The 72,089-nt window shown below is 42.4% G+C and overlaps 2 protein-coding genes and 1 non-coding gene across 4 annotated transcripts; 1 reads left to right on the top strand and 2 right to left on the bottom strand.

The window, feature by feature from the left end:
* Positions 1 to 26,784: 26,784 nt before the first annotated feature.
* trnaa-agc (transfer RNA alanine (anticodon AGC)) lies at positions 26,785 to 26,857 on the top strand. Its single transcript has one exon. It is a non-coding gene; the product is annotated as a tRNA-Ala (tRNA).
* Positions 26,858 to 44,376: 17,519 nt separating this feature from the next.
* On the bottom strand, positions 44,377 to 54,651 carry LOC129818985 (vasculin-like). Its single transcript, XM_055875407.1, has 11 exons — positions 54,293 to 54,651; positions 53,131 to 53,835; positions 51,319 to 51,438; positions 51,015 to 51,138; positions 50,304 to 50,488; positions 49,895 to 49,958; positions 49,139 to 49,329; positions 48,729 to 48,887; positions 48,327 to 48,514; positions 46,867 to 46,969; positions 44,377 to 44,885 (listed from the first exon to the last, which is right to left on the bottom strand). The coding sequence occupies exons 3-11, from the start codon at positions 51,379 to 51,381 to the stop codon at positions 44,730 to 44,732; spliced, it is 1,233 nt and encodes a 410-aa protein (XP_055731382.1). The 5' UTR covers positions 51,382 to 51,438; positions 53,131 to 53,835; positions 54,293 to 54,651; the 3' UTR covers positions 44,377 to 44,729.
* A 9,010-nt stretch (positions 54,652 to 63,661) lies between these two features.
* Positions 63,662 to 70,786, bottom strand: LOC129819162 (SUN domain-containing protein 1-like). 2 transcript variants are annotated; one of them, XM_055875722.1, is made up of 10 exons: positions 70,030 to 70,786; positions 69,839 to 69,924; positions 69,319 to 69,564; positions 68,930 to 69,001; positions 68,194 to 68,294; positions 67,923 to 67,976; positions 67,783 to 67,836; positions 67,480 to 67,553; positions 66,987 to 67,327; positions 66,811 to 66,898 (listed from the first exon to the last, which is right to left on the bottom strand). In XM_055875722.1, the coding sequence occupies exons 1-9, from the start codon at positions 70,134 to 70,136 to the stop codon at positions 67,120 to 67,122; spliced, it is 1,002 nt and encodes a 333-aa protein (XP_055731697.1). In that variant the 5' UTR covers positions 70,137 to 70,786; the 3' UTR covers positions 66,811 to 66,898; positions 66,987 to 67,119. The 2 variants fall into 2 exon arrangements, with proteins under 2 accessions (XP_055731698.1, XP_055731697.1); XM_055875723.1 differs by lacking the exons at positions 67,480 to 67,553; positions 67,783 to 67,836; positions 67,923 to 67,976; ... (3 more) ...; positions 69,839 to 69,924; positions 70,030 to 70,786 and adding exons at positions 63,662 to 63,817; positions 64,033 to 64,203; positions 66,579 to 66,694 and having other exon boundaries at positions 66,987 to 67,098.
* Between the last annotated feature and the right edge of the window lie 1,303 nt (positions 70,787 to 72,089).

The raw sequence follows: 72,089 nt of genomic DNA, 5'->3' as shown, positions 1-72,089 counted from the left end.
TAATTAAATATATTCATGTTGTTGTTTCTCCGACGATGATATTTATAAACCAAAATATATCGTTACTATTGCATTTCTAACATTATAGGCTCATACTTCAAGAGTGTAGCTCAGTGAAATCATCTGGTTTGGCATGCAAACAACCATTACACTTCATCTGCTCCACCGGGAGAGTCACAGCCAGCGTCCCAAATGGCACCCTATTCCCTATGTAGTGCACAACTTTTGACCAGGGCCAACAGCACTCAGGTAAAAAAAAAAGTAGTGCACTAAAGAGAATAGTTTGCCTTTTGGGATACACACAGAGAGCCAATAGATCCATGCAGGTTAGCCTATTAGCAAGACACATATGCGTCTATAACTTCAGATTGGCCAAATCAATGAGGCGATTATCCACTGCAGATGGGAAGGCTATGACCAAATTGGTGTGTGCTTAACAAAACAGTTACACTTGACAGGGTTTAAAACCGGCTTCGTTATGGCATATTAAGAATATTTCCAGATGTGTGCAATTAGTGGCATCTATTGAAGAGAGGTGTAGCTATGGGTAGTTCATGATAAGTATGGAAAACGTTACTTACTGGATGTGTCATTGAGCCATGTGTGATGTCTATGAGTGCAAGCAGAGAGTTTCAATAAACGGCTCAGTTACAGCTTTTACTGCCAGCATGTCTGTTCTTGTATAGCATAGTGATTTGTATAATGGTATTACCCTGAAGAATTGTAAAAAATGATTGTCAGTATTATTACAAGTATTATTAGAGCAGTATCTGTGTAAACATCACGTGGTCTTAGGAATCTACTGTATATCTATACAGTACATATGTGTGCTTCTTGCTTCTCTGTCTGCCCGTCTGTGTCTGTGTCTGTGTGTGCAGCAAATCCAGGACCTCTGCCTTGCTAACACACGTGACCACCCTCCTGAAGAGTCTTACCACACAACTAGCTAGCTATTTGCTGGCACAGTGGGGGACACTTCAAGCTGAGGAGTAAGTTTCACACATCTCCATGTGGTACACACGAGCGTGTGTTGTTGGTCATCTGTATGTGTGTCCACCTGTGTTTGTCTGTAAGTGTGTTTTTGTGTCAATGTCTCACTATAAAAACACAGGCTATAGCGACATTCTCCATGGCGTCTCTGGTGGTCTCTGATTCCCCCCCTAGGGAGAGTGCAACAGCTGCTGTTTAACTCTAACGACAGTCTGAAGTGAGAAATATGCCCCTCAGAACCAATACCAACACAAAACATCAGAGAAGACAGTATGATGATACTGTCAGAGAAGACAAATGCCATTGTTACATTATTAGCAATATGGATGGAGCAGAAAGACATGATACAGCTGTAGGTACTGACAAGGTAATATTACCACAAGAATAAAGGGGTGGGGGTTTGGATTCCACTTCTGACACCATTTTTTGTTATTTGCTATATGGAAGAGACATACAGAAAATCAAGTTAACATGTTTATTGACAAGATAATATGGCGACAATATAGGTCATGTAACTTGATCAGTATTAAAGGACAAAGGCTGCGATTAAATCCAAGGTGCGTTATAGAGATGCGCACAGGACAGCTGACAATGCGTCTTCTAATTCCCAGATGTTCGCAGAGAAGGCATTGGCGATAAAAGCTGAGCATGTCGGCTAAAGTTACCTTGAAAAGTCAAGTGCTCTATGACACACCTTGGATTGAATCCCAGCAACAGTTTGTCACCTTTCCGACAGTGTAGTGTCACCTTTCCGACAGTGTAGTGGTACCTTTCCGACAGTGTAGTGTAACCTTTCCGACAGTGTAGTGTCACCTTTCCAACAGTGTAGTGTCACCTTTCCGACAGTGTAGTGTCACCTTTCCGACAGTGTAGTGTCACCTTTCCGACAGTGTAGTGTCACCTTTCCAACAGTGTAGTGTCACCTTTCCGACAGTGTAGTGTCACCTTTCCAACAGTGTAGTGTCACCTTTCTGACAGTGTAGTGTCACCTTTCCAACAGTGTAGTGTCACCTTTCCGACAGTGTAGTGTCACCTTTCCAGCAACCGACCTCAAATGTGTTGCTGTAGCTGTTACTGGACAGATGATTGTTACTGGACAGATGAATGTTAATGGACAGATGATTGTTACTGGACAGATGAATGTTAATGGACAGATGAATGTTACTGGACAGATGAATGTTACTGGACAGATGAATGTTACTGGACAGATGAATGTTACTGGACAGATAATTGTTACTGGACAGATGATTGTTACTGGACAGATGAATATTACTGGACAGATGAATGTTACTGGACAGATGATTGTTACTGGACAGATGATTGTTACTGGACAGATGAATATTACTGGACAGATGAATATTACTGGACAGATGAATGTTACTGGACAGATGAATGTTACTGGACAGATGAATGTTACTGGACAGATGAATGTTACTGGACAGATGAATGTTACTGGACAGATGAATATTACTGGACAGATGAATATTACTGGACAGATGAATATTACTGGACAGATGAATGTTACTGGACAGATGAATGTTACTGGACAGATGAATATTACTGGACAGATGAATGTTACTGGACAGATGAATATTACTGGACAGATGAATGTTACTGGACAGATGAATGTTACTGGACAGATGAATGTTACTGGACAGATGAATATTACTGGACAGATGAATGTTACTGGACAGATGAATATTACTGGACAGATGAATGTTACTGGACAGATGAATGTTACTGGACAGATGATTGTTACTGGACAGATGAATATTACTGGACAGATGAATGTTACTGGACAGATGATTGTTACTGGACAGATGAATGTTACTGGACAGATGAATGTTACTGGACAGATGAATGTTACTGGACAGATAATTGTTACTGGACAGATGAATTGACTGTCGTCCAATGAGATGTTTATCAGACTGTTTTTGGTCCAATAGAAACCCCATATTGATAAGTGGTTGTTCAATGGCAGTGTGGTCATTATTGTGACATCAGTGTTTCATTGCTTAGTAAGTCAGTAACTCAGAACGTAGGTTATTTTTCCCATACACAGGTAATTGCGTACTAGTATTGTTTTGAACACCAAAGAAACCCCCTGCATCTTTTGAATTCCAGCACCTCATCAGAGTACGGGCAGAAAGAGAAATTAGTCTATCTTGAATTATGGGAGTTGTCAGTTGATAGGGGTGAATGCCTCGCTAACGTACTTAAACCTCCCTTGCCCGAAGCCCTGGTAATCTGTCCATGGCAGAAATACATGATTGTAGTTTTCCATAACCACATCACTTTGAAGGAAGCTTGTTGTGTTTAAATGGGGACATACAGGTATATACATAGGCATTTATGTATGCGTGTGTGTGTGTGCGTGTGTGTGATCCACTCATATACAATATGGGTGACCCTGCATGCCCCCACCCTCCATCATTCAAGTGCAGTCATCAGAAGCCTTTCTTTTCCTTTTGGGTGGACACGTTTGGCTGCTGTGGTCTTCTCCTGGCCCCACCCAGAAAGCCTTTTAGCGCCCGTGTTTGCCTAACTATTTTTCTCACCTCACATCGCTTGAACTTGTCAGAAAGGAATGCCAAGGTTGGGTGTGCCCTTCCTCTGAGCGGAGAAAGAAGAGGTAGAGAGAGGAGAGGGGAGGGAGGGGGGCATGGAAGGTTTTATACTGTAGGAAGCCAAATCCCAATCAAATGAGTCCTCTCGCCCTCCATCCCTCCTTCTATCTCACGGGTCAAAGGGTGGTCAGTGCTAAGGAGGAGTTTTCTCTGGAGAAAAGAGGCCCATGGTGTGTCAGGGAGCGTAGTAAACGTGTGCACAGGCCTGTGATGTTCTTCTCAGATGCCCTGAGACACCATAAAGAGCAGGTCTCTGATTGAGCCTCTCTCAAGCCGGGCCAGCTATAACAAAGAGCAGCCTTTCTTGGCACGAGGCGTGAGGTTGATCCTTGAGACTGTGCCAAGCAGTAAACTCCCTGACACGTTCCAACGTTCTCCACATGGAAAAGTCCCAACAAACAATATCAAGGAATGTTGTTGGGTTGTTGGGTTTACCAGAAATTAGTTAACAATGGGAGGGTGGTGTTTTAAGTTTTATGCACCTGAAATTGACGTAATTTGCATAGCTTTTGATCTTCTTAACAAAAGCCAACTCTCAATATGGGAAAGTCCCAAAAAACAATGTTATAAAATGCTGTTGAGTTTACCAAAAATAAGTTGGCAAACCTGAAACTGAAGTAATTTGCATTTTGTGTGTTTGAGTCTATGTTTGTGAGTCCCTATGATGTTTCAATTCTCAAGGAACATCCCTGACAAACAATCAATGAAACCATTCTTTCCTATAATTTACAGTGTTAAATAACACTAATATGTGAGGACAATATTTTTTGTGAACAAATGTTTTTTGGGGGCATTATACTGTAGTAAGGTTGGTAGCAACATGGACAATCGTTGTGGAAATCTGCAGAATCTCTCTATGGGCTGGCTGGCTAGGTAGCAAACGTAGCTACACACAATAATACCAAAGACAATATCATTATGTAACGTAGCTAGTTCGCTGTAAAATTGCCTAATCAAACTGCACTATCAATTTAGGAGTCTAAAATCTCACCACGTTCAACCTGCAGTTCGATCTGCCTCACAGAGCGGAGTCTAGCATTCGCAACGACAGATATACTTTTGAGGAGATGGGAAACGGTGCCCATCCTACGTCAATGTGCCATGCGGTGCATTCTGGGCGATTTTGGGACAAAGAGCGCTCTCCCTCAAGGAGTGAATGGGAGTCAATTGGGTGCTCCGTCAAAAACCCAACATGAGCACGAATTCCGTCAACATAAGTACAACATAAATATTTTCTGAGATGTGAGATAATTAACTTGCTTTCTGTAGAATCGTATAGCTTAGGAATCGTAACATTATGTACTTTTGAGGAAAATAGGCACATTTCTCGACATGTACACTGACTTTGAGAATGGATTGTGTGACGATTAGCTTAGCAACCGCGTGACGCAACATGACAACATGAACACGATTGGTTGCCAGTCTGCTGGGTGGGGGCGTTTTACATTATTTCAGTCATTGGATTCCTATCTCCTTTCTATAATATCTATGGCAACGGCACCATGCAATGCACCCTGGATTAAAGAGGCAGACAAATAGGACAAATGTGCTAGACCCTCCGTTAAATTACAAAGTTCTCGAGGTAGGAATATCGCAAAAATATGATCAATGGCTCATTCAAGAGAAGACATCCTCCTGAGTTATGACATCGGCCAGTATTGAAATCTGACATGTATGATAGACGTTTTTGCAATCTAAAAGTCATATTCCTAATAACTTCCAGAGTAGTGAGAGAGACTATCACAGTGCAAAATCATACCAGACGGATTTCTGCCTGCTTGAATGCCAATAACTCAGGTACACTTGAAAACGTGAAATGACTCAGGGAATCGATAGAACATCACTCAGAGATACACAATAACAATATAGCATTTAAAACTGGTGAACCTTTCCTTTAAGTGACACTGGATGTGTTTCCAGTTATGCATATGCACCTGAAAGTAGGTTGGGGTTGATCCAATGTGCCTTGTGATCTGGAATTATCCACCTATTCCGTTACACAAGCCAATTCTCTCTGGCATATAGTTACTTCTATAAAGAGGTCCTTAATATAATTTGTTGATAGTTACAGTTACAAAGGCCTAGACCAGGGTGGGCAAACATTACTCAATCCACCAAGGGCCGCATTTAATCATCTGACAGGCCAAATCGGGCCTGTGGGCTGCAGTTTGCCCACCCCTGGCATAGACTCTCATTCCCCACTGAAAATAACAGGTCCTTGGAAAAGCTGGTTGAAAGTGTACAAAATCTGACAATTGTTATGTAACTGAAGGTGAGAAAACAATAAGTCATTTAGCGTCCTGTCTTGTCCTCTTCTAGATACTGAGGAAAGTGCTTCTGACTGAGTCACAGGCGATAAGTCTATCACCCATGACTCTTTAGGGAAATCTCACCCAATTAAATGAAATTGTACTCTGTCTTTTCAAAGTGCCCTTCAGTTCAGCTCCAGTGTGTAATGCTAAGAAATGTCACACCATACACCCGTTATACTAGTCTTACTACAATGCAATAACCAAAGAACAAGCTATTGAGTTAAGTCAGTTATTAAGTAATCTCTCATGGACAGACTATGTAGACATAACTGATACTTTACATCTGTCATAAGACTATGTAAACAACTGGTACTTTACATCTGTCATAAGACTATGTAAACAACTGGTACTTTACATCTGTCATAAGACTATGTAAACAACTGGTACTTTACATCTGTCATAAGACTATGTAGACATAACTGGTACTTTACATCTGTCATAAGACTATGTAAACAACTGGTACTTTACATCTGTCTTAAGACTATGTAAACAACTGGTACTTTACATCTGTCATAAGACTTTTAAAACACCATACAGTTGACTTCAGTGTAATATTAATTTAGTTTTTATTAATCAAATGCCTATTTTACTGGAGTTTGATGTGATGTTTACAGTAGTCATATGACTATACAACAGTGTACCCGCTCATGCTCAAGACATATAGCCTTAGGCATAGGATACATACAATACCACACTCTTCAGAGGACAAGGAAGGCTGAAGCTCCAGTGTCTTCAGACGATAAGGAAGGCTGAAGCCCCAGTCTCTTCAGACGATAAGGAAGGCTGAAGCTCCAGTCTCTTCAGACGATAAGGAAGGCTGAAGCTCCAGTCTCTTCAGACGATAAGGAAGGCTGAAGCCCCAGTCTCTTCAGACGATAAGGAAGGCTGAAGCCCCAGTCTCTTCAGACGATAAGGAAGGCTGAAGCTCCAGTCTCTTCAGACGATAAGGAAGGCTGAAGCCCCAGTCTCTTCAGACCATAAGGAAGGCTGAAGCCCCAGTCTCTTCAGAGGATAAGGAAGGCTGAAGCCCCAGTCTCTTCAGACGACAAGGAAGGCTGAAGCCCCAGTCTCTTCAGACGACAAGGAAGGCTGAAGCCCCAGTCTCTTCAGACGACAAGGAAGGCTGAAGCTCCAGTCTCTTCAGACGATAAGGAAGGCTGAAGCCCCAGTCTCTTCAGACGATAAGGAAGGCTGAAGCCCCAGTCTCTTCAGACGATAAGGAAGGCTGAAGCCCCAGTCTCTTCAGACGATAAGGAAGGCTGAAGCTCCAGTCTCTTCAGACGATAAGGAAGGCTGAAGCCCCAGTCTCTTCAGACGATAAGGAAGGCTGAAGCTCCAGTGTCTTCAGAGGACAAGGACGGGTGAAGTCACAATATATCTTATCTCTCACTTATCTCTCTCTCCTTCACTCAAACCTCTAGAGACTCACTGAGAGGAGTTTATTTTCCCAAGGTGCTTCTGTTCCCTGCATGGGGCATCAACAAGAAACCAATAAGAGGACCGCAGGACCATATACTGGAATGGTTGTGTTGAGAGAGTGAGAGAGTGTGTGTGTGCGCGCTGTGTGTGTGTGTGTGTGTGTGTGTGTGTTGTTTTCTGGCAGTGTTCAGGATGTAACAGTTCATTTCCCTCACGGTTCACCATTATTACTACATTTGGACTAATGGAGAGGCTTGATAGCAATATGCAAAACAAAACACATTGTAGCTCCACTTCCTTTATGGGACTGTGACTCTACATTCATTCAAGATGAGGTATTTTTAAACTCTCTCAACACAAACTCTGTGAATCATTATCCAAACTTCTGACAAATACGTAATTTCCTTGTTTGTGGAGGAAAGGATTGGTTCTTCGCAGATTTTATATTTGTTTTATTATATTTCTATATTTTATATTATATATTATTACTTTTCAATAAATCAAAAGTAAAACAGATTTCTAGAATAAATGTGGGCAACCGCACAGCACCTACTACCTGTTTCTTTAAAATACAACATTTGCAAGTTATCAAAATTTGAAAGAGAGCGGGACCCACTAGACCACCCGCTAGACCACAGACTGAACATGGAAAACTCACTGTACCATCAAACAACATGGCTGACCATGTTAACAGAGTGTGGTGGGAGACAACATGGCTGACCATGTTAACAGAGTGTGGTGGGAGACAACATGACTGACCATGTTAACAGAGTGTGGTGGGAGACAACATGGCTGACCATGTTAACAGAGTGTGGTGGGAGACAACATGGCTGACCATGTTAACAGAGTGTGGTGAGAGACAACATGGCTGACCATGTTAACAGAGTGTGGTGGGAGACAACATGACTGACCATGTTATCAGAGTGTGGTAGGAGACAACATGGCTGACCATGTTATCAGAGTGTGGTAGGAAACAACATGGCTGACCATGTTAACAGAGTGTGGTAGGAAACAACATGGCTGACCATGTTAACAGAGTGTGGTGGGAGACAACATGGCTGACCATGTTATCAGGGTGTGGTAGGAGACAACATGGCTGACCATGTTAACAGAGTGTGGTGGGAGACAACATGACTGACCATGTTATCAGGGTGTGGTAGGAGACAACATGGCTGACCATGTTATCAGGGTGTGGTAGGAGACACCATGGCTGACCATGTTATCAGGGTGTGGTAGGAGACAACATGGCTGACCATGTTATCAGGGTGTGGTAGGAGACAACATGGCTGACCATGTTATCAGGGTGTGGTAGGAGACAACATGGCTGACCATGTTATCAGGGTGTGGTGGGAGACAACATGGCTGACCATGTTATCAGGGTGTGGTAGGAGACAACATGGCTGACCATGTTATCAGGGTGTGGTAGGAGACAACATGGCTGACCATGTTATCAGGGTGTGGTGGGAGACAACATGGCTGACCATGTTATCAGGGTGTGGTAGGAGAATGAAGGGTGTCTGTTTAGTTTCTAAGTTCTTTGAGTTCACTAGTCATTAGTGTTGGGGAAGGGGCTTTGAGCAGAGGCCAGGCGGTGTGTCCATCTGTCTATGGCTTGGCTGGCCTCCTTGGCTGGGTCTTGGGAACCACTCAGGGAAGTAGCTCAGGGTAGGAGGTTGTGGGGTGGCATTGAGAGGCAGTCATTGGGGTGGAATTTGTACTTCCTAAAGAAAGAAAAAGGGGAGGATGGGGTGATGGGAAAAGTGTGGCAGGGGCTTCCGACCGGGTAGAGTGGAGTGTGGAGAACAATGCTGTGAAAAGCTGCCAACACCCTTGTTTGTCATTATTGTGTGTGTGTGTGTGTGTGTGTGTGTGTGTGTGTGTGTGTGTGTGTGTGTGTGTGTGTGTGTGTGTGTGTGTGTGTGTGTGTGTGTGTGTGTGTGTGTGTGTGTGTGCGTGCGTGCGTGCGTGCGTGCGTGCGTGCGTGCGTGCGTGCGTGCGTGCGTGCGTGCATGTGTGCGTGCATGTGTGCGGTGGCTTTTGTAGCAGACTCCATCCATCAACAACACACCAATAGGACCACAGCAGAAACAGGGTTAGATTAACATAGGGTAGAAGGCTGGAGGTATAAACCAGAGTTTAGTCAAGGGATTAAAGACTGGATTATAAAAAAGTTTTATTATTTTGATAAACATTTTATTTAAGTTTTCCACAGTTTCACAATATCAATACCGTGACATCTGAAAAACGGACCTGTTCTGTCCTAAAGCAACAGTTCAACCAGGACTGGAGCCATGCAGGGATGGACTTCATAAATCAGCTGACCTGAGCTGTGATGGCCACAATGGTGAAGGCAGGCAGGAATAACCTAGGCCTGGAGCATCAATCTGCACCTTGCCGGTGTTGGGTGGCTTGCTGAGAGCGTGAACGCCCTTATCCCTCTACTTGGCTCTAAAGAAACAGATTTAATGAGCTGATTAAAAGTCTGTCGGGGCGAGGCAGGAATTGTTTGGTAACTCTGAGATAACTGAAATAAGTTTTAGGTAACTCTGAGATAACTGATATAATTGTTAGGTAACTGCGATAACTGATATGATTAAATCAAATCAAAATGTATTGATCGCGTACACATTTTTAGCAGATGTTATTGTGAGTTTAGCGAAATTCTTGTGTTCCTAGCTCCAACAGTGCTATAGTATCTTAACAATTCACAACAATACACTAATCTAAAAGTAAAATAATGGAATTAAGAAATATATAAATATTAGTGCGAGCAATGTCAGAGTGTCATTGACTAAAATACAGTAGAATAGAATACAGTATATACAGTGGGGCAAAAAAGTATTTAGTCAGCCACCAATTGTGCAAGTTCTCCCACTTAAAAAGATGAGAGAGGCCTGTAATTTTCATCATAGGTACACTCCAACTATGACAGAAAGACTTTTTTTCTCCAGAAAATCACATTGTATGATTTTTTATTAATTTATTTGCAAATTATCGTGGAAAATAAGTATTTTGGTCACCTACAAACAAGCAAGATTTCTGGCTCTCACAGACCTGTAACTTCTTCTTTAAGAGGCTCCTCTGTCCTCCACTCGTTACCTGTATTAATGGCACCTGTTTGAACTTGTTATCAGTATAAAAGACAACTGTCCACAACCTCAAACAGTCACACTCCAAACTCCACTATGGCCAAGACCAAAGAGCTGTCAAAGGACACCAGAAACAAAATTGTAGACCTGCACCAGGCTGGGAAGACTGAATCTGCAATCAACTGTGGGAGCAGAAGAAATCAACTGTGGGAGCAATTATTAGGAAATGGAAGACATACAAGACCACTGATAATCTCCCTCGATCTGGGGCTCCACGCAATATCTCACCCCGTGGGGTCAAAATGATCACAAGAACGGTGAGCAAAAATCCCAGAACCACACGGGGGGACCTAGTGAATGACCTGCAGAGAGCTGGGACCAAAGTAACAAAGCCTACCATCAGAAAGGGCATTGAAGATGAAACGTGGCTGGGTCTTTCAAATGATCCCAAACACACCGCCCGGGCAACAAAGGAGTGGCTTCGTAAGAAGCATTTCAAGGTCCTGGAGTGGCCTAGCCAGTCTCCAGATCTCAACCCCATAGAAAATCTTTGGAGGGATTTGAAAGTCCGTGTTGCCCAGCAACAGCCCCAAAACATCACTGCTCTAGAGGAGATCTGCATGGAGGAATGGGCGAAAATACCAGCAACAGTGTGTGAAAACCTTGTGAAGACTTACAGAAAATGTTTGACCTCTGTCATTGCCAACAAAGGGTATATAACAAAGTATTGAGATAAACTTTTGTTATTGACCAAATACTTATTTTCCACCATAATTTGCAAATAAATTCATAAAAAATCCTACAATGTGATTTTCTGGATTTCTTTTTCTCATTTTGTCTGTCATAGTTGAAGTGTACCTATGATGAACATTACAGGCCTCTCTCATATTTTTAAGTGGGAGAACTTGCACAATTGGTGGCTGACTAAATACTTTTTTGCCCCACTGTACATATGAGATGAGTAAAGCACTATTTAAACGTGATTAAAGTAATTGTTAAGTAACTCTGAGATAACTGATATAATTGTTAGGTAAAGTCTGATATAACCTCCTAAAAAAGATTTGAATGTCCCTGGCAGCAAGCCAGTATGTTATGCTACACCTATTGTTCTGTTCATAGGACATGAGAAGTAGATTGTTTAAGTTCTATGTGGAATGTGTAGTTCTGTGATGACAGGCCTGCTAAGAAATGATGGATTATGGGTTAGGACATATTGTCATTTAGCTAGTTAAAGATTTCCTAATGTGTTTTTCAGACAGGTTACTGTTTCTGGATGATATTTTCCTAGTGCAAAAAAATTCCAATAAACCACGTTATAATCTGGTAGCATGGTTTAATTTGAACCTTTTCTAAAAGAATGTAAGTTATCAAGAGGTGACTATTTATGTATAACTCAGTTTATTCAACTGATATAATTAAGCAATAAGGCCCGAGGAGGTGTGGTATATGCCCAATATACCACAGCTAATGGCTGTTCTTATGCACGACGCATAGTGGAGAGCCTGGACACAGCCCTTAGTATATTGACCATATATCACAAACCCGAGGTGCCTTATTGCTATTATAAACTGTTTACCAACATAATTAGAGCATTACAAATAAATGTTTTGTCATACCCGTGGTATACGGCCTGATATAACATGGCTGTCTGTCAATCTGCACCCAGGACTCGAACCATCCAGTTTATAACTAATAATAACTGTAACAGTTTACTCAACTAATAATTGCCTCCTTATAGCGCACACTGTTGAAGAAAAGTTTCAAATCAAATCACACGGTGAGACTATAATGAGGTTTAAGGTATTTCTTACAATTTTCACAATGATTTGCACTACAAAATGTCACCCTCTATATATCCTAACAAAAGAAGAGCTTTACTAAGGAGCTTCTAAGGAGCTTTAATAAGGAGCTTCAATAAGGAGCTTTACTAAGGAGCTTTACCCAGGAGCTTTACTAAGGAGCTTTACTAAGGAGCTTTGCCCAGGAGCTTTACTAAGGAGCTTCACTCTAGGAGCTTCGCCCAGGAGCTTTACTAAGGAGCTTTACTAAGGAGCTTTACTAAGGAGCTTTACTAAGGAGCTTTACTAAGGAGCTTTACTAAGGAGCTTTACTAAGGAGCTTTACTAAGGAGCTTTACTAAGGAGCTTTACTAAGGAGCTTTACTAAGGAGCTTTACTAAGGAGCTTCACTAAGGAGCTTCACTAAGGAGCTTCACTAAGGAGCTTTACTAAGGAGCTTCACTAAGGAGCTTTACTAAGGAGCTTTACTAAGGAGCTTCACTAAGAGGCTTTGCCCAAGAGCTTTACTAAGGAGCTTTACCCAGGAGCTTTACTAAGGAGCTTTACTAAGAGGCTTTGCCCAAGAGCTTTACTAAGAGGCTTTGCCCAAGAGCTTTACTAAGAAGCTTTGCCCAAGAGCTTCACTAAGAGGCTTTGCCCAGGAGCTTTACTAAGGAGCTTTACTAAGAGGCTTTGCCCAAGAGCTTTACTAAGAGGCTTTGCCCAAGAGCTTTACTAAGGATCTTTACTAAGAAGCTTTGCCCTGGAGCTTTCAGGGCTATTGTGGTAACTATGGACATGGGTTAATACTTTAACACTGTGGGATTTTAGTCAAGGTAGTTACTGATTAAACAAATAATGCTTATGGAACTTCCGCAACTCACTAATGAAAGGACGTTAGGCTACTATGTTGTGGATACAGCACAACATACAGCTGGGGGTCTTCCAACAGCTCCTTCATGCAAATCGAAAGGTCAGCTCCAGAAAATACGTTTGGTTTTTATCAGGCATATTTTCCCTGACCAAATGGAGTAACAAACTCAGTAGCATTAGTCCATGTCATGTTACTCTTTCATAGAAAGGGGAGAGGGAAGTCACACATCCTAGCCAACTATTCTTAAACACCCTACTGGAAATTCTCACGTTGCCGATATAGTACAGGATACAAATAAACATGACGACTAGCTCACGCGCAGACTCACATTGATCCGCATAGGGTGAAACAGCACCACTAGTCACCCAGGCCGGTCTGTTATTTGAATTTTTTTCTTCATGAAAGGAGATCGAGATAAAATAATTGTAAAAATTCATACTCTGCTGTTCCATTTCGCATGCAATGATGTGCAATGATACCAGGGGAAAACTGTGTTCCTTATCAGAAGTAACGTCTTTGTTGTTATAATATTGCAGACGAATGTGGCAGTTTCACCATTATAGATTCCAGCTTTAAAGAGCCACATAGATTCACTAAATAGTCTATGTAATCTAAAACCTGATAAATTCAAAGATTCACATACATTCACATCACACAGACAATGAGCTTTTTAATGGCAATTTACCTGACATGTGTGGAGATCACATTCATGGTAATCGCTGAGGATATTGGTTGAAGAATAAATGTAATAATTACCTCTGCAAGCACCTTTGAATTAACCTTGTCCTAAGATGTTCGGAAAGAGACACTAATGACTATCTATTAGTAGCAAATCATTCATGGTAAAATATATAATTCAGATCAACATATAAACATGTCACTTTTAAATCGGTTTGTTGTTAGAGCTTTAAGTTCAATTTGTTTCATTGTTCTTTCTGGTTTCATGTGCTGCATGCTAATTTATATCATAGAATGCCTCCAACTTTGTGGTACATCTTATATTGAAATCAATACAGTTGGTCGTTGTTATAGAGATCTTCCTATTCAACACATGCTGACGTGGTTAACTAGAAAAACCTAAAAAAGCGCCAGCAACACCCACCTCAAACATGTACCTATTTACCCAGGCAAGCGCCTAGTCACTTTATCCTGCCTTCATGTATATATCTACCTCAAATACCTCATACCCCTGCACATTGATCTGCCACTGGTACTCCCTGTATATAGCTCCACATTGATCTGATACTGGTACTCCCTGTATATAGCTGCACATTGATCTGGTACTGGTACTCCCTGTATATAGCTGCACATTGATCTGGTACTCCCTGTATATAGCTGCACATTGATCTGGTACTCCCTGTATATAGCTGCACATTGATCTGGTACTGGTACTCCCTGTATATAGCTGCACATTGATCTGGTACTCCCTGTATATAGCTGCATATTGATCTGGTACTGGTACTCCCTGTATATAGCTCCATATTGATCTGGTACTCCCTGTATATAGCTGCACATTGATCTGGTACTCCCTGTATATAGCTGCACATTGATCTGGTACTCCCTGTATATAGCTGCACATTGATCTGGTACTCCCTGTATATAGCTGCATATTGATCTGGTACTGGTACTCCCTGTACTGCATATTGATCTGGTACTGGTACTCCCTGTATATAGCTGCACATTGATCTGGTACTGGTACTCCCTGTATATAGCTCCACATTGATCTGGTACTGGTATTCCCTGTATATAGCTCCATATTGATCTGGTACTGGTACTCCCTGTATATAGCCTCACATTGATCTGGTACTTGTACTCCCTGTATATAGCTGCATATTGATCTGGTACTGGTACTCCCTGTAGATAGCTCCATTCTTGTGTATTTTATTTTTATTCCTCTTACTATTTTATAAACTACATTGTTGGTTAAGGGCTCGTAATCAACATTTCACGGTAAAGCCACCAGTTGTATTCGGTGCATGTGACAAATAACATTTAATTTAATATTATTTCCTACTGTTTATACACACATACACACACACACACACACACTATTGAATGCAGAACCATTCTTTCTCAGAAATATAAGTATTGATTCATGGATGTGTTTTTCATAGAATCAGCACATGAAATATCATCGTGATCATTAGTCACACCTCAGTGTGATCCTCCAGGAGCAGTAATATAATACCAGATAGTGTCTTGGGGTGTAATTGTTGTTTTAAAGCTACTGTGTGATGGCAGTTAACATTTGTCCCATCATCTTCAGATTACAAACAAGGTGACCAACACTACGAGTATGCCCACAGGGTTTTTTTTTTGTGCACGTGTGTGTGTGTATGAAATCAAATCCAATTTTATTTGTCACACACAGTTTATAAAAGGCAGATATAAAAGGTTCAGCAAAATGCTTGTGTGTGTGTATGGCATGTCTCTGGGGCGCTGATGACTCAAGGGTATTGTGGGTTTGAATTGGCGGTGCTGGGTGTGTTCAAAGGCTCGACTTGTAACCGGCAACCCTTCTGCCTATTGTCCAGGGAATTGAGTAGGCCACCAGGAGCTTAGAGAGGCCCACTGTCTTCTGGGTAGAAGCCTTTGATCTCGGAAGTGCCGACCGCTGGCTGTTCCCCTAAAACATGTTTTGAATGTCATGATGTATTCTGTTTTTCCCCAATGCTTTATTCATGTTCAGTACAGATGAAGTATTTTGCCTTGACAACCATTGACACTGAGAGGATAGAAATATAACATTGTCTTTCTACTATGGCAGGATTAGTGTGATTACTTAATTTCCTGTGCTTTTACAGAATATGCCATTTCTCTCAAATTTGAATTTCCTAGCACAGATCATACATTTTGCTTCGAAACATTTGTTAACACAGAAATATTAAACACAGAAGCCATCATTAACAAAGTTTTCTATCATAGTAGGGCATATTTCAGTAAGGCATCACTTCCTGTTTATGAATTAATTTCCTGTTCTGTAATACAAACACATAAAACGAGCCAGTGAATGTTTACTCTATATGTTGTGGCATACAAACCTAAATCCTTGACACAGCAAATCAATGAGAGCACGGCTATCCAGCGATACAATGAGAAACCTAAAGACCCACAGTAGATTTCTTAGAGTTATGAAAGCAGCAGGCAGGCCGCATCATGCAATATTTCTCTACCTTTAAACAAAAACTATTTTTCACAGTGGAGCTACAGACAGCAGACTCCGGGGAGATTGGGTTACTGGCGTGAAATTACTCGGAGACAGAGATGAGTCTGTCTATCTGTCTCTCACACACACACGCACACACACACACACACACACACACACACACACACACAAAGAGCACAGGTGGTGATGTAGCCAGAACATGAGGAGGTCTGGCACCCAATCAACAAATATGTATGTGCCTGGCATTCCCAAGTTTCTTTGTTACTCTCAATGGCAGGACAAAAAATGAAAGTAACGCATAATGAAATGCAATTTTCAGCCTCTGCAGAGGACATTCAACTTTAATTAGCAATGATGGTCACCTTTTCACTCTGCCACCTCAAGAATGAACTGTCTGAGACTACCTGAAATGTAATTACACTTGACAGCTAGCTACTTGTGAAGGAACTTTCACCCTACTTCCAGCACCCTGGCCTGGAGGATAGTGTGGGCTCAAAATACCAGGTGACCTTCACCATCAGAGATGTCTCCTTCATACCAAATAAACACATTTGAAAACAACCCCAAAAATGTTGCAGCCCCAGAAATTAGAATTACAGAATGTGAGGTTAGTTACCAAAAACAGTTTTTTTTAAACGCAAATAATACAGAATTCTACAGTCTAAAAATAACATTGTAAAGGTTTTGATAATAAACCTCAGTCACACTTTTCCACAGATTCTATCAACCCCAGGTCCGCCATGGCCCGATGTCATTACAAATCTCAGTCTACACTCAATGACATCTCCCTCCAGAGGGCATGGTTCCTCAGGATCCAGGAACCAGTCTATTTCTAATGACCTGGGGCCTTGTTACTGGGTGTTGTATATGACAATGGACTGGCACGGCTCCAGATAGATCTACTACTCATTGCCTTGTCACAAAGAGGGACTCTTTGGTATTCCAAGCCCACTCTTCCCTGCCTGAGGGACCTGCTAGCCTGCCGCTTCTCTGTGTGTGTGTATCTCTGGGGGGAAAGGGAGACGTGAACGAGAGGCGGCGACGCAACACTTTGGCAGTCTGCTCGTGTCACTAGCTAGCTCTGTGCGCCGCTGCTGGCATCTTTGACGTCAATAGAGAGAGAGAGAGCGAGAGCGAGAGAGGATGTAACCAGCCATGCTTAATCTCATAATAGAATTTCAATGCCCAAGGTGAAATGGCTGGCTGATGGAGAGAGACAGTCATGTTGTGGGTTGAATACAAGAGGTCTCTGCACTGCAGTCTAGGAGGTAGATGGTACTGTGTGTGTGTGTGTGTGTGTGTGTGTGTGTGTGTGTGTGTGTGTGTGTGTGTGTGTGTGTGTGTGTGTGTGTGTGTGTGTGTGTGTGACATCATTCCTTCAGCCATGGAAAATATTTCTCAGCCGCTCTTCTCACCTCTCAGCTCAGACACGGACAGAGCCAGATGGATGTGTTTACCTGCCTGGTGTGACAGTGTTGTCCATCAGTTCTCCTAGAGCTTCTTCATAATGCTTTGAAATAGGTGATGGATTATACAGCTGTGCTAGATGGATGACAGCGATATGTAATGCTACATCTATTTCGTTCTGACCACAGCTGTGCTAGATGGATGACAGCGATATGTAATGCTACATCTATTCCGTTCTGACCACAGCTGTGCTAGATGGATGACAGCGAAATGTAATGCTACATCTATTCCGTTCTGACCACAGCTGAGTACCAACGACCACCTCCATTGTTACAAGTGGGCTAGATTGTGTCACACCCTTTGACCTGCCACATTTGATCCATTTTGAATTTGAAAAAGCATGACATTACACCACTGATTTAAGGAAACATTGAACTGACATTTCCATAAAACACAGACACCATCCAAAAGACCAACCATCTTTTGAACAGCTGTTCCGTTCTTTGATTTTGACCTTATACAAGGTAAAAACATCAGGATCCATATATGTTGACCCAGATAAAACAATTTACTATCACTTCTGAGGTGAAAGCTGCCCTCTGGATCAAAGAGAGAATATTATATGTCTAAAGAATCCATCACTAATAGTGGTCCATTAGTTGGTAGATGGACAATCATTATATATCATATAGTTCATGTCTGCATAATAAGTTGGTGTACAACTAACAGCTTTGTCATTCCTATGTTTGCAGGGTTTGTAGAGCTTGCTCAGAGCCTGCTCCTGCACTGCAACTAAAAGTATCAGCAGTAACATAACTTATGGCACAACACCAGACGGGAGTTCCCCTTCCTTCCTGTTTCCCTTCATCTCTGCGATGTTTGATCACACAATGGAAGATGTATCCAAAGGTACAAAAGCCTTTGATGTGCTTTGAGGTGATGGTTGCCATTGTAACTCATTATGTTACCAGTTAGGTTAGCCGAGACCTCACGCTACCAGTTAGGTTAGCCGAGACCTCACGCTACCAGTTAGGTTAGCCGAGACCTCACGCTACCAGTTAGTTTAGCCGAGACCTCACGCTACCAGTTAGTTTAGCCGAGACCTCACGCTACCAGTTAGTTTAGCCGAGACCTCACGCTACCAGTTAGTTTAGCCGAGACCTCACGCTACCAGTTAGTTTAGCCGAGACCTCACGCTACCAGTTAGTTTAGCCGAGACCTCACGCTACCAGTTAGTTTAGCCGAGACCTCACGCTACCAGTTAGTTTAGCCGAGACCTCACGCTACCAGTTAGTTTAGCCGAGACCTCACGCTACCAGTTAGTTTAGCCGAGACCTCACGCTACCAGTTAGTTTAGCCGAGACCTCACGCTACCAGTTAGTTTAGCCGAGACCTCACGCTACCAGTTAGTTTAGCCGAGACCTCACGCTACCAGTTAGTTTAGCCGAGACCTCACGCTACCAGTTAGTTTAGCCGAGACCTCACGCTACCAGTTAGTTTAGCCGAGACCTCACGCTACCAGTTAGTTTAGCCGAGACCTCACGCTACCAGTTAGTTTAGCCGAGACCTCACGCTACCAGTTAGTTTAGCCGAGACCTCACGCTACCAGTTAGTTTAGCCGAGACCTCACGCTACCAGTTAGTTTAGCCGAGACCTCACGCTACCAGTTAGTTTAGCCGAGACCTCACGCTACCAGTTAGTTTAGCCGAGACCTCACGCTACCAGTTAGTTTAGCCGAGACCTCACGCTACCAGTTAGTTTAGCCGAGACCTCACGCTACCAGTTAGTTTAGCCGAGACCTCACGCTACCAGTTAGTTTAGCCGAGACCTCACGCTACCAGTTAGTTTAGCCGAGACCTCACGCTACCAGTTAGTTTAGCCGAGACCTCACGCTACCAGTTAGTTTAGCCGAGACCTCAGCCTACCAGTTAGTTTAGCCGAGACCTCACCCTACCAGTTAGTTTAGCCGAGACCTCACCCTACCAGTTAGTTTTTCAACATCCGGTTTGGAGCGAGCGGTCGCATTCGCATTCGCTCCGCAGGTAGTATAACTTTTCATTACATTTCATTACATTTCATTATAGTACAACGGTTTGATTTGTCTAACCTTAGCAAATTTCCTCTTAGCTAGCTACATAGCCGTCTTTGTATCAAAGATAATTGCGTAATTATCGTATTTCGTCGTCGTATCGTAGTCCACACTGCTATCTGCCCAGCAGCTAGCCAGCTAGCAAACGTCCACCGTCTACCGAATAGTAGTATAACTTTTCATTACATTTCATTACATTTCATTATAGTACAACGGTTTGATTTGTCTAATCTTAGCAACTTCTTCTTAGCTAGCTACATAGCCGTCTTTGTATCAAAGATAATTGCGTAATTATCGTATTTCGTCATCCTAACGCAGTCTACACTGCTATCTGCCCAGCAGCTAGCCAGCTAGCCAGCTAGCAAACGTCCACCGTCTACCGAATAGCAGCACTGTAGAAACTATTACACTCAACGGAACGACTTGATTAGTGTAGTGTTAGCTAGCTACATAGTTGTCTTTGCTGTCTTCGTATCCAAGATAATTGGGTAGTTCAGAGTGTGTAGTTTTAGAGTGATTATCTTAATTTACCGAGGTTAGCTAGCCAGCTATTTGTCGTCCTTAACGTAGGAAACACTGCTAGCTAGCCAACAGCTAGCCAACGTCTACCGAATAGAACTTCCGCACTCAACAACCCGGTCGCATTCCGCTTCGCTCCACAGGTAGTATCACATTTTCATTTCATTACAGTACAACGGTTTGATTTGTTTGATCGTAGCTAGCTACATAGCTAGCTACATAGCCGTCTTTGTATCAAAGATAATTGTGTAGTCTAGAGCGATTTTCTAGGTTAGCTAGCCAGCTATTGTCGTTCTTTTAACGCAACGTAACGTAATCAACACTGCTAGCTAGCCAGCTAGCCACCGAATAGCAGCACTGTAGCAGCACTGTAGAAACTATTACACTCAACGGAACGACTTGATTAGTGTAGTGTCAACAACGCAGCCACTGCCAACTAGCCTACTTCAGCAGTACTGTATCATTTTAATCATTTTAGTCAATAAGATTCTTGCTACGTAAGCTTAACTTTCTGATCATTCGAGACGTGCAGTCCACTTGTCATTCCAATCTCCTTTGCATTAGCGTAGCCTCTCCTGTAGCCTGTCAACTATGTGTCTGTCTATCCCTGTTCTCTCCTCTCTGCACAGACCATACAAACGCTTCACACCGCGTGGCCGCGGCCACCCTAATCTGGTGGTCCCAGCGCGCACGACCCACGTGGAGTTCCAGGTCTCCGGTAGCCTCTGGAACTGCCGATCTGCGGCCAACAAGGCAGAGTTCATCTCAGCCTATGCCTCCCTCCAGTCCCTCGACTTCTTGGCACTGACGGAAACATGGATCACCACAGATAACACTGCTACTCCTACTGCTCTCTCTTCGTCCGCCCACGTGTTCTCGCACACCCCGAGAGCAGCTGGTCAGCGGGGTGGTGGCACCGGGATCCTCATCTCTCCCAAGTGGTCATTCTCTCTTTCTCCCCTTACCCATCTGTCTATCGCCTCCTTTGAATTCCATGCTGTCACAGTTACCAGCCCTTTCAAGCTTAACATCCTTATCATTTATCGCCCTCCAGGTTCCCTCGGAGAGTTCATCAATGAGCTTGATGCCTTGATAAGCTCCTTTCCTGAGGACGGCTCACCTCTCACAGTTCTGGGCGACTTTAACCTCCCCACGTCTACCTTTGACTCATTCCTCTCTGCCTCCTTCTTTCCACTCCTCTCCTCTTTTGACCTCACCCTCTCACCTTCCCCCCCTACTCACAAGGCAGGCAATACGCTTGACCTCATCTTTACTAGATGATGTTCTTCCACTAACCACATTGCAACTCCCCTCCAAGTCTCCGACCACTACCTTGTATCCTTTTCCCTCTCGCTCTCATCCAACACTTCCCACACTGCCCCTACTCGGATGGTATCGCGCCGTCCCAACCTTCGCTCTCTCTCCCCCGCTACTCTCTCCTCTTCCATCCTATCATCTCTCCCCTCTCCTCAAACCTTCTCCAACCTATCTCCTGATTCTGCCTCCTCAACCCTCCTCTCCTCCCTTTCTGCATCCTTTGACTCTCTATGTCCCCTATCCTCCAGGCCGGCTCGGTCCTCCCCTCCCGCTCCGTGGCTCGACGACTCATTGCGAGCTCACAGAACAGGGCTCCGGGCAGCCGAGCGGAAATGGAGGAAAACTCGCCTCCCTGCGGACCTGGCATCCTTTCACTCCCTCCTCTCTACATTTTCCTCTTCTGTCTCTGCTGCTAAAGCCACTTTCTACCACTCTAAATTCCAAGCATCTGCCTCTAACCCTAGGAAGCTCTTTGCCACCTTCTCCTCCCTCCTGAATCCTCCTCCCCCTCCCCCCCCTCCTCGCTCTCTGCAGATGACTTCGTCAACCATTTTGAAAAGAAGGTCGACGACATCCGATCCTCGTTTGCTAAGTCAAACGACATCACTGGTTCTGCTCACACTGCCCTACCCTGTGCTCTGACCTCTTTCTCCCCTCTCTCTCCAGATGAAATCTCGCGTCTTGTGACGGCCGGCCGCCCAACAACCTGCCCGCTTGACCCTATCCCCTCCTCTCTTCTCCAGACCATTTCCGGAGACCTTCTCCCTTACCTCACCTCGCTCATCAACTCATCCCTGACCACTGGCTACGTCCCTTCCGTCTTCAAGAGAGCGAGAGTTGCACCCCTTCTGAAAAAACCTACACTCGATCCCTCCGATGTCAACAACTACAGACCAGTATCCCTTCTTTCTTTTCTCTCCAAAACTCTTGAACGTGCCGTCCTTGGCCAGCTCTCCTGCTATCTCTCTCAGAATGACCTTCTTGATCCAAATCAGTCAGGTTTCAAGACTAGTCATTCAACTGAGACTGCTCTTCTCTGTATCACGGAGGCGCTCCGCACTGCTAAAGCTAACTCTCTCTCCTCTGCTCTCATCCTTCTAGACCTATCGGCTGCCTTCGACACTGTGAACCATCAGATCCTCCTCTCCACCCTCTCCAAGTTGGGCATCTCCGGCGCGGCCCACGCTTGGATTGCGTCCTACCTGACAGGTCGCTTCTACCAGGTGGCGTGGCGAGAATCTGTCTCCTCACCACGCGCTCTCACCACTGGTGTCCCCCAGGGCTCTGTTCTAGGCCCTCTCCTATTCTCGCTATACACCAAGTCACTTGGCTCTGTCATAACCTCACATGGTCTCTCCTATCATTGCTATGCAGACGACACACAATTAATCTTCTCCTTTCCCCCTTCTGATGACCAGGCGGCGAATCGCATCTCTGCATGTCTGGCAGACATATCTGTGTGGATGACGGATCACCACCTCAAGCTGAACCTCGGCAAGACGGAGCTGCTCTTCCTCCCGGGGAAGGACTGCCCGTTCCATGATCTCGCCATCACGGTTGACAACTCCATTGTGTCCTCCTCCCAGAGCGCTAAGAACCTTGGCGTGATCCTGGACAACACCCTGTCGTTCTCAACTAACATCAAGGCGGTGGCCCGTTCCTGTAGGTTCATGTTCTACAACATCCGCAGAGTACGACCCTGCCTCACACAGGAAGCGGCGCAGGTCCTAATCCAGGCACTTGTCATCTCCCGTCTGGATTACTGCAACTCGCTGTTGGCTGGGCTCCCTGCCTGTGCCATTAAACCCCTACAACTCATCCAGAACGCCGCAGCCCATCTGGTGTTCAACCTTCCCAAGTTCTCTCACGTCACCCCGCTCCTCCGCTCTCTCCACTAGCTTCCAGTTGAAGCTCGCATCCGCTACAAGACCATGGTGCTTGCCTACGGAGCTGTGAGGGGAACGGCACCTCAGTACCTCCAGGCTCTGATCAGGCCCTACACCCAAACAAGGGCACTGCGTTCATCCACCTCTGGCCTGCTCGCCTCCCTACCACTGAGGAAGTACAGTTCCCGCTCAGCCCAGTCAAAACTGTTCGCTGCTCTGGCCCCCCAATGGTGGAACAAACTCCCTCACGACAGCGGAGTCAATCACCACCTTCCGGAGACACCTGAAACCCCACCTCTTTAAGGAATACCTAGGATAGGATAAAGTAATCCTTCTGACCCCCCCCCCTTAAAAGATTTAGATGCACTGTTGTAAAGTGGCTGTTCCACTGGATGTCATAAGGTGAATGCACCAATTTGTAAGTCGCTCTGGATAAGAGCGTCTGCTAAATTACTTAAATGTAAATGTAAATGTAGTTTAGCTGAGACCTCACCCTACCAGTTAGTTTAGCTGAGACCTCACCCTACCAGTTAGTTTAGCTGAGACCTCACCCTACCAGTTAGTTTACCTCAAATCAAATCAAGTTTATTTTATATAGCCCTTCGTACATCAGCTAATATCTCGAAGTGCTGTACAGAAACCCAGCCTAAAACCCCAAACAGCAAGCAATGCAGGTGTAGAAGCACTGTGGCTAGGAAAAACTCCCTAGAAAGGCCAAAACCTAGGAAGAAACCTAGAAAAGGAATCAGGCTATGAGGGGTGGCCAGTCCTCTTCTGGCTGTGCCGGGTGGAGATTATAACAGAACATGGCCAAGATGTTCAAAATGTTCATAAGTGACAAGCATGGTCAAATAATAATCAGGAATAAATGTCAGTTGGCTTTTCATAGCCGATCATTAAGAGTTGAAAACAGCAGGTCTGGGACAGGTAGGGGTTCCATAACCGCAGGCAGAACAGTTGAAACTGGAATAGCAGCAAGGCCAGGTGGACTGGGGACAGCAAGGAGTCATCATGCCCGGTAGTCCTGACGTATGGTCCTAGGGCTCAGGTCCTCCTCCGAGAGAAAGAAAGATAACGATGAAAGATAATTTACTCTGTTTTGCAGGGTTGGATATTCAGTTTAGGAGGTGACATAAGTCAATTCATGGACTGTTGTATTGGATGACTGTTGCTGAGTGAACTATCCTGGTTAAATCCAAAAGTTTAAAAATTAGATGGTGGTTATGATGATGATGGTGAGGATAGTGATGATGATGGTGATGAGGATGATGATGATGGTGATGATTCACCACGAGTTAGTTTACGAAATAATTAAACATTTTATAGTGTGTGAAATTGAATCTAATGTGCGATTGCTTTGACTATCGTCATGCGTTCATTTTGCTACAAGGCGTCAATTTATCTGATTGTCAGCTGCCGTCAAACACGCGAGTGTGAATTCTACTAGATAAAACGCCAAAATAACTATTCAGTTTATGTAGTACGCTAGTATGGGTATTCAGACCCAGCCAGTCACTCTCTGAGTCTATAGTATGGTTGTGCACAGGTAGCTCTTCTGTTGGACATGTTGACACAGCACTGAGAACACAAAACCTTCAAGACCATTAGATCCTTTAAATCCCCTCCAGACATGTGTAAAGGAGCACAATGCCATGAATAAAACAAACCTGGTGATTAAAAGGAGATGAGGCATTCATTGCATTGAATTAACTTAATTGTGGTGGCAAGACAAAACCAAGCCTTATTGTGAAACGCTTTGCAGGTAGGTAGGATACACATTGTAAGTCGCTCTGGATAAGAGCGTCTGCTAAATGACTTAAATGTAAATGTAAATGTACATGCAAGAGGGCAATAAAATGAAAACCTCTAAGCCAGAGGCAGTAGCACGGGACGAGAGAGAGAGAGAAAAAGACAGTTTAGTATAGTCTATTCACTCATACAAAGCCTGACATAGATCTTTCTTATCAGGGTGAAAGTCAAACACTGTTTGAACAAACCTGCCTGCTGTTGTGTTTGATTCTATGGTTTCTTCTATTCTACTGACCTGTTGAAAGCAGTGTGTGTTTACCATAAAACAAAAGTGTGCTATGTTGTCATGGACACCACTTACTGGTTTGGATGGACACCACTTACTGGTTTGGAGATATATCGGTCAACTTGAAGCAACAGCTAGTTGTTCAAGATGTCAGAGAACATAACTAGTTATATTTACTAGTTCATTTTGATTGTCATTCAGTGATCTGCTGTAGGCTAATAAATAATAACTCATACATTTGCAGCCTAATGAAGGTCAGTATACTTTTGTTTTGTTGCTAAGTAAACTGCAGTGACATCCACAAATAGCACTGGGTAACTGGTCTAAACAGATAAAAGGTAGGAAGACAGGATACAGTTACAACGATACTAACATATCCACAGAGACCTAAACTCTCAGAGTATATTTCAGATTCGTTTTTAATCCGGTTTCAGATCAATATCTGTGTCCTCATTTAGTCCTTTGTCTGTCATAGAAGGATCGATACGACTGGGAAATAGCCCAGGGGTTTTGGGAGCTCTGGGCAAAGCTGTCCCCAGTCCTGCTTCCAAACTGTGACACCGCACATTATGCAGGGATGTGCAAGACAATACACTAGCTAACCTAGGTGTAATATCAATACTGTGTGTCAACATGATTGTTGTTTTTTGATGCACTGCCCCTAGCTAGGTGTTACAGTATGGCTCTAGTCCAGACAATAATACTGTAATATTATGTAACACCTTTAGAATTGATCTCTGTACTTAAGAGTTTTTACATTTACAGCTGGTATCTCTGAGCCGTATGATAGGCCTCTCTCTCTCTCTCTCATATATATATATATATATATATATTTATATATATTATATATTATTATTATTATATATATATACATATACATATACATATATACATACATATATACATATATACATATATACATACATATATACATATATACATACATATATACATATATACATACATATATACATATATACATATATACATACATATATACATATATACATATATACATATACATACATATATACATATATATATAACATAAGCACTCAAAAAACAACTTATGGCAAGTACAGGGATTGAACCTGCAACCTTGGTATTGATGGCACCACACTCTGACCAACTGCGCTAACCAGCCCAACTTGCCAGAAATGACAGCTGTCATGATGGCTCAGCAACTGCTAGCGAGTAAGTTACCAAGTAAGCCAAGAGGATCCCGTGGCCAGGGCGGAAGCTTCTACAATACTCCTTGTGGCCTCTTCTAACAGCTGGGGAATTAGCTCAAATGGTAGAGCGCTCGCTTAGCATGCGAGAGGTAGCGGGATCGATGCCCGTATTCTCCAAGGTACATTATTTTGACACACACACACTCTCTCCATACCCCCATACACTGCACCCTGGACAAAAGATCCCTCATTCACAAAATAGATAAACATCTGTGGCATGAGATCAACCGTGTATCTCATGGTGTGTATTGATATCACACAAACAGGGAAGCGGATCTTTGTGTTTGTGGCAGATGTGTCGAGGCCGTCAACTGTAAACAGAGAGCGTATCGGGTGTCCTTGCATGCCTGAGATGACGGGTAGATTCCCCCTGCACCAATCTGGGTAAGAGGTCTCACTGCACCCAGTAGTGTAGTGGTGCCCGGAAAAGTGAGTATACTCTAATTTTGCCCCAAAATTTCAAAACGCCCGCCCGGTGAAGGAAAGGCGTCCTGTGTGAAAAATGAATTATATGACAAACAGTAACATACACTCTGAATGATCTAAAAATGATGAATCCCATATTGGTCTTTCACAGTCAGGCCCCAGCTGTACTGTGCTAGTAGGCTAATAGTAGTCCTACTATTGAAACAGATAAATGAGGCTGTTAACGGAGTCAGAAATTCACAAGTTTCAGATTTTGCTAATTTTCCCCCATGTTTTCACTCTCAATCTCACACTTTTTTAATAGAAAAACAGCCAAATTGGATGTTCTATGTCCACGACAACGCTTAAACCACATCAGGAGAACACTTTTTGATTTTGGATTGTAGATTCAACTGTACAAACACCTACCACTGTTATTTGGTTAGCAGTGAGCACATGAGAGGGAGTGGCCACTAGATTGATGCAAATAATCATTATATTTTTTCCCAGGTGGCATAGGCTACATTGTAGCTATGTAGCTAGTTAACATTTCATTGGCGGTTTTAGGGAAAGCCTTTTAATCTACTAGAAGACGGTTAGACCTATCATTAGCATTGCTATATTTCTCCTGTTCCTTAATTGTTTGAAACCTGGATGTTTTACCTCATATTATGAGACATGTCTTACCTTGCTTCAAAGTAGCCTATAGCCAAAATCCCACCATAGAAAAAATGAAGGCGATTATTTTATAAAGACTTCTTCATATGCGTTCTCCTGTTCTAAGGGTTTTCTTTCAACTTTCTTTCATTCTCTAGCAGTCAAAGGCATTTTCCTAGCCATATTAGCAACCCATGAAAATTGTTGCATCTTTAGATCTCCCCTCTTTCACAATTTTGATCTGATATTTCCATCTCTGTCCATGAAACAGCTTGCACGTGCAGTGCACATTTTAGAATGGTGTATTCCCGCAAATTGTAACTTGAAACGTTTGCGTGTAGACCTACCGCCGTGTGCACATTTCTGCACTTAAAATGTGAAGAAATAATAGTTTATCAACATTTTAAGCTAAACATTCTGATCTGTTCCATCAGCCTTACTAATTGATACGGCGTATACCTCCACTACACCACTGACAGCACCAATCTGGGTTACAGGTCCCAATGCTTCCTATGCCCATTACCTCTCCTTGTGGTGGTCAACTCAAAACGTGGCAGTGTATTAGGCATTAACTATGGCAGCTAACACAAGTCGTCTAGTCCCAGGCAACGTTACTCATCACCTACACGTGGTTCACCAAACTGCACTTCATTCCCTCTCCTTGCAGCAACCCCAGCATACAATTAAGAATTGATTAATCCATGATCAATGAGCTCCTATTTTTAACTGTGTTACATAATTGTTGTATATTGTACTGTAATAAAATTTGTAATTACCAAAAACCAAATGTAGTTGTTGTAGGCCTATAGGCTGTAAATGCAGATACTCAGGCCAATGACTGTCCCTTTGTGTTGTTGACTTGGCTGACATTGGAATGTTCAGCATGGTGTCAGTGCAGTTGTCAGAATGATCAATCCCTTCATTTTGTGGGACCACCGCAGTAAGCAGATCTCCACAGCCTTTCCCAGCTGATCCGGGATGTCACCACACATGCATGCACGCTGCCTGGATACAAATGTGTCACATAAACATACAAATGCATATGCACGCACACACAGGAATAAGGGCATAGAAAGCAGGGGACCGCTTACCTCTTACCCAGATTGCATTTGACCTCTTACCCAAATGACCTCTTACCACATACCTGTTACCCTAATTGGTGCAGAGGGAATCTAGCCGGCATCTCGGGCATGCGAGGACACCCGAGACACTATCTTTTTCGAGTTGGCGCCCTCGACACAGCTGCCACAACCCCCCAACAGCCAACCATATGCCTGCAAGGCAAGGTGTGAGTTCCCCTCTGTACACCCTGTTTCATTTATAGGCTATTATTTTTTCTATACACTTCTGGGTGTCCACTGTCTATCAACGTGCACAGGCCTAGACCATGATAATGACGATGATGACATGCACTAACTGTGCTCCATATAACTTGGTGTTTTCAGTGTCGTTTCAGCACGTGTAGTTTCAAGAGCATTTAGAGGGTAGCATTTTGATGTAGCACTGTCAGAAATATCTTAAAATTTAGGCTATGGTGCTCGTACCTGGGATGGTTGCTATTGAAGCAGCACACATGTCAGTTAAGAACAAATTCTTATTTACAATGATTTTACATTTAAGTCATTTAGCAGACGCTCTTATCCAGAGCGACTTACAAATTTTACCTTTTTTTTTATTTAACTAGGCAAGTCAGTTAAGAACAAATTCTTATTTTTTTCAATGACGGCCTAGGAACAGTGGGTTAACTGCCTGTTCAGGGGCAGAATGACAGATTTGTACCTTGTCAGCTCGGGGATTTGAACTTGCAACCTTTTGGTTACTAGTCCAACGCTCTAACCACTAGGCTACCCTTACACCAGCCAAACCCGGACGACACTGGGCGCCGCCCTATGGGACTCCCAATCACAGCCAGTTGTGATACAGCCTAGATTTGAACCAGGGTTTCTGTAGTGACACCTCAAACACTTAGATGCAGTGCCTTAGAGTAATAAAGACGCTTTCCGATCCATGCAAAGTGAAAACTGTCTAGTCTATGTTAGGGAGGAATATCATAAACCTATAAAGTCATAGGGTCTTATTCAGATTGTTTCCCAATATATAATTTACTTTATTCACACCACAGCAATGGCAATAGAAAATACAGGTCATGTTGCTACCTTACATTTCCTCAACTTTAACCTATAAACACATGAACCAATTAAGGATAGCTATAGTTATCAGCCAGGTCACCCGTGATACAATTCAGTATTCGATGTGGAAACTGGTCACTAGGGTCAACAGTGAGCACCATTACCTTCAAGTAGGTTTGTTTGTCACATGTCATTTATCTGGCAACCCCTATTCTTCAAATCACTGTCTTGGTAAGAATAGGAAAAATTGCTTTGCCTACCGGCACGAGATGTATAAAGCTTTTCAAATGTCCAGCGTGAACAATGTCCATTGTCAACAAAGTCTTTATTTTCATTCATTTTCACCCATGAAACCTTGAAATAGGCCTACTGCACAGCCTACCTTAAAAATAGCCAATTGCAAATGTTCCTGCTATGACTCAACATAGAAAAATATGAAAACTGATGTAATAGGACTTCCATATTCCCCTGGCAACGAGAAAAGAGCAAAGCCATGACCTTTGTGATCTTGACACCCCCCATATCTTATACTGTATATGGGTCGTTATCCAAAGAGATACAGGCTTTTTGTCTCTGGTAGCATAGATTAACTCTATGTAATGGAATGCAATGTTTCAAAATATCAGAAAAATACATGACTAAGATGTGTTGTTGCATTGGGTAACCATCCATTAACACTGATGAAAGCATTCCGCTGCATGCCAGCTGCATTAATGACAAGGATGCTATCCTTAATTGAACAGGGTGGATATTCACTGAATGCCGTATACCTGTAAAGACAGGCCGCCCCGCTGTATTCTGCCAGCTAGCTATTCTGTCATATTCCAAAGTCAACATTCCATTTGCTTTCAAATCTAGATTGCGTCCCAAAAAGGCAGCCTATTCTCTATGGGCTTTGGGCAACAGTAGTTCACTATATAGGGAACAGAGTGCCATTTGGGGCACAGCCATTGAGAGGGAATGTTCCAATCATGCCCTGACACTGAAGACAATCAGTGTTCCCCTCTGTACATCAAAGACTTGAAGAGCCCTGTGTTGGCTCGTGTGCTCCAACATACGTGTGTGTAACAATTTCCATAACCTGACAAGACTGTAGACCTCATTAGGCTCTCATCAAGACAACGTTTCAGATTTCATCTTTGAAAACCATCTCAGCAATAAACCTTTCCAGAGCAAATCATGAAAGATGTCCTGAACAATGTTATATTACCCTTTCCCATTGGGTAACCCAATCTGTTTATATTTGAGCAGCTGCGTGTGACATTGTACCCGATGATTCTGGCCTATTAGAGAACATCTCTGGTGCATTAACATCAGCAAGTGAGGTCAGATGCATCCGATTGGTGTATTGATGCTGGACAGGACCCAATGAAACCTTCCCTCTGGCTAACAACAGATATCCTATTAAATAACTACTTTCCAATTCTATGGGCTAAAACCTCTTAGATCACAGAGATAGCACTGGACCAACTTGTCACAGAGATGCCAAAGGGATATTATTACCTTTTTCACAGGATCTTGCCGACCTGGGTCATATTCACTAGACACCAAATGGAAGAAAATGGACCGAAACGGGGAGGAACTACCTTAACATGTCTAATAAGAACCTCTTGCTGTAGTTGCAAAACGTTTTCCATAGCAAAACAGTTTGGTATGGTGTGTACCAATGAATACAACCCTGAACTGAACTGTCCAGTTCCAGCAACTACACTCAGTGTACAAAACATTAAGAACACCTTCCTAATACTGTTTTGCTCCCAACCCCCCGCCCCACAGGGATGCTGACCCACGTAAACCCAGCAGCGTTGCAGTTCTTGGCACAAACCGATGTGCCTAGCACCTACTAACATACCCCGTTCAAAGGCACTTAAGCCTTGAGACATTTGTGTCTTGGATTCTGTATGTGTACCATTCAGATGGTGAATGTGGAAGACAAGATTTAAGTGCCTTTGAACGGGGTATGGTAGTAGGTGCCAGGCACATCGGTTTGTGCCAAGAACTGCAACGCTGCTGGGTTTACGTGGGCCAGCATCCCTGTGGAAATCATTCGACATCTTGTAGAGTCAATGCCCTGACAAATTGAGGAAAACAGTATTAGGAAGGTGTTCTTAATGTTTTGTACACTGAGTGTAGTTGCTGGAACTAGACTGAAAATTACAATGTGAAAAGAAAATGAGGCAGCATTGTAGCACAGTTCAGTGTTGTATTCATTGGTACACACCATACCAAACTGTTTTGCTATGGAAAACGTTGTGCAACTACAGCAAGAGGTTCTTATTAGACATGTTAAGGTAGTTCCTCCCCGTTTCGGTCCATTTTCTTCCATTTGTTGTCTAGTGAATATGACCCAGGTCGGCAAGATCCTGTGAAAAAGGTAATATCCCTTTGAAGGGGAGAAGACGGGATTTTTAAGCCTTGAGACAGTTGAGACTTGGATTCTGTATTTGTACCATTCAGAGGGTGCATGTGCAAGACAAAAGATTTTAAAATCCTGTCTTCTCACCTTCATCTACACGGACTGAAGTGGATTTAACAAGTGACATGAAAAAGGGATCATGTCTTTCACCTGGATTCATCTGGTTGGTCGATGTCATGGAAAGAGCAGGTGTTCATAATGCTTCGTAAACTCAGTGTATAAAGCCATTTGCAAGAGCTTTCAGTTACTTCACGATGGATCTTTGCTGTGAATGAAGAGAAGCAGTTTGCTACATTCACAGTTGCACTAGTATGGCTGACAAAGCGAAATACAAATCTGTGAGATTTTCTAATTAATACAAAGAACTAACCTGTGTACCATTCTGTTAGTTCATTGCTGTTTCTTCTTATCTGCAGGGTTGTGTGTGGTTGGTGAAACTATATCGCCCCCCGATGGAGATTTGTGGTTAAAGTCAGTCCAACAACAAGTGATTAGATGACAAAGCTATTAACGAACTCTAATAAAGCAATTCTTATAAAACAGACACTTGTCAAAATAGCTTAATTCCAGTATCAGATGAAACAGTAGGTGGTCTGAAATCGAGTCCTACATTTTCAACTGCTTAGCTGGCTAAGTAAAGCATAGTAAATGATGAATGTCTTTTCTTATCTTGTAAGGCACAAATTTACTAATAAAGTCTATGAGTCAGATAGAGACTAACAGTGTTTAGTAAACAATACAGTGTTAGAGCTGAGGTTGCATTAACATAGAAAAACAACTGAACAAGTAAACACGTCGTCTCTTGTGGAAGCTACAAGACATGGAAAACTACTGCTACATGATATTAAAGGTCCTGCTATGTGGACTGTGTGTGTGTGTGCTATGTGGACTGTGTGTGTGTGTGTGTGTGTGTGTGTGTGTGTGTGTGTGTGAGCGCCACACCACAATATACTGATTGAAGAGTTTATTTTTTTCTCCAAAACACCTCCTATTCAACACATCTCTATTGTCGGATGCCACTGAGGCACTTTTTCAGTCTAATTAAGAACCCCTCGTTTTGGCACAACGTGACGCAGAGAACCCAGAGCCCTTTGTGGTGAAGACTGCAGTTCTTCTGCAATTAGTCACAAGCAACAGTCAGCTACAGTTTACAAGACAGAGTGATACACGTGACAGGAAGGCCCAACAAGTTCCTGCAATTCAGTTTATCAAGTGAAAGTGTGTGTGTGTAGGAGAGAGGGATTGCGAGAGATGTGTGTGTTTATTGCCAAAGCTCTGTACGAGGAATTAATTATGCATTCTCATTCATAAGTGCTATGAAGAGGTCTAACCACGACCTGGATATCTTTGATTATGTGTTACTCATTCGCTTTGATGCGGTTCAATTAACTACTGCAAAGCTATCACATTACCATTACAACACAGCCATATCAAAGCTACATTAAAGTGTTACAAGTCACACAAACAAAGTCATAATTTTTATTATTAACAGCAAAGTTCTCATTCAATCCATTGTTGGAACCATTTATAGATAAACCTAAAAGACAATAAAGTTGCCTGAGATTGTGTGTATCAAATGATGACGTTGTACTATAGCAACCACTCTGTAACGAAACCAGTGGAGGCTGGTGGGAGGAGCTATAGGAGGACAGGCTCATTGTAATGGCTGGAATGGAATAAATGGAACGGCGTCAAACATGTTGTTTCCATATCTTTGATGTGTTTGATACAGTGCCCTTAATTACATTCCAGCCATTACAATGAGACTGTCCTCCTATAGCTCCTCCCACAGCCTCCACTGAATGAAACTCATGTACCCAGCAACGTAGGAGACAGGATAGACACTCACAGCACATCAGCAAAGACTGTGTGATCTCTAAGTACATTTACGCTGGAGCCTCTGAGTGTCTTTGTACTTTGTTCCATTAACCACCCACATGTAAGAACATTGAAGTTCCATCAACCACCCACTTGTAAGAGCATTCAAGTTCCATCAACCAATCACATGTAAGAACATTTAAGTGCCCTTGAGTGCTTGAACAGGTCTCTTGCTTAAAAAGGTGACCTGGGTAAGGAACATTTTATATCACATTAACAGAGTGTACAAAACATTAAGAACACCTGCTCTTTCCATGACATAGACCAACCAGGTGAAAGCTATGATCCCTTAGATGTCACTTGTTAAATCCACTTTAATCAGTGTAGATGGAGGGGAGGAGACAGGTTAAAGGATTTTTAAGCCTTGACACAATTGAAACATAGATTGTGTGCCATACATACACATACACAATCCATGTTTCAATTGTGTCAAGGCTTAAAAATCCTTGACGCCAGGGACACAGAGGGTGAATGTGCCAGACAAAATACTTGCCTTTGAACGGGATATGGTGGTAGGTGCTATGAGCATCGGTTTGAGTCAAGAACTGCAACGCTGCTGGGTTTTTCACACAATAGTTTCCCAGGTCACCTCAAGAACAGTCTACCAACCAAAGGACATCCAGACAACTTGACACAACTGTGGGTAGCACTGGAGTCAACATGGGCCAGCATCCCTGTGGAATGCTTTCGACACCGTGTCGTCCATGCTCGCACAAATTGAGGCTGTTCTGAGGGCAAAGGGGGTGGTGGGACCTCAATATTAGGAAGGTGTTCTTAATGTTTGGTATACTCAGTGAATATGCTACCATTTTAAATGATGGTGAAATGAATAATGAAATACCTGTTTTGTATAGAACAGTATACTTGTAGTGACATCTTTACTCTACATGTTTATGGACTCGTCATTTGTCTCACTTCATTCTAAGAGGTCATTGCACCTCTATTTGTTGTAGTTATGTACATCTTTATTTTTCAGGGCAAATCACTCAAAATAACTTTGTTATTGTTGATGTTATTGAGGTTTTTATTCTGATACCCATTATTTTTGTACTATACTTATTTCATTCTATTGAATGAAAGGTTCATTATCTGAATTTCATTGATACACTAAGCTGACAAATGTTATCAAGCAGAGAGAGAGGTGATACTGTAGTAGTTACAGTAACATCGAAAAGGTGATCTTGTGCAAAGTTGCATAGGGCAGAAATGGCATGGGATGATTTCTTCTTCCTGTATTTTTATTTATCTAGGCAAGTCAGCTAAGAACAAATTCTTATTTTCAATGATGGCCTAGGAACAGTGGGTTAACTGCCTTGTTCAGGGGCAGAACGACAGATTTTTACCTTATCAGCTCAGGGATTCGATCTTGCAAACTTTCGGTTACTAGGCTACCCGCCTCTCCAACCACTAGGCTACCCGCCTCTCCAACCACTAGGCTACCCGCCTCTCCAACCACTAGGCTACCCGTCGCCCTATAAAGATACTACATCTGTAAGACTGCCATTTTTCTCAACATGCTCCAAATCTTGGTTTGCAGTAAACTTGAACATTGTGTAGATGTCAAGTTACAGCTAAATACTATTATTATTTTTGTTCAGCACTTCAAAAAGGATCTGTTTAAAAAATTATCAGGTATTTTTTGGTGGATTAAATGACTGAACGAAATATACTCATGATATTTCACGAAAAATGTTGATTTTGCATGAATGACTCGGGTGAAAGATGTGTGAAACCTCAATGAACGCACAATCAAAGGTTCAGGACATAACACGGGGCATTACAAGTGTTAGTTTTGTACTTACAGTTATATTCCACTTCTGAAAAATGACCCTAAAAATAAACACCGGTAAAACCCACAAAGTTTTTACAGTACAGCCGTCACTTAAATGACATAACCAGTCTTAGCAATGACTCACTCTCTTTTTGGTTGGGAGATTGAAGGTCTCTGGTGGTCCTAACTGTCTCTTCTGTTAGCTTCCGTGCTAGTTAATATGGCTCCATGGGGACTCTAGTGAACCTAACCAAGGCTGATATGCTGCAGTAGCATGTGTAACCTAAACTCAAGATGAAGGGCTTTCAAATAAACATGAATTTCTAAGTACTTCATAGGTTGGCTAATGAAGTATTTGACAGCACATGCAGAATCATTTTAAGGTTAAAGCTGTGGGTCTATGAAGCATAGTTTCAAAGCAGCCAAACATGGTTTTAAAGTGGCTCTGATCACAGCCGAACATGGTTTTAAAGTAGCTCTGATCACAGCCGAACATGGTTTTAAAGTAGCTCTGATCACAGCCGAACATGGTTTTAAAGTAGCTCTGATCACAGTCGAACATGGTTTTAAAGTAGCTCTGATCACAGCCGAACATGGTTTTAAAGTAGCTCTGATCACAGCCGAACATGGTTTTAAAGTAGCTCTGATCACAGCCGAACATGGTTTTAAAGTAGCTCTGATCACAGCCGAACATGGTTTTAAAGTAGCTCTGATCACAGCCAAACATGGTTTTAAAGTAGCTCTGATCACAGCCGAACATGGTTTTAAAGTAGCTCTGATCACAGCCGAACATGGTTTTAAAGTAGCTCTGATCACAGCCGAACATAGTTTTAAAGTAGCTCTGATCACAGCCGAACATGGTTTTAAAGTAGCTCTGATCACAGCCGAACATGGTTTTAAAGCAGCTCTGATCACAGCCGAACATGGTTTTAAAGCAGCTCTGATCACAGCCGAACATGGTTTTAAAGCAGCTCTGATCACAGCCGAACATGGTTTTAAAGCAGCTCTGATCACAGCCGAACATGGTTTTAAAGTAGCTCTGATCACAGCCGAACATGTTTTTAAAGCAGCTCTGATCACAGCCGAACATGGTTTTAAAGCAGCTCTGATCACAGCCGAACATGGTTTTAAAGTAGCTCTGATCACAGCCGAACATGTTTTTAAAGCAGCTCTGATCACAGCCGAACATGGTTTTAAAGTAGCTCTGATCACAGCCGAACATGTTTTTAAAGCAGCTCTGATCACAGCCGAACATGTTTTTAAAGCAGCTCTGATCACAGCCGAACATGGTTTTAAAGCAGCTCTGATCACAGCCGAACATGTTTTTAAAGCAGCTCTGATCACAGCCGAACATGGTTTTAAAGTAGCTCTGATCACAGCCGAACATGATTTTAAAGTAGCTCTGATCACAGCCGAACATGGTTTTAAAGTAGCTCTGATCACAGCCGAACATGGTTTTAAAGTAGCTCTGATCACAGCCGAACATGGTTTTAAAGCAGCTCTGATCACAGCCGAACATGGTTTTAAAGCAGCTCTGATCACAGCCGAACATGGTTTTAAAGTAGCTCTGATCACAGCCGAACATGGTTTTAAAGCAGCTCTGATCACAGCCGAACATGGTTTTAAAGCAGCTCTGATCACAGCCGAACATGGTTTTAAAGTAGCTCTGATCACAGCCGAACATGTTTTTAAAGTAGCTCTGATCACAGCCGAACATGGTTTTAAAGTAGCTCTGATCACAGCCGAACATGGTTTCCTTGTTCATTAATACATACAGTACATTTTGGTCATTAAACCAAAGCTCTTATCCTGAGCGACACATTCAGGCAGAGCACCCTGCTAGAAAGTATCGTCTGGTTGATGATCAGTGGTCGAACATTTGATAAATTACCACTCGGTTAAGGCGAGGAAACCTAAGGAAAAGCAAGTGAAAGTACAATTAACTCTTCAATAGACTTACAATGATAATGATTCACGGGACTGACCCATGTTACAGCGTCTAACCCGCCTACAGTAACAGTCGGGGGGAAACTGATCAGAACCCTCCTTGTACCTGAAGATGGCTCTCAGTCTCTCATCTCCCAGCCATTTCCTGCAGAAGCCATAGATGATTAAGAGGAGTAGGCCTCCGCCGATGGTCCCAAAGACACCCTCTGTTACAGAGTCACTGAGAGAAGACAAAACACTATAAAATACCCAAGGATTTTTTTACATCTCATGTAATTAAACCAAACAAACATTGTTCATCTGTTGTGATTAACTGTATTTCATTTAATGTTGATTAGATGGATTAAATGGAAAGTCTTTACTTTTCTACAGTGAGGAGGGGAAAAAACGGCGATTTTCCGTGTAAGCTGTTCATTTGACTTCACTGCCATTAAACAAGCAACTTCAAAATTGTTGCGTTGTTGACTCCTTCTGATGCAGGGATAAACATGAGATAAACAGCAGAGTGCCAATGGTTCTGAGGCTGTGGGCTTCATGCTGCATTAGCAGTGGCTGCTTGCTACAAACCATCCTGACTTACTTACTAAGGCTTGATGCTGTTGACTGTTTATGCAATACTGGCTAGATGGCTCAGGAGTCATGCTATCTGCTCTCTGTCATTTGCAAGTCATCATTATTCAGATAAACAACACCCCCGTCCGTCCGTCCGTCCGTCCACCCACCACACACACAAACACCCACCCACACACACGGCCCAGGTTGACAAGCTGGATAATGATGCTGGATAATGATGCTCCCTATTTGTCACCTCATCACAACAAAGAGATAATGTAAACATGGATTCAACAACTGTGCTCTTGCAGTAGAGTGTGTATGTTTATGAGTGAGTCAGGGCAGTTTTCAATAAGGTGGTGTCGTCAGTAACTTCAAGTAAGATTTGTTCTTACAGAATGGCCCAGAGGGTTTTTGTGATGTATAACGTAATGTTGTGACAGATCAACGATTGAGAGTTAACACAAAGTTATGTCAAACCGGTATAACTTTCAATAAAACTTCATACACTGACTATAAAGGTGTGTGTTGGTTGGAAAATTGTCATGACAATCAATATATAAATGAATTATGGGTCTTTGTATCAAAGGAAGTATCACATTGCAGTAGGTTAATTGACATTATTGGATTTCTTGAAGACTTGGAGAGGATCAAATCGAGGCGTAAAGAGTACTTCTGACACAGAAGTGTCCTAAGGGGGTAAAGCTTTTTTCCGATCAGTCTTGAGTTTCCCTTTCCTGTTTACAGTTGTGATGCAGTCATTGAGTTAACCTAGCCTCGTCACGCTCCCTGACCACCAGTACAAAAATGGGCCTCCAGCTGTTTAGACAAGGCCACTTTTCCAGGCAAGTGGATAAAATCCCACTGTTTTGATTTCATGAGAGGTTATAAACAAAATTACGCACATCATCATATACGCACAACACTATCTCTTGTCTTAAAGGAGCAACTGAACATCAGTCATAAGATATTCAACATGGCAACATGGCACAACTATTGTGGGGAAACATGGGAAATGGACCACCTGTGCTTGCCAAGTTTACAGAAGAGATAAAGTTCAGCTAGCAACTGTATGAAAACTATACTTCCTCTACTAGAGATGAGAGAAATGTTATGGCAGATGACCAGAGCATAAATTCATGCATGTTGTGGCATCAAGGTGCTGTCTGTCCACCTAAAAATGGAATGAGCTGTTCCAATTAGATCTGCTTCAGATATGAATCAGAACAGGTGACTATGTCTGTACCCAGTTTCGCACTTGTGGTTGGACGGTTGTCATGTTAACAGTAAGCTTACTGGTAAACTCATATTATCCTCTCAATACTGTATAGATGGTGCAGGCATATCTAAAGTAACCCTCAGCTTGTTATTGAACAAAAATATATATATTGTGCCCTCTAGTGGCATAGAGAAATTAATTCAGTAGGAACATGTCACGGTCATGGACGACATAATCAATGGCTACCCTCAATAAGACCCTGATTCACATCCTTATTCTGGTCATTTGATTGGATGCTAGACAGAGAGACATTGCAAGCTTACGTGTTGTTCTGATTTGCATGGCTTTCCAGCATGGTCACCTGGTTGGTGGTTGATGGTGGAGGGGTAGTTGGTGAACCTGAAGTACAACATGACAAATGGTAGTAGTGGAAGATTGGACCCACACATCACACATCCCCATACTGTCGGCCTTGGAAGTTACTACAAAGCCAACACTGACATGCTAGATCACACTGTTCAAATTGAGTGATAGATCAATATATTGAGCTATAATAAGAAAATAGATTGAAAAAGTGCTGACAGTACTTAGAATATATTTGGAGCAATAAAAGTACTGAGTATCCCCGTCTAGTGTTGACTGATTCTCATCACAAGGTCACTCACCAGGTACAACACTGATGCTCTGTGACTTGTAGACTCCCTCTGATTGGTCAAAGCAGGTACATTGGAATGAGTGGGTCACCTCCTCAGTAAGGTTCAGAAAAAGAAAGGAGCCCGAGCTGAGAATAAACAACAAGTAATAGCATTTTCATTTGATTATAATCACAGGCAAACATTTTGAAATGTTAACATGACTGATCAAATGGTTAATCGAATTGTTAAGAGGGGAACACAGAAGTATAAATGTTATACATAAGCCTAATGTTCATACACAAAACAGTAATAATGCATGTATAGCCCTATAGTTGCTGTCCCTAACCTCCCTAAATCGTAAACATGTCAATTGAAAAGGCAGATTAAAAACTGTAAAAACACTTTGTGAGAACTAGTGATGTGAAACGGGCTTTGATCAAAACTGTGGTTAAAACACATAGAAAAACTACTGCATCTGAAATTCACCATTGTTTAATCATCTACTGCTGATCAAGGGCTCTTTAAACCTGCACCTTGGCAGAAGAAAGATGTCCACCTCATGCGCCCACTCCACAGCCACGAGCAGTGCACACTGGGTAATCAAGCCACCACCGCCGTCCCATGTGACTGTGACGTCAGGGCCATATGTCACCGCCACCTTCAGAGTGACTTGATTAATCACAAAAGAACAGTAGAGAGAAATATAAACAATATGATGATGCACAAAGGATTCAATGGAGCCATGAGAAAATAAATTGGAATATTAATCGGCATATAATTTATATAATTATATAAATTATATGATAATGTAGTGAGTGTACAAAAAATTAAGACACCTTCCTAATATTGAGTTGCACTCCCTTTTGCCCTGAGAACAGCCTCAATATATCAGGCAAATACTACACAAGGTGTTGAAAGCGCTCCACAGGGATGCTGGCCCATGTTGACTCCAATGCTTCCCACAGTTGTATCAACTTGTCTGGATGTCCATCGGGTGGTGGACCATTCTTGATACACACGGGAAACTGTTGAGCGTGAAAAACCAAGCAGAGTTGCAGTTCTTGACACACTCAAACCGGTGTGCATGGCACCTACTACCAAACCCCATTCAAAGGCACTTAAACCGTTTGTCTTGCCCATTTACCTTCTGAATGGCACACATACACAATCCATGTCTCAATTATCTCAAGGCTTAAAAATCCTTCTTTAAGGTGTTAAAGTTCACAGTTAGCCATTATTATATAAATTCCAGCTGAAAAGTACCAGTGGCCAGGCGTGGTCCCCAGGTGAGAGCAGGGCCGGCCGGAGCCATGGCCTAGTGAGACACCGGAGCCATGGCCCAGTGAGACACCAGTACCGGCACGAGTAGATGGAAACAGAAAAGTCTGCGTCTTTTGGGTAAAACACTGGGTAAATCCTGTATGGAAATGGTGAGTCTGACTGACTGTGGGCTATTTATGTTCACTTCCAGGGGAATATCTGACTCAACAATATCCACTGGAGACACTAATTAAGATACTGTCCTGAGCGTAACAGTATATGAGCATTCTAACAGTATAGACAGCAGGTAGCCTGAGCATTGTGAGCAGATAACAGGTAAAGCAACAGCAGATAAAAGCAATGTTTTTCAAATCCTGAAAGACAGTAGTTTGCATTTGATATTTCTGCTGCACTGAATACAAGTACAGAACATCATATTACATACAAATTATACTATTAGAGAATCTAATGCAACAAATGATTGCCTGTTTAACAGTTTAGCTTCAGTCCCTCGCCCCTACCTGGGCTTGAACCAGGGACCCTCTGCACACATCGACCACAGCCACCCTCGAAGCATCGTTACCAATCGCTCCACAAAGGCCGCGGGAACAACTACTTCAAGGTCTCAGAGCGAGTGACGTCACCGATTGAACCGCTATTAGCGCGCACCCCACTAATAGCTAGCCATTTCACATCGGTTACACCTGCATTAATTGAATTGTTATGTTATTGGATAGGAATGCTGCCTGTGCACATCAAATCAAATTATATTTGTCACATGAGTCGAATAGAACAGGTGTAGAATTACTAACGAGCTCTTTCCCGAACAATGCAGAGTTAAAAATATTATTTTTTGACATTTTTCTTTTTTTTGTGAATTAAAAAAGTCTTGAACCTGAAAAACAGGTATCTGGTTGATGCATCCTATTATGAGGCTTAGTTGACGTTAACATTCAAACAGATACCAAAAAGAACAAGCTTTTAGATAATTGCAATCCTTCTCAAATTCGTCATTCCAGTTTTCTATTGATTCCACACACATCAAGGCGCGACATTTCTATCACACACATTCCCCACAAATCTAAGGCGTGTTAAAAAACTGAAATGTTACAGTTAAAAACACCTTATTTTGAGGTCAGCAAGTTCCTTTCTATATAAAAAGCAAACAAATATGTAACGTTCAATGACTCATTCCACTTCGCTCTTACACTAACAAGCATTGAAATGCAGCTCACGTATCCAAAGATCATCCGTATTCACCTATGCGGCTTCCCTGGACACCAATCGGCCCAAACGTTAGAAGTCCAACCACGAGTGCGAAACTGGGTACAGACATAGTCACCTGTTCTGATTCATATCTGAAGCAGATCTAATTGGGACAGCTCACTAATCTCACATCTCAGAGGTGTTTCCCAGGGTGCATCACTCCCTGGGGGGACGCTGCCGCCACCCGTTTTACCTATTGACAGGTTGACGTTGCCACTTTTGGAGCCAGTAACCACCTAAGGGGAAAATACGACAGTGGGCACGTTACAGGCTGGCTACATCGCAGACGACCATTGATGCAATGGAACGTCTGCAATGTAGTCGGCCTGGAACGTCTCCGAAGACGGTCTTTTTACGCTTACATTTTTTACTACTTACTAGAACATAAATATGAAAACACAAAACGTATTACAATAAGATTCACATGCAAACATTCATTCTGCAGGACAAATCAGAGAGAAAGAATCATATGGTATAGAACAGGGATCATCAACTAGATTCAGCCATAGGACGATTACTTTTCTTTAGTGGATGGTCAGGGGGCCAGCAAATTAATTACAAATTATTTTGACTGCACATTGACCGCAAGTAGCACAAACTGAAAATATTATTTGAATCAAATATTATCTAACCTTGCTTAGAAATGTATATGATCACATATACAGTATCGCTATTATGTGTCAGAATACTTTGTAACAGATTTCCAAAATTAAAATCACTTGGAGCTGGTTCGCCAGTGTTTTAAAAAAAAAGACCAAGAAAATAAAGTGTTTTATATATATGAAAAAATGTTGCTCAGAAAACTTGGGGGGACAAACAAAATCACCTGCTTCGGCCTGCAGGACATCAGTTGGGGAACCCTGGTCTATAAGGTTATATTATCAAGTGCACTTACAGAGTGGAGAGGGGTTTAGTAGGGAACCTTACTGGCTGTGTGAAACATAAGGATGTGAGGTCTGTGGTAGACATGATCTATAAGTACTGATGCAGAGCTGGCTTCCTGCCCACATTTGGCCTCTTCCTGGCAACCAACATCAGTAAAGGGCTTATAAAAATATGATCTTTGGTGGTTTGGTAACTTCCTGTTTTATTGTCAGACCCTGGACGGACTGTTTGCAAAAAAATGATATGCATGCAGCGCAGGTGCGGAATGTGCACCATTGAAATAATTCACTTCCAGCGTAATGTAACAGACTACACAATTCAATTGTGAATGAGGCGTAAGAGTGAAAAGCGGGTTGGGTTGGTTGAGCTAGCCATTTCTTCCAAACATCTGAAATTAGCCATCAATAGTTGGGTTCAACAGGGATGTGAATGAAAGTAAAAAGATGTGGTGGCAATAGGTTCTCCTGTAATTTGTCATCTTTGCTCATGATGTCACCCTTTTTACTTCCAAAGTCACAGTTACCAACAGTATGGGGATGTAGGTAACCTACAGTATTTTGACACTCAGGACAGGTGTATGACATGTACCTGAACAACCTCCATCAGACAAATACACTGAATTGCAATCATTTTATTCAATAGCCTCCAGAACGGACCTTTCTTTCCACATTCATCATACGGTACATAGTATCAATCTTTTCAGTGATGGAACAAACATTTAGTCCAACATTGAAATCTCCACCCCCCCCGGCCCCAACAAATAGGGGCCTTGCTACAAAGCCATAAAGCAGTGTTCTTTCTCAAGTCCATTCGGAACATCTGTCCATGTCTTGAAGGGGGCCTGTGAAATGAAATGGTGGGAGGACGTCTGAATTGGCCGCTCTGCATCAGGGGGGAAATGTCTCTTTCCTCTGGTGAGAGTGGGTTAGGTGTGGTAGCAGTGAATAGGGTTATTGATGAAGGCTGTTTTTAGGCATCGTCGTCCGAGGTGTCGCTGCTGCTGGTCTCCGTCTCCTCCGTGGTGTCGGTGGCCATTTTGAGGTTGCTGGTCTTCCACACGGCCAGGGAGTCGATGGGAGGGCCGTTCTTCAGGAAGCTGTTTCTCCTCAGACCATTCTTCCGCAGCTGGAGGGAAGAAAACAATTGGGCGGGATGAGGGACTGATTTCAGAAGCAATTAACTTAAAATGGCTGTCAAAAAGCCTACAGAGAGCTGGAGTGAGAGTGTGGTGGTGTTTGTGTTGTGGTGTGGTGGTGAGTTAGTGTGGGTGTGGTTGTTTGTGACAATGTGTGGGTGTTAGTGACCGTGTGGGCAACTAGGCGTGAAAGGCAGTGAATTTCTAGAAATGTACAGTTGAAGTCGGAAGTTTACATACACTTAGGTTGCCGTCATTAAAACTTGTTTTTCAACCACTCCACAAATTTCTTGTTAACAAACTATAGTTTTGGCAAGTCGGTTAGGACATCTACTTTGTGCATGACATGAGTAATTTTTACAACAATTGTTTACAGAGATTATTTCACTTAGAATTCAATGTATCACAATTCCAGTGGGTCAGAAGTTTACATACACTAAGTTGACTGTGCCTTTAAACAGCCTGGAAAATTCCAGAAAATTATGTCATGGCTCTAGAAGCTTCTGATAGGCTAATTGACATGATTTGAGTCAATTGGAGGTGTACCTGTGGATGTATTTCAAGGCCTACCTTCAAACTCAGTGCCTCTTTGCTTGACACCATGGGAAAATCAAAAGATAAGCCAAGACCTCAGAAAATAAATTGTAGACCTCCACAAGTCTGGTTCATCCTTGGGAGCAATTTCCAAACGCCTGAAGGTACCACGTTCATCTGTACAAATAATAGTACGCAAGTATAAACACCATGGGACCACGCAGCAGTCATACCACTCAGAAAGGAGACCCATTCGGTCTCCTAGAGATGAACGTACTTTGGTGCGAAAAGTGCAAAGGACCTTATGAAGATGCTGGAGGAAACAGGTACAAAAGTATCTATATCCACAGTAAAACACATCCTATATCGACATAACCTGAAAGGCCACTCAGCATGGAAGAAGCCACTGCTCCAAAACCGCCATAAAAAAGCCAGACTACGGTTTGCAACTGCACACGGGGACAAAGATCGTGCTTTTTGGAGAAATGTCCTCTGGTCTGATGAAAAAAAAAAAATACAACTGTTTGGCCATAATGACCATTGTTATGTTTGGAGGAAAATGGGGGGATGCTTGCAAACTGAAGAACACCATCCCAACTGTGAAGCACGGGGGTGGCAGCATGTTGTGGGGGTGCTTTGCTGTAGGAGGGACTGGTGCATTTCAATTATGTGGATATATTGAAGCAACATCTCAAGACATCAGTCAGGAAGTTGAAGCTTGGTCGCAAATGGGTCTTCCAAATGGACAATGTCCCCAAGCATACTTCCAAAGTTGTGGCAAAATGGCTTAAGGACAATAAAGTCAATGTATTGGAGTGGCCATCACAAAGCCCTGCCCTCAATCCTATAGAAAATTTCTGGGCAGAACTGAAAAAGCGTGTGCGAGCAAGGAGGCCTACAAACCTGACTCAGTTACACCAGCTCTGTCAGGAGGAATGGGACAAAATTCACCCAACTTATTGTGGGAAGCTTGTGGAAGGCTACCCAAAACGTTTGACCCAAAACGTTTGACCCAAGCTACACAATGTAAAGGCAATGCTACCAAATACTAATTGAGTGTATGTAAACTTCTGACCCACTAGGAATGTGATGAAAGTAATAAAAGCTGAAATAATTCCCTACTATTATTCTGACATTTCACATTTTTAAAATAAAGTGGTGATCCTAACTGACATAAGACAGGGAATTTACTAGGATTAAATGTCAGGAATTGTTAACTGAGTTTAAATGTATTTGGCTATAGTGTCTGTAAACTTCAGACTACGACTAAGTATGGTTATTGTAAACTATAATGATTTGTTTGACAAGGGCACATCAAATGTGACAGTAATGAGTGTTTTATGACAGACTGGAACAAAAGTGTAGTAACAGAGCACTGCTCTAAGGGAGGGGGTGGAGAATACTGCAGTATGAATGGATGGAGGAGTAACTAACTACCTGTTCACTGATGGCCTGGAACTCCCTCATCTCATCCTCCGTCAGAGGGGCACACGTCTCGTCGTTCTCACTCTCCTCCTGCCAACCCATCTCTTTCAATAACCTGGGGAGGGAAGAAATTCACTTTTAGGATTTCTATCAATTGTGCCTCTCCAATTATGAGCCAGACTAAAGGGAAGCACATTTTACCACATCCACTTACTCAGTTGCTCCTCCACAACAATCCTACTAGCAGGGCCTAAAACTTTTTTGGGCCTACCAGCCACTGTGGAAGGAAATGTAAAAAAAAATGTACCAGCCACTCAAGATATTTGACCAGCCAAATGTTTGTTGTTGTTGTGCCAGAATTACACCAACAAAACAGAAAAGACATAAGCATGCTTTGTAATGTTTCTAAAAATCTAAATGTATTACTAGTAAGAAGTAATGTGGTATATTGTTTCATTTCAATTCATTTTCTTTTAACCAAAATTTTGAAACATTTTCACCAGCCCCTTAAAGGGGAGGTTATTGTGAAAAAGGTTATTGTGAAAAAACGACTCGTGACTGAGCTTGAGAGTGTGACTAGTAGCCATGTTGTCTTCTCTTCCCTAACAGCTGAAACTCAAACGTTGAAAAACAACCTGGCTTGTGAACAAAACAATTTAAATAGCCAAGAAACAAAGACAGTCTCAAAAAACTTCCATTTCAAGTAAATTAGACCAACTTATGCCTGTGCGCAACACTTCACGTGCGTACAGCCCAGTGTTTCTGCGTGAGGTGGGATAGGCTATAGGATTCATAGTTCTACTACTTTTTGTGATTCATTTTCCAGGTTAGAAACAAAATGTCCGAAATACTTTGAAAACAGCTACTTCAGCATTTGTTTTACTTCACTATTTGTATTCACAATGCGAGTGAAATGCTGGCACTGTGGAGCCCTGACCACCCTCCAACGTGGCTGGTGAAATAGACATCTTACCCGCCAACACAAAAATCTACCCGCATTTGGCAGCTGGCGGGTGTTTATTTTAGGCCCTGCCTACTAGCCCCGACCACTTCAGCATTTGCAGATATGAAGGGACCGGATACGTGTGATGTGTGCAGTAAATTACTTAATTGAGCATCAAAATCTATTTGAGACAAAATGCTAATACCGGTTCCATGACCACAAAATGTTAAAACCTTAGTATGTGAAAACAGTGCCAGGGAAACTAAACCAAAGCATGGATTGCTGTCATACATTGTCCATAGACTGCTTACAGGGTAAGGAAACCAAAATGCCATTTTGTAATTTAAGCGAAGTATCCCTGTAATAACATCTGGTTGCTTCAGATTCACAAACTTTTGGACATCCAACTCTGACATCACCGTATTGAAGTTGACATTTAAAATGATTAGGGTTAAGGTTTAGGGTAGGGACGTCCCAAGGAATCCGGATAGCACAAACCCAACTGTTGTCAGAACGGTCCAGTGTTTACCTGTGCTCTGCCTCCAAAGAGCTGGATAGCACCTCCTGCTGGGGGAAGGTGGAGGAGCGCAGCACTTGCTGCCTCATTGTTAGTGTGGTTGTGTTGCCGTTCTCCTGCGAGACACTTCGCTCGCAACGGTTACGGTTCTCGTCCCCGCAGCCCACGTTGCTGTTCTGCGGATGGAAACCATCGTCATGCTGAGGGGTGAGAGAGCGAAGGTCAAGGCTGTGTCATATCACACAACTTCTCATTGAAATAACGACGTTATGACGGGAGTTTAAGGGTGTTACACCAGCCACTTCTTTGTATGATGGCCATTCAAAGTGATGTCAGTGACTGATACACCTTCAAACACTTCTCTGTACATTTCTTGAGGGGTAAAAGTTGTTTCTCTCTTTGGGTGACACACACCTTGCAGTGGTGATAGAGGTCCTCCTCGTCCACCATGTCCTTTTTGAGGGCTTTGAGGAAGGTGCTCTTGCGGTCTGAGCGTGTCATGCGTGTCAGACGCATCATGAGCCGCGGCTGACTGCCCTTGTCCACCGGGGACGACGAGCTGGAGCGACTCGCCTGGGAAACACAGCAATTAGTCAATCATTCCAATGTATATTCCTAACAATCATTCCTTCCCCCTAGCCTATATCAATCAATAAATCAGTCAATATAAACCAAACCAAATATCCCGCATTAATTTATCAAAAATAAAAACATATCAATCATTGGTTAATTTGTTTCTTCAATCAATACTATAAAACTGTGTGCATCTGCTTTTTACAAAGCCAACCGAAAATGAAACAGCAACCACGACATGACAATCTCACCTTGACTGGAAGACTGACAGATATGGGGATGGGGCCCTTGTAGAGGGAGGGGCCAGTGCCGTTGCGGGAAGGGGCTTGTTGTTGTTGTTGAGGCGTGGACGTGCATGTCTGTGCTGGTGTGTGCTGCTCCCTGGAGACGCGCTTGATCACCATCATTTTCGAGCCTCTGGATTGAGGGTTGGGTGGGTGTTCTAAATAGACAGAGCAGGACGAAATACCACAGCTTTTCAATTTACTGCAAAATGTAAAAGCCTCACTACAAAAAAAAGGTACAGTTATCGTAATAGATTAATTAAGGCTGCAATATGCCTTTAAAAAACACTCCGCCATTTCCCGGTTGCTAAAATTCTAATAGTTTGCCAAATTTCAGTTTGTGTGACAAAACAAGCAGTCGAGTTTAGAGAATCATTCTACCTTCTAAAAACTGCTGTGAATATCTTTTTAAAAACTGAAAATATTGTATTTTCAGCTGGTGTACAAAACCAAAAGTAAAATATGCAAAAACAGAAGTTAACAGAAAGCATAGAAATTTCTCACATAGAACATATCTACTGCTTCTTAGACTTGCTTTCAATGAGAATGACAGAGCTATAACTCACATTTCTCTGTGAATTTGGTCAGCGTTGCACAAAAAGTTACATATTGTAGCTTTAAATATGTATTATCCTATTTTGTCCAAATGGGCAACCAAAAGAGACAACTGCATCAAAGTCAAATCAGGTTGGGGAATAGAGAGAGAACAGATTGGGAGCTCACCCCATACTCCAGTGGCAACAGCTTTGTCACGGTTGTCTCGGTCCGCATCAGGATGGAGTGATGGCTGAAAGAAGAACAGCAGGCATCTTACAACACAAGCAAGTTGTGTATGATAAATCTGACACGTGGCAAAAACAAAGTTCTTTAAATAATATGACAAAATTCCCTATTCATGTGTTTTGGAAGACACTAACAATGTTAAATACTAGATGTGGAATTTAGGGGAGACAGATTGAGGAGTGTTTCCTTAAAGGGGAGTTGGGAGAGTCAAACCAATATGTAATGTCTTGGGTGATACTTGTGTGAGATTGGGGGATAACTTCAAACATTGTTTTTTTTGGTTTTTTTAATAGGACTATTTCGTAGGGTGGGTCACAGCTTCATAGGGCTTCCTCACTACACCACTCACAAAGTCTTCAGCTTCAAACTGTTTGCGTCTGTCCCCATCGTCCCTGTGGCCTTGATGGCCCTCGGGCAGGCCTTTGCTCTTGGAGCGAGGAGAGGGCCCGCCCCGCTGGAGGGGAGGGCGTGAGCTGGAGCCCTCGCTGCCGTTCCGGACCCCCCATCCGTTACCCTCCTTCCTAGAGAAGATTCCTGTGAAACATACAACTTGGCTTTACCACAGAGTATAGAGCAGGGTTCCCCAACTGGCAACGATTGGATTTGGCCCCCTAAGTTGAGCAAAGAAATATATTTTGTTGTTGGACATAAGACAAATCAGCTCCAAGTGATTTTAATTCAGGGGATATGATCCAAAGTATAATAGAGAGTTGTGTGATTGTATACAAATGGAAGCAAGATTTGAAATGATTATGTTTTAGTCAAATATTTTATCTGTTTGGCTACTTGGTCAACTTAGTCTACAAATTATTTATAACTATGTTCCGGCCCCCTGACCATCCACTAGAGTTTTTTTTTTTTACATTTGTCCCGCTGAATCTAGTTGGTTAACCCTGCTATAGAGTGTCCCTCTATCGCACAGAGACAGACGCATGGGATGGATAGCTTGTTAGATGGGTAGACAGCCAGACAAGCAAGTGGTTAACAGAGAGACAGAGTGAAACCAGCTCTTGGTTGGTTCTTTCTCGCTAACATTAGACGTTCTAACCCAGTTCCATACCGCCAGTGCGTCCGTTGACAGGCTCTGAGTCGTCTGATGAGTTGTGGCGTCTGCGACTCACATCCCCGTGGTTGTCCAGACATTTGGCAGGAGACTGGAAAGACTTGTCATAGACCTGAGAGGGCTAACACACATGGACAGACTGTCAGGCTAACGAATCCTCCGGACAACAACCATCACGTTATGTATGGTGTGCGTCTGACATGAACAGAAGACATGTGTTTCGTCTTGTGCACATACCCACACTGGACATGGAATACACACAAACACACAGAAAGTACAAAACCACAAACACAAAAGGTACCTTGGCTGATGAGGGTGCTGTGGGAAAGTTAAGCCAGGCTGGAGTGAAGTCATGCTGCGCCATTTAGGTTTGCGTCTCCAGTGAGGTGGGCAAGACATCAACACATCATTTCTCCAGCCCCTGAATAAGAGAGATAGAGGAGAGATATAGAGAGACGGTGAGAAAGAGGCACTGTGGAATTTTAGAGAGAGACTGTAGTAACTGAGCCAACTCCAGGATTTATGACAGTGTGTTTATGGGCATTAAGCCCAATGACTTCTCAATTGAATTCACTTTCAAGTGGCACACTACCAACCAACTGATACAATGCAAGGGACTGAATGGAGTTGTCCCTTTAGTTTCCCATTAGGTGTAGCAGACAGCAGAGATAACATTCATGTGGCAGTGAGTGGCATCCAACCCTTGCGTGACATGAAACAGAGTCCAATGGAAGTTTAAGCTGATGCAAAAGAGAGCTATTCATCATTACAGGGCCCGACTGATGGAGATCAGAAGGACCATGACAGTGTCACGTCTAGGGTTGCAAAATTCAGGGTTCTTTCAATAAAGTCCCTGGCTTTCCCAAAATCACAGTTGGAAGATTCCCGTAATGAGGGAATAAGGAGGAAATGTATAAACCTCCAACCAGGATAGGATGAGTGGGTATAATTTGTGGAACATTCCAACAGGAATCTGTTACAAAAACATAGTGAAGTACAAGGTTGTCAACAAACGCATACAAAGTAGCCTGATCTTACTTACCTGAGCTTACTAGCTACCGAATAGGCATCAACTCACCACGTAGCTTATTTTCTATGTTTGGCCATAGGCTACCAGAGTGACGACAGACATTTTTCAGAATAAACGTGGTGAGTGAAAAACTTAATTAAATAGCCCACTCCCTACCTGTTATCTTTTTTCTGCCGCTATACGACTTTGTATGTGTTGTTTGTTGGCAACCTTGTTATTTACTAAGTGTTTGGAACAGATTCCTGTTGGAATGTTTCACAAATTATACCCACCCGGATATGATTTCTGGAAAACGGAGGTTAACAAAATGGTTATCTCGGGGTTGGTCATCAGTTAGTAGTCTCCCAAATACACAGTTGTGAATGGAAACATCAAATACTACAAAAGGAAGCATGGTTTGTACTACTGGCTGTCAAAATGACAATTCATGAATAATGAACGTTGTGTGAGAAAGAACCTTGCACTATATTTCTCTGGGTATGCGTGTCTACTATATGATATGCATCCTGCTATCGCCAAACAACGCTTTGTTCAAATATGTCAGAGCCTTTCATTATCTCAGTGGACCAGAATGCCACACAGAGCAACATAATCATTGTGACAAGAGACCAAAGCATAGAAGGGACCTCTATGTAAGATTATTAACTGCTTAGGGACCTCTATGGAATATTCATTAACTGCTTCCAACTGGGAGGCGTTTTAATCTCTTCAAAATCAAAACACTGGGAAGTCTGTGGTCGCATTTGAATTCAACAGCCAGACAGTGTTTGAACTATTAACATGACCGTCTAGTAAGATAAGAGGTCAGAATCAAGATTCAACCAGCAGCATGTTGTTTCTCTCACTACAGACCTATGTGAGCATTGCAGATCTGTTTCCAATTTCTTAGTACCTCACAAGCCAAAAATTTGAGAGGTCAAACCCAGTCGGCGAACAATACTAATTGTACATGTTGCTGGATAGGTGACGAAAGAATATATCAACATTGTTTACTACCATTGCTTGATGTATAACATTGCAAATATCAAGTCATCCTTGTTGTTGCAAGACATTTGGGTGCAATAAATTCAAAGTCATACAAACCAGCTATGGAGGACTGAGCAGAGGCGTCTCCTGTGCTGTAATCCCCAAATTCTCCTAGTGTTTTTGTTCTCAGTCAGTTATCCAGTTAATCTGCTCCCCACATGTATCGTGCAGATAGGGTCAATTACAAAATGTTGATGTTGATAATCCCAACTAACTTTCCATTTTTGCCACGTAATTCCAGTTCCCAGAATGATTAAATCCTTCAGAGATGTTGAAGAAAATCCAACGAAGTTCACACCCGACTTTACAAAAGAGACATTTGGGGTGGATTTGCTACGATCCCCTTAGGAAGGATTCAGTGATTTTGTATGGGTTTTAACTGCCCAGATACCATTAACTCATATTTGTTCAAATCAGGCGATAAAATGTTAGTGTGATCACATATTGCCAAAAATAAAGTTACCTAGCTAACAGTAACTACAGCTTTCAAAAATGATTCATTTTTTGAGAAACATTTGGAAAACTTGGAAGAGGAGACTAAAGCTGGTCAGTGCAGGATGTAAGTCCACACACATTATATCAAAGTCTCAGATAAAATGCTAAATTAAATAGTTCTTCTGTAATTCCACAAAACCAGTCCACATGTTCAGATGCTGCTTATCCCATTCAGTGCAACTCGGACGTTGAGCCAATAGTAGCAAGTCACGTCTCTCTTCCTTGATGATTGGGATATCCTATAACGTGAGGCTGTTCAGTGTTCACCTGTATTCCAAAAGAGAAAGAATGATAGCAATATAGTTCGCTAAGACTGCGTTAAACGATACATAAGGCTGATTGCTAGTTAAGGACAAAAGTTAGCAGGCTAAAAAGTCACGTTAGCTGTACCTTTGACAGTTACAGCTAGCGTAATGTTACATAGTTGGCATTATATTGAGTAGACTGATAGCGCAGAAAAAAAGGGAAACCTAAGGGTTAGTTAAAAGTATTTGTGCTAAATTTGCGATATAGGTCACATGGCTGTTCACTCTACGATCAATAACGTTACATTTTAAACACCAGCTAACGTACACAAGTTAGCTGATGTTACTAGCTAACGTTAGCTAGCTCACTCAACTCTTGTCAGCTAGCTAACTCAGCTACTTGACCAGGTAGCTAGCCAAACAAGCTAATGCTACTCCCTGTTATTGATACGTTCAGTGAGCCATTCCGCAATACTTACCTTTCAATGATGCCAAAGCTCTTCCTATAACTTCGCTAGTTAGCTACATTGCGATAGTGACTCCTTCATGCGGTTCAACACAAGCTGATGTTGACTAGCGTCGTTAGCTTGCAGAATCAGTCTGTCACAGCTTACTCGCTCGTGCCCCCTTAAGCAGTTGTCATTAGCTTTTTTGTTGTTTCGTAAGACTAGGTTAAGACACTGATATGTATGTATAAACTGTATCACACTGACCATCTCATTAACTTGTTTAAGTGTTTGCAAATTCCTCGCTTATTTTTTAATTTTTGCCGCTTTTGCCTGTCTCCTTCCCAAAATGGCGCTGATACAGCAATGTTTCGCGAGAATCTCGTTGGCCAAAGTGAATAACCCCCCGCCCCCCTTTTTTCCCAAGTATGTGGCGCTGCCATAGACTGTAAAAAAATATGAACGACGCCATCGATGACGTTACCCCATTGTCTCCTATGAGAATGGTCAGTGGCGCGTTCGATCAGGAAGTGTCGATTCAGCGTGTCGCCATCTTGCTATCTGGAGGAGTTTTTGGAAACATTGCATGTTTTTTTTATTTTTTTTAATAAATTTATTTTATTCATTATACAAAAATCAACTTACATTATATACAAATATTCACTCTGAAAATATCTTATTATAATGATTCATGAAGATTTTATTATTGTTGTTATTCACTAGGGTTAGTGTTTTAATAAGATAATTAAATTCAATCAGAAAAATTGGTAATTTTGGTATAGAATTTTTGAATTTTTGTTTGTGTATAAAGTATTTGGCAACAATAATAAGAAAATTAACAATCATTTCAGTGGTTTTGTTATCATTGCAATAGTAACATATTATATATTTTATGTTAAAATTATAGGCAGTGTTCATAATGTTAAATAAGTACTTTGCAAGGTTTTCCCAAAATTCTGACACAAATTTACATTCAAAGAACAAGTGAGACAGATTCTCACCTTCTTTTTCACAGAAAACACAGATATCATCAATAGCCACAAATTTGGAAATCATAGAATTACATGGATATATCTTATGTAAAATTTTGAAGTGCCGGAAACATTGCATGTGAGGTACTCTAGGAAGTGACGTTGTACGCTAGCTCAGTACTGCAAACTCTCATGGAATATGTCAAGATGAAGGCCGACTGAAGTACTGCAGCCTGTCATCAGCAACTAAATGAGCCTTTTAACTTAATCTGTGTGTGATTTTAAAGTAATCGGTTCAAGCATATACATCTGGTGAAATAAAAACAATTATTGGTACCATAATTATGTTCAAAGGTTTTTTTTATATCCACGGATATTGACCACAAAGATCGCCGTTTCCCCATTCACTATAGTGGGGGATCCTGTTTTCTGGAAACAATGCCTGGAGTACAGTGGTGTGCCTTCAACTTGAAATACACAATGGTAGCTAATGTGGCTATTTTTTCCCCCTCCCATGATTTTAGTTCAAGTAGGAATAGTGCATGCTACACAATAAATAACTAATATTAAAAACCATCTAGATGTCACCTTGATGCATGCACATACAGTCTACTCAATGGGGAGGGCATGAACAGCAACGACACAGTGCCCCCTTCAAATCAAATTTTATTTGTCACATACACATGGTTAGCAGATGTTAATGCGAGTGTAGCGAAATGCTTGTGCTTCTAGTTCCGACAATGCAGTAATATCCAACGAGTAATCTAACCTAACAATTTCACAACAACTACCTTATACACACAAGTGTAAAGGAATGAATAAGAATATGTACACAAAGAAAATATATATGAATGAGTGATGGTATAGAACGGCATAGGCAAGATGCAGTGGATGGTATAGAGTACAGTTCATACATATGAGATGAGTAATGTAGGGTATGTAAACATATAAAAGTGGCATTGTTTAAAGTGGCTAGTGATACATTACATCAAGATGGCAAGATGCAGTAGATGGCATAGAGTAAAGTATATACATATGAGATGAGTAATGTAGGTTATGTAAACATTATGAAGTGGCATTGTTTAAAGTGGCTAGTGATACATTTATTACATCAATTTTTCCATTATTAAAGTGGCTAGAGATTTGAGTCAGTATGTTGGCAGCAGCCACTCAATGTTAGTGATGGCTGTTTAACATTCTGATGGCCTTGAGATAGAAGCTGTTTTTCAGTCTCTCGGTCCCTGCTTTGATGCACCTGTACTGACCTCGCCTTCTGGATGATAGCGGGGTGAACAGGCAGTGGCTCCGGTGGTTGTTGTCCTTGATGATCTTTTTGGCCATCCTGTGACATCGTGTGGTGTAGTTGTCCTGGAGGGCAGGTAGTTTGTCCCCGGTGATGCTTTGTGCAGACCTCACTACCCTCTGGAGAGCCTTACGGTTATGGGCGGAGCAGTTGCCGTACCAGGCGGTGATACAGCCCGACAGGATGTTCTCGATTGTGCATCTGTAAAAGTTTGTGAGTATTTTTGGTGACAAGCCGAATTTCTTCAGCCTCCTGAGGTTGAAGAGGCGCTGCTGCGCTTTCTTTACCACGCTGTCTGTGTGGTTGGACCATTTCAATTTTTCCATGATGTGTACGCCGAGGAACTTAAAAATTTCTACCCTCTTCACTACTGTCCCGTCGATGTGGATAGGGGGGTGCTCCCTCTGCTGTTTCCTGAAGTCCACGATCATCTCCTTTGTTTTGTTGACGTTAAGTGTGAGGTTATTTTCCTGACACCACATTCCGAAGGCCCTCACCTCCTCCCTGTGGGCCGTCTCGTCATTGTTGGTAATCAAGCCAACTACTGTAGTGTCGTCTGCAAACGTGATGATTGAGTTGGAGGCGTGCAGGGCCACGCAGTCGTGGGTGAACAGGGAGTACAGGAGAGGGCTGAGAAAGATTGCGTCGACTGTGGACCTATTGGGGCGGTAAGCAAATTGGAGTGGGTCTAGGGTGTCAGGTAGGGTGGAGGTGATATGGTCATTGACTAGTCTCTCAAAGCACTTCATGATGACAGAAGTGCTACGGGGCGGTAGTCATTTAGCTCAGTTACCTTAGCTTTCTTGGGAACACCTTCCCTTGACAAGCACCACCGTCCAGCAACGGTGTGGGAGGTAGCTACCTAGTATCAGGGTGACAGTCACAGTAAGCACACACATGCAACGCATGAAGCAACAGTACACCCATCATCAGTACTTTTTTTCAAAAAGAAACAATCGTTGATTTTATATCTGAACATTTAAAATAATTTGTGTAAAACTAACAGTGAAATACAAAGACCAAACCGGGTATGGTAGCTCAATGTAAGGTTGTATGTTAAGAAAAAATATGTCTAACCTATAGCAGAGTGCTTTTGGCACGCCCACTCCTTTAGACACGCCCATTACTTTCCAAACATCCACTCCTTTCAAAACACCCACTCCTTTCGACACGCCCACTACTTTCCAAACATCCACTCCTTTCCACACACCCACTCCTTTCCTTTCGACACACCCACTCGCTATATTGAGCTGCAGATACCCTCTTCTCCTTTTTTTCTTCTCCCCACACCAAAACAAAAGACAACTCTGGGACCTGTCTGGAACAGTATGCCATAGAGAATAATAGTAATGGCGTCTTTTTGTAGGCTCTAACTTGTTGGACAAAGCCTATGGAAAAATTTATGGCAGCTCTATGGTGAGAAACATCTCGGTTCCTAAGGCAAAAACACTGTGCTACCCGGGAGCAAGAGTACTGGAGATCACAAGGCTGCTTCCGACTGTTCTACCACAGATGCCAGGAGCTGACACTGTCGTAGTCCATGTGGGGTCAAAAGACATCCGGAGAGCTAGCTTGGAACATTTTAAAGAACTGATTTTAGCATTAAAAGACTCCAAATAAAAAACAGCCAATCATTTCAGGTCCAGTACCATCATTGGGCCGTGGGTGTGAAAGATTCAGCAGACTGCTGGCATTACAAATCTGGCTAAAAGACTACTGTAGCTCTGCTGGAGTTACTTGTATAGATAACTTTGACACCTTCCGGAAACAGAAGGTACTCTACAGGAATGACGGCATCCATCCAAATCATCTTGGCTCCTGGACTCTGTCCACGCACTTCAAGTCTGCGTTGAAACAGTTACTTTTTAGTTGTCCAAGACCAGCTCAGTTAATCCCTACCATTGTGACAATGAGTCGTCATAATGCTGCATCAAATGTACCGTATCCTAGGGCCATTGGCAAACACAACATAAGTAACTTAATTTTTGTGCCCCTAATTACAACGAATGCCTCGGATTATACTACAGCTATTGTATACAGTAATCATGAGCCTGTGAACCAGTTACACCGTTAGCACTGAGGCGGTGTGCCCTAGTAGGAAGACCACTTTGTGCAGCTCACCCTGCACTATCAGCGCCAATATAAATAGCATGAGCAAGTCTACTTCAGATAAGCTTCCCAGTAAAGCATTTTTAAAAATCAAGCAACCCAGAAAAGTGCTAAAAATAGCTCATATTAACATATGCAGCCTGAGAAACAAGGTCCATGAAGTAAATAACTTGCTTGTAACAGATGACATTCATATTCTGACTATCTCTGAAACTCACTTAGATATGACCTTTGATGATACAGTGGTAGCAATACATGGTTATAACATCTACCGAAAAGACAGAAATGCCGACGTGGGCGGTGTTGCATGTTGTGGTCTATATTCAGAACCACATTCCTGTAAAGCTTAGAACCGATCTAATGTTAAATACTGTAGAAGTGATATGGCTACAGGTTCATCTGCCTCACCTAAAGCCCTTGCTTGTGGGAAGCTGCTATAGACTAGTGCTAACAGTCAATAACTGGATAATATGTGTGAAATGCTTGATAATGTATACGATATCAACAGAGAGGTATATTTTCTGGGTGATTTAAATATTGACTGGCTCTCATCAAGCTGCACACTCAAGAAAAAACTTCAAACTGTAACCAGTTCCTGCAACCTGATTCAGGTTGTCAGTCAACCTACCAGGGTATTTACAAACAGTACAAGAATAAAATCATCAACATGTATTGATCAGATCTTTACTAATTCTGCAGAAATTTGCTATAAAGCAAAATCCAAATCCATAGGATGTAGTGATCACAAAATAATAGCCATATGTAGGAAAAGCAAAGTTCCAAAGGCTGGGCCTAAAATAGTGTAGAACAGGTCAAACAATAAGTTTTGTAGTGATTCATATGTTGATGATGTAAAGAGTATTTGCTGGTCTGTGGTGTGTAATGAGCAGCAACCAGACGCTGCACTTGACACATTTATGAAATTGCTTATTCCAGTTACTAATAAACATGCACCCATTAAGAAAATGACTGTAAAAACAGTTTAATCCCCTTGGATTGATGAGGAATTGAAAAATGGTATGGTTGAGAAGGATGAGGCATAAGGTATGGCAAATAGATCTGGCAGCCCAACTGATTTGCAAACATACTACAAATTAAGAAATCATGTGACTTAACTAAATAAAAATAAACTATACTATGAAACAAAGATAAATGATATAAAGAATAATAGTAAAAAGCTTTGGGGCACCTTAAATGAAATTTGGGGGGGGAAGCCAACTCGCCTCCATCATTCATTGAATCAGAAGCTCATTCATCACAAAGCCAACTGATATTACCGTCTACTTTAATGACTTTTTCATTGGCAAGATAAGCAAACTTAGGGATGACATGCCAGAAACAAATGCTTACACTACACATCCAAGTATATCGGACCAAATTATGAAAGAAAATAATTGTACTTTTGAATTCCATCAAGTCAGCGTGGAAGAGGTGAAAAAATTATTGTTGTCTATCAACAATGACAATCCACCAGGGTCTGACAATATGGATGGAAAATTACTGAGGATAATAGCAGACTCTATTGCCACATCTTCAAATTAAGCCTACTAGAAAGTGTGTGCCCTCAGGCCTGGAGGGAAGCTAAAATCATTCCGCTACCTAAGAATAGTAAAGCGCCCTTTTTTTTATACCTTTATTTAACTAAGCAAGTCAGTTAAAAACAATTTATTATTTTCAATTACAGCCTAGGAACAGTGGGTTGTTCAGGGGCAGGATGACAGATTTTTTAACCTTGTCAGCTCAGGGATTCGATCTTGCAACCTTGCAGTTACTAGTCCAACGCTCTAAACACTAGGCTACCTGCCACCCCTGGCTCAAATTGCCAACCAATCAGCCTGTTACCAACCCTTAGTAAACTCAGGAAAAAATTGTGTTTGACCAGATACAATGCTATTTTACAGTAAACAAACAGACAACAGACTCAACACTATACACGTCAGCTACTACAGAGACTGAAATTACTGCTACACTTAACAAAAAGCTGTAGTTAGTTTCAGAATGGGTGGCAAGGAAACCTCAACTAAATCTTGTAATAAATAATGTGGAAATTAGTCACAGGACCTTGCTCAAACTGCTTGGAGTAACTTTGGATTGTAAACTGTCATGTTCAAATCATATTGATACAACAGTAGATAAGATAGGGAGAAGTATGTTCATAATAAAGCATGGCTCTACCCTCTTAACAGCACTATCAAAAAGGCAGGTCCTACAAGCCCTAGTTTTGTTGCACCTGGACTACTACACACTACAGTCGTGTGGTCAGGTGCCACGGCTGGCCCTTGAATGTACACAGAGAGCTAACATTAATAATATGCATGTCAATCTCTCCTGGCTCAAAGTGGAGGAGAGATTGATTTCATCACTACTTGTATTTGTGAGAGGTATTGACATGCTGAATGCACTTTATGTCTGTTTGAACTACTGGCACACAGTTCGGACACCCATGCATACCCCACAAAACATTAAACAAGAAGTCTCTTCACAGTCCCCAAGTCCAGAACAGACTATGGGAGGCACACAGTACTACATAGAGCCATGACTACATGGAACTCTATTCCACATCAACTAACTGATGCAAGTAGTAAAATTTGATTTAAAAAACAGATAAAAAACATCTTATGGAACAGCGGGGACTGTGAAGCAACACAAACATAGGCACAGACACATGCATACACACACACACACGATAACATACGCAGTATACACACAAACACATGGATTTAGTACTGTAGATATGTGGTTGTGGTGGAATAGGGGCCTGAGGGCACACAGTGTGTTGTGAAATCTGTGAATGTATTGTAATGTTTTAAAATTGTATAAACTGCCTTAATTTTGCTGGACCGCAGGAAGAGTAGCTGCTGCCTTGGCAGCTAATGGGGATCCATAATAAATACAAATTGAGTTTTTATAAGGTTTTTGGATAAATGCTGAAAATATGGTCTGTGGTAAACACAGGCTTAGAAGATCTTATATGTTTTGTTCTATGAGATAAAGATTATCAGCCAACGTCACTTTTTCAGAATTTTTCAGAATTGATGTAATAAACAAAAGGCAAGTTTTCATAATTCATAAAGGTAATTTTAACTGACTGATATCTCATAGGACAAAACATATAAGAGCTCATAAGCCTGTGTTAACCTCAGACCTTATATTCAGCATTTATCCCAAAACCCTATTCTTTTCCCATTCATTTTCCCCCTTAGGGATGACTGAAGGAGCATGAGGTAAATAACTTCCGTTTTTTATGACTACAAGCTGGTGAGCTCTATTGGCAATGCCCCCACATTTTTTTTGAAAATCCTACCCAAGGTACAAAACACAACCATGTTTTTTCACATCTCTAATGTCTCCCATTTATGAAATGTATGGTCGTGTAAAAATATTGTTTTATTGCCTTTCAAAGTATGTTGCATTATGGGGATAACTGCATGAACTTCACAAAAACCATGTGATCAAAAGGTCCAATGTAAACACATATTTACTGTTTTTGAGGGTAAGATATGGGGGCTGGAGACATGTTTATTTTGACAATCCAAATAACTTTTTTTAACAACAGCAACACTGCCATGTTGCGTGGAGCCTTGCTGTGGAGCGTGAAGCCTTACTATTGTAAAGTGGCTGTCCCACTGGATGTCATAAGGTGAATGCACCAATTTGTAAGTCGCTCTGGATAAGAGCGTCTGCTAAATGACTTAAATGTAATGTAAATGTCTGTAGGGAAACCACAACCATGGAGACAGATAGGGCACTCATCTTTGTATCTGTGCCATTATAGCACCTGTTACAGCATGGCCAGGGCCATTGAGGGAATCTCCATTTTGAAGTAGTCAATTTTCTTCTTCACTATTGTCTGATCCCTCCAACAGGGTCACCAGGAGGGATCAGCCAATGAAGATGAATGTCCCACCCAGTTGACTACATTAAAATGGTGGAAGCCCTCAGTGACTCCGCCTAGGCTAATACGGCCTTTTGGCCACTAAAGGCCTCTTTCCCTATGACCACAACACTGTCTGATTTTCGTATGTCGCAGACACACTTCCTCCGAATTCACTCGTTGACTTGTCTACAGTCAGCTGCGTTAGCCTTACTGCTCGAACGCACCCAAAGAGTGCAGAATATTGCCTGGCTGGATGGGAATATTGCCTGGCCGCCCTACATGCACAAACAGCAAAACGATATCTTGATGCATTGTGGAAATATCAACCTGTTAATACAGAAACAACCAGCGGAAATATTAACGAATGTAGACTTCAATTTTTGGTAGCCGATTTAAATAACCATCTCATCAACAAGCGTTGACTATTTGATTCAGCTGTGTAGTGCTAGGGCAAAAACCAAAACGTGGAACCAGACCCCCCAAGTTTTAGAAATCCTACTGTATTATAATTGGCTAAGGAAAACAAAGGATCCAGCCCCAGAAACAGAAAAGTGATGTTTTTATCTCAGTCAAAAGGTTATCGACCCTTGGGAACACCCTGGATTTTTCTCCAAATCCAATATGGCTGCCATAATACCATTTGATGGGGGTTTAATCACCTGTAAATATGAGTTTTGCAAATAAGATACATCTTTTAGAATTGTGTACTATACTTATGACATTTAGAACTATTCTGGTGTAATTCAAATCTATTGGGAATCCAATATGGCCACCATCATTACACTCAGTTCCAACTTGTGACCAAACCCATACAAACACTGCCTAATAGAGATTTTATTTAGATGCAAAATATATGCTCCAGTATGAAAATAAAAATTCTGGGGTTGAGATGGATAGCCGATCCCCCTCAAAAGACAGACATCTTGCCGTGAACCCGGAAGCGGTACACACAGGTGTAGTCCTGGTGACCCCAGTTGCTGAGGACATGGAGCTCCACATACAGATACACTGCGGTAGGGTTCTGAGGGGGGGGGGGGGGGGGGGGGGGGGGGGGGGGAGAGAGCGAGAGAGGTCCAAGCATATTTCATTTTGAGATAAGTCTTATTCAACCCATTGTTTTGTATACACATTAGGCCCAAAAAGGTATAATCTACCCATCTCATTAGCCTGCATCTTTATCTCTAATAGTTTGTCAGCATTTGACTCACAGGCAATTCAAACGTCTGTAGGGGATCTCCAGCCTGGTCATATGTAAACATTCCGAGCAGTGATCCCTCTTCGCCAACAGTAGACATGCCCTACACAGAAAGAGAGTGTGAAGAAGTGAGAGGGAGTCAATTAAATGGAATTCAACATAGCACTAAAACATCCCTGTGCAAATCGTCCCACTGTAAATTCTGTGGTACAAAAAAAGGAAATAGTCTCAGAGTAGGAGTGCTGATCAGGGAAGGAAAGAGCCACATCCTACTCAGAGACTTTGTGAATACAGGCCCTGGGGTCAGAGGTGACTCACGTAGACGGCAAAGTCCTTGGGGGCGCTGTCGATGCGCCCATTAGGGGAGACGGTAGTGGAGATGTGCTCCAGAGAGACGTGGGTCACGTGGATGGGGTGAGACAGGGCGATGGTTAGAGTGCCCTGGGCCCCAGGAAACGGCCAACACTTGCCAGGCAGCACCTTCTGGCCCTGAGGGGATGAAAGATGATCGGTCTTTAACCCTCTAGAGCAATGTTTCCCAACCCTGGTCCTCCGGTACCCCCAACCCTGGTCCTCCGGTACCCCCAACCCTGGTCCTCCGGTACCCCCAACCCTGGTCCTCCGGTACCCCCAACCCTGGTCCTCCGGTACCCCCAACAGTACACCGTTTCATTATTGCCCTGGACAAAACACCTCATTCAACTCATTGAAGACTTGATGATTAGTTGAATCAGGTCTGCTTGTGCAGGGTTACAAGATATAAAAATAAAAACATTTACATATGGAATTTTTTTAAGATGGTCATACCAAGGATCATTTAGCTATTTGATTTTTATTTTCAAAACAAAATATAAAACAATTATTTGGTGAAACATTGAATTTGGCATTACTGATATTAGCCCATAGAAATACATTGTATACCAGATTCACTACACGGAACAGACAGTCCCCCCCCAAAAAATCTAAAGGAAGTTTCTTAACTTTATTAACCATAAAAATGGTTTTGGTCCCCCTTTGATGCTATAACAGCCTCCACTCTTCTGGGAAGGCTTTCCACTAGAAGTTGGAACATTGCTGCGGGGACGTGTTCCATTCAGCCACAAGAACATCAGCGAGGTCGGGCACCGAAGTTAGGCGATTAGGCCTGGCTCGCAGTCAGCGTTCCAACTCATCCCAAAGGTGTTCGATGGGGTTGAGGTCAAGGCTCTGTGCAGGCCAGCCAAGTTCTTCCACACCAAATCGACCAAAAATGTCTGCATGGATCTCGCTTTGTGCACGAGGGCATTGTCATGCTGAAAAGAGCCTTCCCCAAACTGATGCCACAAAGTCAGAAGCACAGAATTGTCTAGAACGTCATTGTATGCTGTAGCGTTAAGATTCCCCTTCACTGGAACTAAGGGGCCTAGCCCGAACCACAAAAAACAGCCCCAGACCATTATTCCTCCTCCACCAAACTTCAGTTGGCACTATGCATTGTGGCAGGTAGTATTCTACTGGCACCCGCCAAACCTAGATTAGGCCATTGGACTGACAGATAGTGAAGCGTGATTAATTACTCTAAAGAACTCGTTTCCACTGCTCCAGAGTCCCATGGTGGTGAGTTTTACACCACTACAGCCAACGCTTGGCATTGCGCATGGTGATCTTAGGCTTGTGTGCGGCTGCTCGGCCATTGAAGCCCATTTCATGAAGCTCTCGACAAACAGTTCTTCCAGAGGCAGTTTGGACCTCGGTACACGCTTCAGCACTTGGCGGTCCCGTTCTGTGAGTTTGTGTGGCCTAACACTTCGCGGTTGAGCCGTTGTTGCGCCAAGATGTTTCCACTTCACAATAACAGCACTTATAGTTGACCGGGGAAGCTCTAGCAGTGCAGAATTTTGACTTACCTACTTGTTGGAAAGGTGGCATCCCATGACAGTCCCATGACAGTCACTGAGCTCTTCAGTCAGGCCATTCTACTGCCAATGTTTGTCTATGGAGATTGCACGGCGGTGTACTCAATTTTATACACCCGTCAGCAACGTGTGTGGCTGAAATAGCAGAATCCACTAATTTGAAGGTGTGTCCACATTTTTGTATACCCTACCGTTCAAAAGTTGGGGGTCACTTATAAAATGTCCTTGTTTATGAAAGCACATTTTTCATCCATTAAAATAAAATGGATCAGAAATACAGTGTGACATTGTTAATGTTGTAAATGACTATTGTAGCTGGAAATGGCTGATTTTTAATGGAATATCTACATAGGCGTACAGAGGCCCATTATCAGCAACCATCACTCCTGTGTTACAATGGCACGTTGTGTTAGTTTATCATTTTAAAAGGCAAATTGATAATTAGAAAACCCTTTTGCAATTATGTTAGCACAGCTGAAAACTGTTGTTCTAATGAAAGAAGCAATAAAACTGTCCTTCTTTAGACTAGTTGAGTATCTGGAGCATCAGCATTTGTGGATTCGATTACATGCTCAAGTCCCATGACGCTTGTGGGGGACGTAGAGCAAAACAGAGACCACCATTGTGTTCGTGAGAGTCTCATCATAATATTTTGTAGGCCAAACCATTACAGACGTTTTTGTGAGAAGACCGGTTTTCGGAGTCTCATGGTCTGACAAACATCACTCTAGCTCTACCACTTTTCAGAGAGATCAGTGGATGTGGTGGATTGAGATACAACCCATACAAAAAAACAGATCAAGGTAAAACAGACGGATGTTGATGGGGATTTTTGTTAGACTTCTGCAGGCAGACAAAATTGTAGGACAAGAGTTAACCTGTATTTAAACATGGTGGTCACGATGACAGACTTCAGAAAGAGAGATATAGGTACCTGGATGACACCGAGGGAGAGAGAGAGGTACCAACCTGGATGACAGTCCGGGGGGTCTCTGCAGGATACCACAGGGGAATCCCCAGGAAGCTCACGCAGGCCGAACGGGTCTGATACGTCTCAGAGCATCTGCTGGTTACAATACTGCCACCTACACACACAAACACAATACTGTAGTCTATACAGCATCCTGTATATACACGTGCTGGGAATATTTCTGTGACAGATACAAAAAATATGCTGAAGTACAGTGATGATGTCACAAACCTTGAGACTCCAAGGCAAAGTCAGGCAGTCGGTCCGCCAATGGACGACTGCAATCCTTTATCAACTGTTTCACGTCACATCTCTCATTCTGTGAGACACAATCACACATGGTCAAGTTTAAAAACGCATCACATCTTCTGTTTATTTTACCAGAAAATAAATTAAAATCAACCCACCTGGGCCAGTCGGTCATTCAGCAATTTCTCCATGGCCACTTTAAAAGCAGGTGTCATGTGTATGTTTTCTGGTGTGGGAGCAGGATGGTTTTGAATGGAGGTCACCTGTTGCTGCAGCTAGAGAACACACAGATCACACACATTTGGAGAAGTGTGTGTTTGTGTGTGTATGCACATGTGCCTGCGTGTACATGTGTGTTACCATATCACTGATGTCCTCCAGGGCTCTAACCCGCTGTGTGGTAATGGATTGTTCCTCTTGGAAATCAGACATCTTGCTGCTGAGCTCGGCAGCGTCCTGGGCCAGACGCTCTCCGGCAGTAGAGACAGAAATAGAGACACTACAATAGAATGAAACAAAAGAAATGTATTTTCTACTTTGGGAGAATAAGAGATTCGTCTTCTAGAATACAACATCACTTTTGTCTTGTTTTTTTTAATGGGCTAGGAGCTAGGGACTAAATGGGTTGTTTCAAGACTGGTCCACACTCACCTGTTCACTTTCCCTCTGACGTTGTTAATCTCGCTCCTTATTCTCCTCATGTCTATATTCAGTCTTTGTACCATCTGCTGGTGGACACAACGTTTATTCAATTGAATGTGTTTGTTCATTCCAGAAGGGCAATTATTGACACCACTTCTCAAATGACAAACTGGCAATACTACACAAAAAAAATAGAAAATAATCCCTGGTACTTCCACTCTCTCATCCGAAAGTAAGAATCAGACAAAATACATAGCTAGACCTGTGTTATCTTGGTATGTCGTTACAAAGGGATAGATGGAGTATTCTCACCTGGGAAATGCCTTGGTGCTGGGGTGCTTTCTGTTTAAGGATCTCAATCTCTCTCTACAAGACAAGCACAGGTCAGATAAATGAATATGTCCAAACATTTTGTGCATTCTCTCCACCCAGCACCCCTCTCTGTTTTGTACCTGGATGGTGTCCATTTTGTTTTTGAGAGCTGAATCCATGATAGGAGTTCCATACTGTAGAAAGAGTTTTAACTAGTCAACAAGAGTGTTGCCCAAGCATAGCTTCATTGCAGCATTCACCCAATCAAAAGATAGACAACAGTCTGTACCGAATGGCACTCTATTCCCTATGTAGCGCACTTCCTTTGACCAGAGTCCACATAAGTGGGGCACTATATAGAGCGCCATGTGAGACGTCATCAGAAGACAGATGAAAAACAAGAGGTCCTACCGTAGCCTTTGGAGTCAGGTCGAGTGGAGAGTCAGGTTGAGTCGGGCGGTTCATTGTAAGGTTGAGGTTCATGGTGGGGAACACGATCGGAAAGACAAATACTGCAGGGAAGACATTGTGGTACAGGTCACACAGAGGACAGATGCATAGGAGGATATTTAGACGTGTGAACATGACGTCTAATGAACAAAAAGATCATCAAGGACAACAACCACCCGAGCCACTGCCTGTTCACCCCACTACCATCCAGAAGGCGAGGTCAGTACAGGTGCATCAAAGCTGGGACCGAGAGACTGAAAAATAGCTTGTATCTCAAGGCCATCAGACTGTTAAACAGTTGTCACTAACACAGAGAGGCTGCTGCCTACATACAGACTAGAAATCATTGGCCACTTTAATAAATAGATCACTAGTCACTTTAATAAAGTTTACATATCTTGCATTACTCATCCCATATGTATATACTGTATTTTTATAAAATTTATTACATCTTGCCTATGCTGCTTGGCCATCGCGCATCCATATATTTATATGTATATATTCTTATTCCATCCCTTTGATTAGATTTGTATGTATTAGGTAGTTGTGGAATTGTTAAATTGCTTGTTACATATTACTGCACTGCCGGAAGTAGAAGCACAAGCATTTCGCTACACTCCCAATAACATCTGCTAACCATGTGTATGTGACCAATAAAATGTGATTTAATTTGATTTTAATGTGACATCACACTCACGGAAGGTCAGGAGAACAGGCAGGAGGAAGATGACAAACCAGGATGGCAAACCAGTCGGGAAACATGACCAGCCTACAGGGACACAGAGCCAAAGATAATGTTAATGCTAACAAACAAGGCAAAAGCAAAATGACAAGCTAACGCTGAGCTAATGCACACAAACCAGCGACAAGACTTGAGATTAGCTAATGCTAATAAACTACAAGCAGAGACACACACACTTAAATTAAAAAAGCCCTTACAGTAAATGTAAAATTGGAGACACACTGATGCTAAGCTAATGCTAACAAACAAGCTTTTTTTCTTCCTTTTCTTATTTTTACAAGCATATAGAGACATGCAAATGCCAAGCTAATGTTGTCTCTCATAGACAGACACACTGAACTCACTGCAGCTAGCGCTGGCCCTAGTGCCTATCCCGCTGGACAGTCTCCTGGTGGAGCATGTCTTGGCCCTCAGTGGCTCCTCAGAATCAGAGCAGTAGCCAGAGCTGTCAATTCTGGTGAAGCCAATGCTGGAGGAGCTCATGCTGGGCTGCAGGGCCACAGAGGCAGCGGGGGTCACAGGAACAGGGGCCACAGTAGGAGACAGGAAGGTCTGCCTTCTCTGGACGGCCCTTACAGTTGGCACCATGCCTGACAGAGGGGGAGAGGGAGGGAGAGAACAAGATGGAGAGGAAAAAGGGTGAGGGAGAGAGAACTTAAAGAATACATTACATATTACTGCATAGTATTTCTAATCTACAAAAGTGTCTAACCCAGGCTAGGGACTAGGGACTTATCCTGTGCTGTCACAACTCATATGATCATTGTCATGGAGTTGGCAAGACAGAACAAGGGACTAGAGGCTAGATAGGGTTTATCAATCTGGACAACACCTAGCGCAGGCAGGAAGTGATGTTAGCAATACCAATTAATTCATCGCCGTTGATTGGCTGATTTGGATTTTGGATTCCCCTATGGCCCACAGTTCTCATTTTCCTCTTGTTGAATACCCTGAGAAAGAGAGAGAGAGAGACACACATACATTTTGATTTGATACACACACAGTTAAGTGCACTAAGCATCATAGCACACACAGTGATACTCTCACTCACACACCTGGGCAGAGGGCTTTCCTTGTAGGAGACAATTGAGCCAGAGGATTCATCGTCAGAGGACTGGTCATAGTACCCTCCATTAAGAAGCCTTGCACTTCTTCTAGACATGACTGTGAGAAAAATAAAGAGATTGATTGATTTCAAATGCCAGGCCTAAACTAAACCCACCTTTGGTCAGTGTTGTCATGGACAACTTCATCTTACTTAAAGCACAAAACTGGACAACAGTGTCAACCTGTGGCAAACATTGGGTCCTACAGCAATTTCTCTTCTGATTCATTGATTGAGTATTCATCGTGGAAACTTTTCTCGCATTTTTTAGTTTAAATCAGCATAGAATGACAAGTTTACGCGTCGAATAACCCCGACTAAAACCGGGCTTTTTGAATCAAATGTTGCCTTCTACTTACCCGAGTCTTGTTGGCCAATTCATACAGTAATTATTGCAATCTTCAAACTCAGATGTAGCAGCAGAAAGTGTAACTTTGCTAATGAGCCAGTGTGTGGAAAACACTGGAATTTACAGCGCGTTTAGAATGTTGCGTCTATGGAACCCTAGAAATAGAATGGGGGACGCCGTTTACGTCATAATCAGCGCTCCTCGCCAAATGTATTTTGATTGACAGCTTTCATCACGTGCATCGGTCTCCAAAATCCATTCGATTATTTCCTTCCCTAATAAAAAAAAATCAATCAATAAATATCGCCACTTTGCTCTTATTTCTTGTATGTCTGAATATTTCACACACGACGGTGACATTTAGCCACCATATAACATATGAAAGCATCACAAACCATGATAAAAACATTTATTTACAGGAAATTAAGTATAAAACTGCAACACTTTCTCTGTCTCAGCAAAATGTGTAGAGATTAGCTCAGGGATTCTTGAAAGTTGGGCAAATCCTTGTCTGACGGGGAAATCAGATGTTGTTGCATTATTTGTGTATGTCATGTGTATTCTAGCTACTAGCATGTATACCCTCACTATCTACCGGGCCTGTATATTGTTTGTAAGCCTATACTCATGGTTATTATTTTCTCCTATCTTTCCATAGAACCACTTTTAGACTCTCACTTTCTGTGGGCAGTCAGTACTCAAGGAGTTTGGTGTGGTGAACGCATCATCTGAATAACTCTGTTCTGAATACATCAAGACCCATCCCACCTATCACTATAGACCACCCATCCTTGTTTGCTTTCCATGTGCCATGTATTTTTCAGTTGTGCTGTGATGTTTTACAACATTTTCCAGACCTGTTCTTGCCGGACAGACCTGCGGTGGCTGAATCCTATCCATTAGCACCTAAGAGCTCTCATCACTGCCTGTTCTATACTGAACAAACATATTAACGCAACATGCAACAATTTCAAAGATTTTATTGAGTTACAGTTCATATAAGGAAATTAGTCAATTGAAATAAATGCATTAAGCCCTAATCGATGGATTTCACATGACTGGGAATACAGATACCTTAAAATAAAAAGTAGGGGCATGGATCAGAAAACCAGTCAGTATCAAGTGTGACCATTTGCCTCATGCAGCATGACTCATCTTCGCATAAAGTTGATCAGGCTGTTGATTGTGGCCTCACTGTCAGAAAAATTATATATTTTGAATTCAGGCTGTAACAACAAAATGTGGAATAAGTCAAGGGGTATGAATACTTTGTGAAGGCACTGTGGATCTCCATCCATACCCCCAACTTACAAATATCTGTGTGTCCTGCAGCTCAGCTAGGATGTCCGACCACCAGTTGAAAGTTACAGAGCTCCTCCTCATCTAGGAAGGCCTCCCTGATACTGCCTGATCCAAGACCTCTCCACCCCTGGCGACAATGCTTTAGTAGTGGCTCCATCCCTCACTATGAAGTGCTGGTGTGACCAGCTGACTTCCTCTGCAAAAACGATCCTGGTGTTTGGCTACAGAGAAGCAATGTAAACTGCTCTTTACTACCTCTTCTGGCTGAGGCCTAGAGCTGGATGAGTTCCATTTCCCATCACAAAAGTGTTCTTAACAGAAGTCCACCGGCACATTTAGATAATCAGTCACTAGATAGT

This window comes from Salvelinus fontinalis, chromosome 21 (assembly GCF_029448725.1).
Source record: "Salvelinus fontinalis isolate EN_2023a chromosome 21, ASM2944872v1, whole genome shotgun sequence".
Classification (NCBI taxonomy): Eukaryota; Metazoa; Chordata; class Actinopteri; order Salmoniformes; family Salmonidae; genus Salvelinus; species Salvelinus fontinalis.
The sequence above is the reverse complement of the archived record's forward strand: the minus strand, read 5'-3'. Positions and strand labels throughout refer to the sequence as shown.

Coding starts and splice junctions, on each gene's coding strand:
- LOC129819162 (XM_055875722.1), bottom strand. CDS start 70,136: ATGTCTAGAAGAAGTGCAAGGCTTCTTAATGGAGGGTACTATGACCAG. Junction 67,554..67,782: donor AGCACCAAGGCATTTCCCAG/GTGAGAATACTC, acceptor GTCCACCAGCAG/ATGGTACAAAGACTGAATAT. Junction 67,328..67,479: donor GTCAGAGGGAAAGTGAACAG/GTGAGTGTGGAC, acceptor ATTCTATTGTAG/TGTCTCTATTTCTGTCTCTA.
- LOC129818985 (XM_055875407.1), bottom strand. CDS start 51,381: ATGGCGCAGCATGACTTCACTCCAGCCTGGCTTAACTTTCCCACAGCA. Junction 48,888..49,138: donor CTGTCAGTCTTCCAGTCAAG/GTGAGATTGTCA, acceptor TGTGTTTCCCAG/GCGAGTCGCTCCAGCTCGTC. Junction 46,970..48,326: donor TCTTTGGAGGCAGAGCACAG/GTAAACACTGGA, acceptor TTCCCTCCCCAG/GTTATTGAAAGAGATGGGTT.